At 38.9% G+C, this 71,174-nt stretch overlaps 5 protein-coding genes across 11 annotated transcripts; 3 read left to right on the top strand and 2 right to left on the bottom strand.

Annotated features, from left to right (window-relative positions):
- Positions 1 to 2,150: 2,150 nt before the first annotated feature.
- On the bottom strand, positions 2,151 to 9,862 carry LOC103712954 (vesicle transport v-SNARE 13-like). The gene is made up of 6 exons (XM_008799674.4): positions 9,714 to 9,862; positions 9,253 to 9,393; positions 9,118 to 9,176; positions 8,854 to 9,042; positions 6,101 to 6,271; positions 2,151 to 2,522 (listed from the first exon to the last, which is right to left on the bottom strand). Exons 2-6 carry the CDS (start codon positions 9,344 to 9,346, stop codon positions 2,370 to 2,372), a joined length of 666 nt encoding a protein of 221 aa, XP_008797896.2. The 5' UTR covers positions 9,347 to 9,393; positions 9,714 to 9,862; the 3' UTR covers positions 2,151 to 2,369.
- Positions 9,863 to 12,076: 2,214 nt separating this feature from the next.
- On the top strand, positions 12,077 to 24,889 carry LOC103697778. 5 transcript variants are annotated; one of them, XM_039125311.1, is made up of 7 exons: positions 12,077 to 12,505; positions 12,630 to 12,770; positions 13,009 to 13,061; positions 13,600 to 13,907; positions 15,966 to 16,269; positions 24,313 to 24,390; positions 24,511 to 24,889. In XM_039125311.1, exons 4-7 carry the CDS (start codon positions 13,624 to 13,626, stop codon positions 24,559 to 24,561), a joined length of 717 nt encoding a protein of 238 aa, XP_038981239.1. In that variant the 5' UTR covers positions 12,077 to 12,505; positions 12,630 to 12,770; positions 13,009 to 13,061; positions 13,600 to 13,623; the 3' UTR covers positions 24,562 to 24,889. The 5 variants fall into 5 exon arrangements, with proteins under 5 accessions (XP_038981239.1, XP_038981237.1, XP_038981238.1 ...); XM_039125309.1 differs by lacking the exon at positions 13,009 to 13,061; XM_039125310.1 differs by having other exon boundaries at positions 12,630 to 13,061.
- A 9,307-nt stretch (positions 24,890 to 34,196) lies between these two features.
- On the top strand, positions 34,197 to 35,060 carry LOC120110390. Its single transcript, XM_039125214.1, has one exon. The coding sequence runs from the start codon at positions 34,197 to 34,199 to the stop codon at positions 35,058 to 35,060; it is 864 nt and encodes a 287-aa protein (XP_038981142.1).
- Positions 35,061 to 36,191: 1,131 nt separating this feature from the next.
- On the top strand, positions 36,192 to 40,669 carry LOC103712952 (IAA-amino acid hydrolase ILR1-like 1). 3 transcript variants are annotated; one of them, XR_003386776.2, is made up of 5 exons: positions 36,192 to 36,595; positions 36,959 to 37,084; positions 38,767 to 39,081; positions 39,339 to 39,630; positions 39,936 to 40,285. XR_003386776.2 is itself a non-coding variant. In XM_008799673.4 (5 exons), exons 1-5 carry the CDS (start codon positions 36,257 to 36,259, stop codon positions 40,341 to 40,343), a joined length of 1,266 nt encoding a protein of 421 aa, XP_008797895.1. In that variant the 5' UTR covers positions 36,201 to 36,256; the 3' UTR covers positions 40,344 to 40,669. The 3 variants fall into 3 exon arrangements, 2 of the variants coding, with proteins under 2 accessions (XP_008797895.1, XP_008797894.1); XM_008799673.4 differs by having other exon boundaries at positions 36,201 to 36,595; positions 38,767 to 39,030; positions 39,339 to 39,467; positions 39,936 to 40,669; XM_008799672.4 differs by having other exon boundaries at positions 36,203 to 36,595; positions 39,339 to 39,467; positions 39,936 to 40,669.
- Positions 40,670 to 55,763: 15,094 nt separating this feature from the next.
- Positions 55,764 to 63,215, bottom strand: LOC103712950 (vacuolar-processing enzyme). Its single transcript, XM_008799669.3, has 9 exons — positions 62,942 to 63,215; positions 59,850 to 60,014; positions 59,592 to 59,748; positions 58,874 to 58,959; positions 58,589 to 58,788; positions 57,781 to 57,829; positions 57,477 to 57,689; positions 57,095 to 57,301; positions 55,764 to 56,208 (listed from the first exon to the last, which is right to left on the bottom strand). Exons 1-9 carry the CDS (start codon positions 63,140 to 63,142, stop codon positions 56,026 to 56,028), a joined length of 1,461 nt encoding a protein of 486 aa, XP_008797891.1. The 5' UTR covers positions 63,143 to 63,215; the 3' UTR covers positions 55,764 to 56,025.
- Between the last annotated feature and the right edge of the window lie 7,959 nt (positions 63,216 to 71,174).

Genomic DNA, 71,174 nt, shown 5'->3' with positions numbered 1-71,174 from the left:
CAGGGATTACAACCAAATCTTTAATATTAAGAGTAAGGCTATGACCAAAATCAAATGGAAAGTTAATGGCATAGGCATCAGTGTCATCCTTGTGCAACACCCTGAATGGTCCAATGCTAAGAGACTGCAATTTCTTAAGACGAATCATTACGTAACCCCAAGTTTGAAATTCTTTAGCATGGAAATCAGCTTGCATCTTATATTGAATAGTACATGCATGAATGCCCTTAGGGATTTCCTGATGCAACTTATGAATGTGTTGTACAAATGCATATGCAGACTCAGAAATCCTAACATAAGTTTTGATGGGTTGTGCGAGGGCATATCTAACTACACTCATGGTGGACTAGTCAAACTTGCTATCCGACTGTGCAAGCGAGCTAAGTGTAGTGTGGGTGCATCCTAGGATTTTAGGGTTGTCATCACACTCTTCCTCAATATCCTGAATGTCATCAAAGTTTGGTTCATAGATTTGCTCCTCTAAGTCATCTGTGTCACCTCCCTGCTCTTGCTGAGCAATAACGAAAGATTTGTTAGCACATTGGGAGGCAACATGACTAAAACCTTGGCATTTGTAACACCAAATTTTGGAATGTGGTTTGGGAGGCTCGTCAAGAATTTCATTGTCGTTAGTGTCTCGGCTTGGGACATGGGCAGTAGGAGGGGGCCTAGAAGTAGTGGACCCTACAGAAGGTTTAGGCCCTGAGGAATTAGGGCCCGTGAAAGTGTTCCATGTGTTAGGGCGCCTTACAAATGTGGACTTAGTGTTCCATCGGTTAAAGAGATCGTCTTGGTAGTTACGAGGTCTCCTAGCTAACAGTTGTTCCGTATTTTGCCAGAAAAGCTTAGCTCGACCAATGAGTTTCATTCTAGCAAACCGGACCTTCTTGTTGTCAGACAAATTGTACCACTCAAAAAAATGATCCATTTTGTGTAACCAATCTGAGAAGACTTTCTAGTCAAGATGACAATCAAAAGTAGAGGCTTCAACCCTAATGCCTCTCATTACATCTTCATCAGGGTCATGAGGTTCTCTGGGCTCTATATTATGTCGGTAACCTCTATCAATATTAGAAAAGAGACCAGATCCTCTAGAGCAAGGATAGACATGATAATGACGTGGAACAAACCTATTACCAAAATTGCCCTGCCGAACAGGACAACTGCAGAAAGGAGGGGGAAGAGAAAAGAAGAGGAGGAAGAAGAAGAAAAGAAGAAGAGGAGGGGGAGGAAGAAGAACCAGGCTTCTCACCTGGCTCTCGTCATGGCTTCACATTAGGGCTTCAGAAAGAAAGAGGGCTAATTTTTATTCATCAATCATCAAAATCCTAAACATGAGGATGGACCCATATATATAGGGTCACAAAATAACAAATAGACCCCTACGAATAAAACAATCCTAAAAAAGCCCTAAAATGACAATATGCAAATAAACCCAATCAATATAAAATAAACCCAACTAAAATAAATCAATCCAAACTAAAATAAATCAATCCAAAATAAAATCTGGCTGGCTGAATCGACTAAAACTCGCTGAGCTGGCTGGATCCTATGACGACCGGCTGACCTGGCACTGGTATCCACACCAATACCCCAAATCTCCTGAAGAAGAAAAGTGGAAAGTCATCTGACCCTGTAGCCTTGTCCTCTGCCAGGGCCCAGATAGTCTCCCGCACTTCCTCTCCTGTCACAGGCCGCACCAACAGTATGTTCTCGATAGCTTCAATTTCCGAGTCAACCCTCGGGAGCTAGTCGACTTCCTCATAATCCCTATTCTTCGTCCGGAAGAAATCAAGCAATACCTAACTAATCGCCGGCTCTCCCTCCACCTACCGGTCTGTCTCATCTTGCAGGGAACAGATCGCGAGCCCTTTTTCACTGAACAAGGCAAAAAGAGACATGAGCCTTCCTGGGATCGCTTCGTTTGTCAAATTCAATGTCCCAAGGCAAATACACCAGTGCTTGGCATGCTACATGCCTCCTTATTAGCATCATTCTCATGACCTACAGTGTAATGTAAAATGGACGTGTGGCCGGCCATTTAGCCAGACAACCCAGCAGGCACAAACAGATTTTCGTATTTCCGTGGCAAGACAATTCAAAAGACAACGGATGCGGAAACCACCAGATTAGCACATAAAAAGCAATAATGGAGCACCCAAATATGTATAGATTCTCCAGGATTGTTAAACCATCTGTGCACCATATATCATGAAACAACTACACAAAATAATGTCACTCCATAAAAACGAACAAGTTTTAGATACACACACAGACCGAAAAGGAAAACAGATAGAATATAGGGCCAGCCAAATGTACATCATTAAACCAACATGGGGACGAGCACATATAATCTTCAGTAGCAATTTTTAATGAAAGAGCTTAAAGTACAGAATTAGAAGAATGGCCAACACAAGTACAGCAATGATGCCTCCAATTATCCACTTGTTCCTGTCCATTCTTTTGGACATGGCTGTTAGGATTTTTCTGCTCTTGCCAACGTTATCATCCACCCCATGTAGCTGCAAAGAAACCAGATCCAACTCATCAAAACTGTAGGTCCATGTAGGACAACATATGATAAGAATGCTCATACGTGTGTCTAAAAAAAAAAAAAACATGATAAACAATGCAATGCTGATCTGTTTGCCTGGCATCACAAACATGATTCAAGAGAGTAGAGCTTGGTGTCACCGCCCCATTCGACAAGTGGCGCACATAATCATCTCAATGACAATGTTTAATGAGAAAGAAGCAAGGATGGGAGTCCAGATAGAACAGAGGGGCATCCCACCATCCAAAGTGTCATGATGGGGTACTACTGTCCAGCTTATCAGGATGGGCTGGGACATCCACCAAACCCAAAGCGCCGAAGGCGCATCCTGTTTCACAGAAAAAGCGGAATGGCCCCATCCAACGAGATTTAAATCAACAAGCCTAACAAAGATAATAAAAATAGGGAATGTGACTTGATGTACAGTTCTTAAAAGAGATCTTGCATAGACTCTGGTTGGCTAGAATATTCTACAGACAGAATCCTATATCCAGGTATTGGTCAACAGGCAAAAACAGAAGTACATGAGACGTGAAGAAACAGGAATATGCAATATCTTCTCATTTTGCAGGTACTGATTGTAACAGAAGCTTGCAGGCAGCCAGAGAACCAAAGGGTTAAAAAAACAACAGCAGTACAGACAGCTTCTTGCTAGCAATTCAAAATATTAGATCAAGTGTTTCTCATTAAAGTATGACACATATAATTTTTCATCTTCAATGATGATAGACATTATTTTTGAAATTTCCAGTCATATATCAGAAAACTTCCATTGATCCTTTATAAACAATAACTGAATGCTTTAATTGGCATTGCAATAGTAGCACAAGTTAAATATTTCCAAGACATGCTTCTCTAAAATACAGAACTGTTGGTGCATTAGTGCCAAGCTTTGTACAGGACTAGAGTGTGACTGGATTTTGGTCTCAAATATTGCAATAGCTGACAATAACGAGACGAAAATTTAAGAGACTGGTCTGATTTATAATACTACAGGTCTAAATAGCATGCTTCTCTAACAATATATAAGTATAGTTTCATTGGTGCTAAGCACGTAGAAAGGAATAGGGTGTGACTAGATTTTGGTAACAAATATTGCAATAGTTGACAATAAAGAGACAAAAATTAAGGACTCTGGTCTGATCTGATTTACTGTCATGCATAAACTAGAATTTTAAGTATATGAAAGATATGCAGGAGCTCTACCTCCCTCAAAGAATTGATATTGGAGCTTTGCAACTTGCTTATAAAAAGAGTTTCGGTCTATGGCATTCATTAGCTATAACCTGAAAGAGCAGTCCTCACACTCTCAAGCCTTGATCAAAGCATACCAGCTTTATATATCAAACATAGGGTTCTCACTAATGTTAACAGCAACAGTCTTCAAATATGGGACACCACTACTTATCTCCTTGAAACTGCATAACCTTCACCTAAACAATCAAACTGAGCTTTGATATAGCATACAATAAGAAAAACTAAAATAGGATAGGAAAAAGAAAAACAGAGAACAAACCTCTGCTTTATTTACTTTTGCCGGAAAAATTGTTTTTAACTCTGTTTTATGTGCTATATAGGCCTCAGGGCAACCAAATTCCCTCAAGAAGGCAGAAGAGCCCATTATAGGAACTACCTATAATTTCAGATTGTAGGAAATCCCCGTCTTTCATACACAACTCTAAGAATTTGGTCTTATTAAGATTCAGAAGCATTCCTACACCATCGGTCTTCACAATCCATCCACTCCATCATCCCCCAGGGCAGAAGAAGAAGTGATATATGTCAAAATCTCAGGGTATAAGCATGGCATTAATCATATTCAATGTAACTCAGGTCTGTAGCCTAAGAATCAAGATGCAACATGAAAAAATAATACTTAATGACATGCATTTAGGGGTGCCAACAACCCTGATAGTGAGATCTCTTCGTGACTGTACTAGAGGCCTACAAGGCTGCAATTGAGCCCTGCCTTAGTGCTGGGGCATGAGGGGTATTGGAGGTGGGCTACCCCACTTTTGTAGCCTATTAGCCAAGAAAAAAAATAAAAGCATTCAAACACCATTTATACAGACCAAACAATATTGTATTCCATAAAATTTGTTTTTCTATATTCTGTTTTCTGTTCTTGATATTACTTGAGAGCAATTACAAGCTGCAAATGAGTTCATGTAACAATACTTGTCAGGAACAATTATTACATCTATAAGAAGATTCATAGCAGGTTTATCTAAAATATAAAAAATACAAAAACAAAAAAATGTAACCAACAGGTTAAAACATGTGTATTGATTTTCATAGCATTATCCTACATAATTCAGAGTTGAATAAAATAAATTCATGTCTGTTGTGTCCATTAGAAGGGCTGCACATCTTTTTATAGCAATGCACTCAAATTTGGTATATGTATCACATGATATGTGTGCTTTGCATAGCATCTATGACTACAAGAACAATACACAATACTTGAACTGTTGCTCCTTGTGCTTTCAGGAATCAAGGTACTAAATTGCTAAGGCCATCATTATATCAAGCAGCTGACCAGTGTATCATAGCTTATTTATAAGTTACAGAACTAATTATGCATTACAGGAATATTAGAAAAATTCTTAAGGGGCTGTTTGATGACAAATTTGACTGAAATGGGTTTATACTTTATACAGAAACTGAAATGAACAAGCTCTACAAAAAACATCAGTTAGGCTATTCTTCATAAAACCTGTTTTGCCAAATACAGGGCATAAAACCTAAAAGATGAATTCTATGAAAAACAGTTATGAAAACAGATATCCCCTTGTTTTTCGTACAACCTATTTAATAGAACCATTTTCTACAATTGTCTGCTAATTATAAAAAAAAAAACTCATATGCAACCAAACAGCCCTTAAGAGACTTATGGCTCTTCACGGAACACTTTCCAGAATAAAAAAATACTGCAGAAAATTTAATTTAGTTCTTTGGCTGTTTTGGAGAATTCAATAACAGTAAAATAAGTCTTTAGTTCAGAGTAATCATCAGGGCTGTATCTTAATCCAAGCACAATTTCACAAATCCGTCCTAGATTTTGTTAGGACTAGCATGTTAAAAACACCTCTCTATCCGGATATGAGTTCCTTATGTTTTCCTTCCCTCCTGTTATTGAAGCCCATTTTATTTCTGATTTTTTTTACTTGATTTGTTACCCCAAGCATTACAACAGCAATGCGTGATGATGCAAAAATGGAACTCAAGCCTATTCTGCCACCAATGGCTTTCAAAACATGATCTTTAATATTCACCACATCAAGCTTCAGCTACTTATGCCCCAATCCCTATTCCCCGCAATGTGAGTCCAACAACAACCCAAAAAGCATTAGCCGGATTTGTCTTCTGTCTTTTTTTTCATAGGTAGAGTAGTCCGATTGCATAACCCTAAAGCTAAGCACTAAGTAAAACATAGGGAACTCGAGAAGGTAATGAACAGAAACAGAGTTGATGGATTTTCATTTTTAATGAAAATAAAAAGCTGCTAATGGTAACAATAGAGGATGATGATCACTCAAAACATACTGTATTGTGAGCATGCAAGAGAGACTGGCGTTGTTGATGGAGGTCTTGAAGAATTGAAACACCAAGCTCTTCTGTCTCCAACATAGTTCTTCTACTCTCCTTGACTCTTTCAGAAGATTGATTCAGTCTCTCTGTTGACATCAACAACCTTCCTCTTTGATCAGCAGACACCTGTGTAATCCAATATTTAGATATAACATGCCACATTGCACCAAACTTTAATGAATTTCCAATTTGATAACTCTAAAATATTTAAGAAATAAGAACTTTAAGATTAATTGCAACATGACAAAAATATCATTTCACAAAATTTTGAAATTAAACAATGAAAACTGCAAACTTGGCAGGGTAAAAGAAGCCTATGAGAGTTTGCTGATGTGTGAGTGATACAGAGCGTGAGACTAAATACTTTAACAGATATCATAGCATTCGTGCTCTTATCCTGTGCCCATATTATATGTTATGCTGAATTGATAATTGACATCAAAATCTGTCCAGATCCAATTCTACATATAAAAGGACATCAATAAACATACCTGGCCAGAGTTGCTGGATAACCAAGACTCTCTCTTGGCACAATCTGACTAACATGAGCATGGTCACGTTCAAGACCTGGACTCATGAGACACTTTCAGCATTTTATGTGTGTGAATGTTGACCATCATATTATTACACAAAAAGATCAAGAAGAGAAAACAGGGGCAAAGTGAGGTTTAGAAAAGCAAAGATAGAGACACAAGGAAAGATCGGGAAAGGATGAGAAGAAGAAGAAGAAGAGGACATCAAAATCTGTCCAGATCCAATTCTACATATAAAAGGACATCAATAAACATACCTGGCCAGAGTTGCTGGATAACCAAGACTCTCTCTTGGCATAATCTGACTAACATGAGCATGGTCACGTTCAAAAGATCAAGAAGAGAAAACAGGGGCAAAGTGAGGTTTAGAAAAGCTAAGGAAGGTTTAAAGAAAGGGTCAAATCTAGCTTAAAGAAATCCCTTCTCTCTTTTATAACAGATCATGAACAATGATTTCTGAGCATGCCCTAGTAGACACTTCTATATTTTGTATGACTTGTTTTACAAGAAAACCAATACTTAATAATCAAACAACTAATCTTCAAAAGCTCTACTAAAATGAAAAATTAATCATCCCGATTACCCTATATAATTTTTTTTTTAAATGGAAACTTTGGAATCCTATAATATCTTATATAAAAAGACAGCCTAAGCAGCCAAAAATCATATGATATTGATTTTATGATCAACCCATGCACCTAAACAAAAGTTCCTGGCATTAATAAAAAAAATCTAGAATCAATTAAAGTTTATTTGCCATCTTATGTGCCCTAATCACATACCCGGATTATATGCTACACTCAACATATAATTGACATCAGAAATTATCCATATCCAATTCTACATATAAAGAAGAAATCAACAAATATATCCAGCCAGAGTCGCTTGATAACAAAGTCCTGAGCAATCTCCTCTTTTATGGATAAAAACTTACTGATAAATGGAAAGTACAGAGATGTAAGAATCTATATATTATGACAATCAACAATATACCAGGTAATCAAGAACACAATATCTAACTCAACAGCATAGTCTAAGATGAACATCATCACATGCAAGGCATAAACTTGTGTGACATTTTCAGTGTTTTAATGTGTGAAAGCCAACTGTCATATTATTACACTTCATGGTACTTTACAGAACTGCTTTAGAGGATGCAACCAGGACACTCAAAACGAAAGATCTCCTAATCAATAATCACTCCTAATGATTTCAGTGTTTTAATGTGTGAAATCCAACTGTCATATTATTACACTTCCTGGTACTTTACAGAACTGCTTTAGAGGATGCAACCAGGACACTCAAAATGAAAGATCTCCTAATCAATAATCACTCCTAATGAATTCAATGATGATGAATGTTTACTGGCCCATCCATCATGCACATGCATGCAAAAAAAAAAAAAAAGAACTTTAAGCATGACTTATGCATATATTTTGTAGATGACAAATTGGAATCAAGCAAGCCTTGTTACCCAACAAACCATGCTTTTATCGCAGTTATGCGAAGATTACTAGCCATATATGAGCAGACAATGAATAGGACATAGACATGGAGATAGAGGTTAGTGGTGTGACCATTTGTAATGAGATTTGTTAGTGCACAGCCTCAAAAGAGATGCTCTAAAGTAATATGCCAAAAAATCAATGGTGCACCCATCCTTGTAGCAGATGTTCAGTTAGCACCAAAACATGGGTTTACTAGGTTCAACCATATTGTATAGATATATAAAGGAAATATTGGAAATTAAAAGAAGTGGTTGATGACCAGGGAGATCAGAAAATATATAAAGTGAGTTAAAAAATGGTCAGAAACCAACTTTAAAATTTTACACCCACATCTAAAAAAGCACTTATATTTTTTTCACAAAATATAAGAATGGAGATAGAACAAGTTATCTTGCAGAATATATTGTTGCCTCCCCGACTATTATTAAATCATGACATGGAGGTATCATACTTAGCTATGTGACAGAAATGCAAAAGAGTACTTAAGGGAAATAAATTAACATATGATGGGTGAAAATCAGAACCACAGCAAAAAATTATCATCCAGAACATATCCAAGAAATAAAACTATACTGTCCTCCAGCTGAAATAAAAAAAAAAATGAGGCATGGCACTTCAAATTAGTAACAACACCAAGAACGAGAGCAAATGAAGGGCGACAGCATACCGCAAGTGTATCTGCCATCCCAGACTCCAACAGCTCCTCTCTCGCAGCCTGGTTAGGATCAGCAGTTGAGATCCTCTTGAGCTCACTCTTCAAGTTATTCAGATCAGATTTGTACTCCCTCAACTTTGCAAGCAATCCAGCCTTCACGCTCGGCGGCAAACTTCTTGCCTCCAGATCCATCTTCCTAATCTACAAAGATTCATTCGAATCTTTAAGATAATCTATATCTATTATTTATAAATCGAAGCAATCAAAAGACATTACCAAAGCTTCAGCATCATCTATTCCAGATTTAATCTCGGAAATCTTCTGCTTCTTTTGCTCTGCAAAACCGATCATCATTCAATAAAATCATCGTTCAATTGAATCTAGATCGCAGGAGAGACAATGCGTCTTTACCTCCATTAAGAACAGCAGCCGATGAGCACTTCCGCGAGAGAGATGCCGAGATCTCACAGTACTGCCGCTCGTAGCCTTCAAACACCTCGCTCATCGTGACTCCTTCCGATTATTCCCCAAATTCGGAAGATATTAGCAATCCTGCGGAGGGATCAGAATGAAACAAGCGTCGGATCATATCCAACAATTTCTTATACCAAAACCCTAAGCCTGTCATCGGAAACGTAATCAGGCGCATCAAAAACCTATTTAAAGGAAGAATCGAAGAAGAAAACCGATCGGAAGCCACGAAGCTAAAACCCTAACCCTAAATTCTCATCCAGCAAGAAGGAAACAAGAATTCCTTACAGCGATGGCCTCTGATCCTTGGAATTACAGCGGCATAATTATATTATAACATATTATCTAAGAAAACGAGTGACGTTGGAGAAAAGAACGGGAAAGGAATCGTGGTCTCTTACGATTATAAGAGCACCGCCGGCCGGTAAGATGGTCGGAGGTTGAGAAGACTTCGAGAAAGAGAGAGAGGGAGAGAGGGAAAAAGGAGAAGGTGCGAGCGGGATAAAGGACTCCTCTCTTATTGATCGCCCGCTTTGGTCCGCCGCGCGCGTCGGGTTCATGTATCCGACGTGGTGGTGCCGCTGAACGTATGACTGCCTGGGCCCGTCTCTATGGATACTCGAGTTCACCCACTTTCCCACCCTCGCGGGGACTCGTGCCCCAGGAGGTGGGTCCCGCGAGTTGGACGTTTCTTGAGTTTCACGTTCCAGGCCTAGTTCTTGAGAACATATTGAACGAACCAGGTCCTGTGGACCAGTCCAATAACCACTGGCCACGTTATCTTTTTTATTTGAATTATTCAAGACCAAACGGGGGTGAAATTTATCGTGCCATCCATGTCGTGGATGTGCCTCGAGATTTGGACTGGCTCATTAGATCCGGTCCGTCTAATAATTTCCTTTGATTCTTAAGCTGATGAGCAAAATCCGTCCCGTGGAACTCGAGCGGCGCCGATGCAAGTAGCCGTTGGAGAACTTGCCACCGAGACACGTGATCTCCAGCTTTAAGCCTTCCAAGACAATTATGCACAGAAATGGCAACAGATGGAATGCAAATGGAACGGATCATCATCTGTACCCGTTCCATATTTATCTCAAAATGAAACGGAATAAAAAAAATCTGAAAACATAACTAACGAATAGAATTGGATGGGAGAGCTTAAACGGAAAGGATCAAATATAACTGTAATCTTTTGCATACAAATTATTTTTTTTAACCTTAAAACAAAGATATTTAGAGAATTGTATGTATTCAGATTAAGTTCGGGATAAATTTTATTATTGTCCATAAATGCCTTGTGCTTCGGATCTGCTGTGGATCGAATACAACCTGTCCCATTAAATTATCATCTCTAATCATGCCAGCATTAAGCACCATCATCAAAATTCTCTTCCGAAAGAAAAAAATAATATGTTGTAGTTATTTATTTCTAATTTAATGTTATGTTTCTAGAGGATTTTTGGAAATATAGGAAATTGAAGCCGCTATTTTTAAGCAATTGATGATAAGATGGGCTTTCCAATAGCTGGAGGATGTTCCAAGATGAAGACTACGAACGATTTTAGTTTCCATGAGCTCTAGTCTCATTGAATCTATCTCGAGAGTCTAAGCGGGCCAAAAAAAAAAAATGTAGACATATTTACTTTGAAAAGCTTATCGCAGTCCATTCATATAATGCCATGTTAGCGAATGCACCTTTGTTGAAGTAACTTTTCAGCGAAATATTAGATTCACGGTGATGGTCAAGTATAAAAAAAAAATTGTATCTCACTACAATGGCTATTGCTTTTTTCACAGCAGCTTCAAAATCTCAAACACAATTGCTAACAATCAAGCTTAATTTAACCTATCTATGAGAGCGAAATTAAGAGAGTAACATGAATCTGGCTAATCTTGTAATTAGGAGTTAATGATCTAAATGTATCATGTTATGAAAATGTTGAACATATAGGTAGTCATGTAGCATGAAATGCGCCTTCCTTTTAAGACAAGAAATTCTCATGTGGATTGAATATGAGGCAACTTGTTGGAGCTGTTTGTGAATGTATGATTCATGCCTTGGTTAGATCGAATATTCTTCAGGTGTATTTCCTCTAAATTTTGATTAGTCATTTCGTAATAATTTGATTACTCTTTTAATATTCAAAAAAAATAAGAAATGCAACAACGAAAGAATATTTCACTCTCAACAACGCAAAAAAAAAAAAAAGGGAAACTCCTTCACGAAATCTCTACCGTCAATCCCATTGATCGTAGGGTGGAACAACACTTACCAATCCACGTGGCACCGATGAAAGGACGGGGAAGGCTACATCCAGCCGTCCATTTGGGGGACGCGTCCTCCATCAATCTGCACCGTCCGAGAATAGAGAAAGGGCAAAGGACGCAGTGCTTTACCTGTGGGATCGCAACTAGCCGTACTTAGGTAATTCCTGACGGAGTCCGTTAAAGTGGGTGCTGGAAAAAAAAAAAGCAAAAATTTTCTTAAAGAAAAAATAATGCCGTTACGTAACGTCGCTAAACCTCGTAACGGTTAACGACGATCGCTTAGCACGGCGAAGGAGATAAAACGGGGCGGCATAACGGGGAGCACGTCACCGTAATAAAAGTGACCGTTGATCGCTCGATCAAGGGATGGTAACGTTTCGAAGAAGGATGGAGGTAATCCTGTTTCAGTGAACGGAACGGAAGAACAAAGGGTCGAACCGGGAAGCCGGGGAGGCCAGGGCCGAGAGGGGGTATAAAAGCCTTTTGAGGAAGGTTGAGAAGAGAGCATTTCGTCCGACCGAAGCTCTCAGTTTTCCTCGCTCTTCTCCCTCCCTTCCTCCTTGTCTTGGAGACAAGAAGGCAATTTGAAAAGAAGAAAAAGGGAAGAGCACTGAAAGCCAAAGAGATTCTCCTCGGAAGATCAGAGATTTCTGCTCGATCTTTCTTGTTCCCTTTCTTTTTTGGTTTCTGAGAATTCCACTGCTAATTCTTGTGAGACATAGAATTGATCGAAGGAGCGGCGAAGAATTTGAGCTCCAAAGGTTTGCATTCTGGCACTGTCTTGAATTTCTGTGGATTTATTGGATTAACTTTTCTAATTGGATTAAGAGCAAATCTGGAGAGATTCGAGGATCCAATCTTTATCCAGATAACAGATATTAAGAGTCAAAATTGGAAATTGAAGCTTTCTTTCCCCTGGTTGAAGGTACTTCTTATGTTCTAATCCAAGCTTCTTTTAATTCCCTGGTTACTTGAGATTCTTGCCATATTTTCCCCTGTTTTTCTGATTTAACTGATAAAAAGATTCAATTTCTCGGTTGTTTCTACAGATGTGTTTCCTCTTAATAATCCGTCCGGATTCCTTTCAGTTCGACTGCATTTTAACATGAGCGCCGTCGATCCCTGCTTTAATTCTCTTAAGGTTGATGAAATAGAGTTCTAAACAGGCATACTCTGAGCAGCATTCAGAGGTTTGGACTCCGATAACTCTCTGTTTTTATTCCGTCTCCCTTTATCCTTAGCATGAACTAGATAAGACCTTTCCTTTGATTTCCAGAAGATAAGATCGGGACAAGCTCCGATCGCAGCAACCAGTTCAAAATCCCATGTATTTCAAAAAAATCTTACATGCTAATCGTTTTCCAGATCGTCATCCTCCGATCTCTCTGTTCCTATTGCTGCTAATCTATTTCCTTTGATTCGTTTCAGAAGCCCCAGAAATCGCATTCGTTCGAAGCCCGTTCAATCAATTACAAGCCAAGGTGGTAACTTTTTCCCCGGGATGATCTAATTTGTCCGGCAGAAAATTTTTCCTTGCTTTCTGATACATTTCTTTTTCGATTTCTAAGCTCGAACGTCCTCTGTAGTCTCTACTCTGCATTTCTCCCGTCTTTTCTAAGTTTTCTTAAACGAAGGGTGTTTCTTGTCAGCTTATTTGAGGATGCATTGCATCAAATCTGTTACCAAAGGACCTAATTTGTTGCAGACTGATAGTACCCTGCGACCTGTTTACTTATCCCGTTATTCCTCTTCTTCTCATCGCGTTATGAATGCATAAATTTAAGAGATGCCATACCTGAAGGAAATGGAAAGAAAAAAATCTCTCGCTTCTCATCTCATCTTCTTTCTCTTCTGCTGCTTCTTTCCTTGCTTTCCTCTTCTTGTTTCTATCCATTTTGATCAAATTACCGGGTACTTCATCCTCGTCTTCTTCCCTCTCTTTTACGTCCTCCGTTATGGATGATTAACCATGATTTAAGTGAATTACCGTGGTTACGAGCTGTGCTGGTCTCGTGTCAGGCCTTGGCATTGAAGGGAAAATAGATGGAAAGGGAGCCGAGGAAGCCCTATCACACCCGTGGCTCGAGAGGGCTTAATAATAATGCAGGCACCGGGTCGCCGGCCTTATCCGAACCGGATTTGCTGCTACACTGGGGGAACCGGAAGCGGCTGAGGTGCGTCAAGGTCCAGCGGAAGGACGACGCGGCCGCCGACAACAAGGCCGCCACCACGGTTCGGGTCGACCGTCGGGTCGTTCGGGCCGACAAGGACTCCGGCTCGGCTCCTCTTCCCCGCCGCACCTCCCCGACCCAGCATCGCGCCTTAAGGTATTTCCCTCCTCGCTTTCTTCTTCTCCCGCCGCACCTCCCCGACCCAGCATCGCGCCTTAAGGTATTTCCCTCCTCGCTTTCTTCTTCTCCCAGTGTTATTTTTGTGTCCTTAAGGAGGGGAACGCCGAACGGGGCGTAATTACCACGATAAGAGGGGCGTGGGTAATTATGTCTATTAGTTTCCTTCCCCGTTTCTGGTTAGCTGGGCGCACCGATCACGTGCTTCTGTGTCAGGACACGTGAGGTGTGCGGTATGGCGTGGTGTCCCTTATCGCAGTCACAGCTTACCGGCTATTATCCTGCCGTCTTTTTTTTCCGATCCGGTACACTGGAGAGCGGATGCTGTTTTTGTTTTTTTGGTTTTTTTGTTTTTTTTTCTAAAGCAGATACGTGGCGAGTATAAATGCATCCAAAAAAATTAGAAAACAAAAACAACTTTTCATCTTCAACCTATAAGATACTATCCGAATGACTGAGCATATAACCAGCCATCTAATCCGTAGCTTTATTGGTTTTTCAAAAGATATGTTTGGTTTGGAAGTCTTTATTTCTTTTCTCCTAGGGCGCTAGAAATTGGGATTAGATCGATAAGGCGCCGTGTTGTTTCGTGTTAGAACTCGATCTTGCCCTGAAAATTCGAATTTTTACGTTTTGTTTTTTCCTTGACCCTTAGCCCTGCGGCGTGACTCGTGAGGAAGGAAGACGTAGAAGTCGTCCAGATTGTCCGTTTGTTTTTAGGATTGCTATTTGCGTTGATACAGCTCGACCTGGTGGTACGTGCGTTTCCTTCAAATGTATCACGGATCTCGAAGTCCAGCTGTTTCGCATTCATGAGCGGAGGGGAGTGAGTAGTGGTGTCCCGGTCATGTTTCGGAGGCGGTCTCGGAGCAGCTTTACGTGGTGTAGAAGGTTCGCGCTTTGACCAGACTCGTATCTAGGGCTGGGAGCTGGTTTTGGGCACAAATAATATTAAATTTTAAATAAATTTGATCTAAATATTAATTGAAAATAAATATAGTTTAGATCTGCGGTCGTGATCAACTCTATAGTAATGTTTAATAGCTATCCCGATCTATAAACCTCGCACCACCTACGTGGCCTGCAGCACCAAGTCCTGATCCGCTTGTATGATAGGATTAGGATCGGCCATTGTGGCTCGTCACCCCGTTTTGTAGCGGAAGCGGCGCCCGTGGCCCATTTCTGCCAACCGTACGTTAGAAAATACTTACATTATTTGGACGGCCAAGATGAGAGCTGGGATACGTATAATGTGCGTAGCGTGTCTTCCTGGAGTGGCCCCACTTTTCCCACCGACAAACCGTTTGTTGGCCTGATAGCCGTCCGGGCAAGGAATGCTTCGACATTGTTAAAGATGCTCCGCATTTTTGTAATTACGCATTGGCGCACAGAGAAATCTCTACTAGGGACGTACATATCTGGAATTCTGGATTCTTCGCTTCATCTTCAAATTCTAAAATTAGCAAAAGGCGGTGCCGGGCCACATCATCCAACTGCTTCCATAGTTCCATATAAAGCAGCGCCAGTGTCCACGTGTCGAAACAGCAGCTCACCATCACGGATTTCCCCATCCTGCGCTTTAACTCGGGTACAGTGAAGGCGCAATTCCAATCGGTCCAATCAACCGTTTGATGCATTAGACTCCCGAGCCACGTGGAGGGATGTATGGGGTACGGCCCATAAACTTTTCGATCGGACGGGCCAGAACGAGGTCGTACTTTCGGATGTATTTAATACGGTCCGTATTTATTTTTTTTCACCATTACACTCTCTCGTGCCGGGTAAATCGAACAAGACCAGGGACCCAACATGGAATCTCCTGTGTCCCCTCCGACTCCGAGGCGAACGAGGCAGCAACTTAGGTACACGGATACATCTCCTGGAATTCTGAATCGAATTCACTGAATTGAATTATCCAATGAGTGCTTCGCCCTTTGAAAGATCGTCTCTCCCCTACTTTTTCTCCATGCCAGTTGACATGCATCGTGACTCGTTTTCTAAGTTCTTCGTTTGCTTTGGATTTTTTTTTTTTGTCAGGAATTCGGAAGCAGCGACGGCTGCGGCGGAGATGAGAGGGCGGCAGCAGAGCAACGGCGGTCTCCGGGGGGTAGCGTCGCCGGAGCGGGCGGCGAAGGGTGGGAACGGCGCCGCTTCGGCGTCGTCGGAGGAGAAGAAGAATGGGGGAACGGGCTCGTCGTCGGGGAGCGAGGGCACGGTATGGCCCACGTTCGCGATTGCGCTGACCAATAAGGAGAAGGAGGATGACTTCTTGGTCTTCAAGGGATCCAAGCTCCCCCAAAGGCCCAAGAAGAGGGCCAAGTTCATTCAAAGGACCATTAACGTAAGCCGGATCCATCCCCTCCTCTCTGTTTTTTTTCTTCCTTCTCTTTTTTCCCTCTCTCTCTCTCTTTTTTTTTTTTTCCTTTATATTTTTTCTCCATTTCATCTAGATCAAAATATTGGCATAAAATTGAGTGAAAATTAAGGATTTTTTTTAGGATGTAAGGAATCTTTAGGCGTTGATTAACAACATGGAGCGAAAAGCTGGTGGTTTGGTGCCGTTGGTTTCGACTTTTTCTAAAAAGCGGGGAAAGTGGGGGCGGTTTTAGCGCCTGGATGGAATTCGTCCCCGTTTGGTTCCGGGAATCGGAATTGTTAGGTGGGGCCCGCCTTTTTATTTGTCACGATGGATGGACCACCGTGCATCTCCTTTCCTTTCGGTCTGGTCTGTCTTCCGGTGGTCGTCGTTTAGATTAGGTGGGCTAAAAGTGGGTGCGCATTTGATGGTGGGTAGATTTATAATTTGGTCCTCGTTTCGTTTCGTGACAGGTGTCTCCTGTGTTGGCCTGGAAGGCAGCATCTTATCTTCATTTTTTTTTTTTATTGAAAGAAATGCCCCTGAGCTTGATTAGAATTGCAAAAGCGTCCTTCTGTTTGCTTGCTGCTCGAGTAATAGCGTCACCGCTGGAAGTCTGTGGAAGAGTGGGAATTGTATGTTCGATGATGGTGACAGTTAATTCCATATTTGCCCATGGGTCATTCGTTGGAAACTGAAATAGTTAACGGCAAGGGTAGCAAGTGCATCTCACTCTTGTGATATAGTAGGAATTGATATATGTAGTGCGGAATTTGCTGCTACTTTCTGTGTCTAACGTTAAAGACCAAGCTTTATTTGTTCTTCCTCGTATGGATACATCATCTCATTGTTCTTGTTTTGTGGCTTTGATTCAAACTGTGTTTTAGTCATTCATTTTTGCATAGTATGAACATGGCCATTCATTTTTGTCCTTGCATATGTACTGACTTCAGAATTGAACGATTTATTAGAGTTGTTCTTAGTTAGAGTTCATAAGTAAAAGTAACTGCATCCACTGGGGTGCGTTTAAGCAAGCCATATGAAATCTTTTACCATGGTTGTGAGGACATGTGCCGGCGTGTATTTAGTCCCACATCGGTTATTCGCTGGGTAGATCTTGAATACTTATACAATATCAAGAAATTCAAATAATACCTCCTGGCTAGCCATTTTGGGTGAGGTATTGAGTTGTGGCAAATGATATCAGAGCGGACTCAGCTCATAACCTATGTGGACTAGGAAATACTGCAATATGGATCCATTGGGGCCGACCACGAGCCGATCGTGATGTTTGTGATTAGATTTGAATGGATTTGAATTCTTACTCTGACGAGGACGTCAGGGCTTGAACGGGGGAGTATGTGAGGATCCGTACAGGCGTGTGTTTAGTCCTACATCGGTTATTCGCTGGATAGATCTTGGGTCCTTATACAGGATCAAAAAATCCAAATAATACCTTTAGGTTAGCTATTTTGGGTGAGGTCTTGGGTTGTTACAATGATCCTCATATATTGCATGCTTTTAGCTTATATCTGCATCCTCCAGTTTCTGTTGTGCAGCATTGGATATTGATGCAAGACTCCCCACAAATAACTATTAAAGAGACAAATTTGGCAAGACTAACGAATCTTGCTCGTGTGATCTCTTATTGGTTTTATATGTTCTCATTTTTGTAGTGGTATTGGATATGACTTGTACTTTCAAACATAATCAAAAGAACAAACTTAATTGATTATTCTACAGTTCTGTCATTGTTACTTAGGTGTGTTTTGCAATTTTAGTCCATACGTTGTTGACAACTTAAATCACTACCCTATCAAAAGAAGAAGGCGTCAACTTAGCAATTTCCTAATGGAAACCAGGTTTTAGTGACCTACACTAATGTGACTTTGTTACAATGTACCAATTATAGGGTTCAGCTTGGACTAGGTTAAACTGAACTACTTCAGTTCAATCTATACATTGTTTTGGGTCTGCCAATATGTGCTTAAGATTGGATGGATTTGATGAGAAAATGTCAACCTGATTTTTAGGTCTGATCAGATTGGGTAGTACATTTATTTCTATAGTTATTTATTTCTGAAATAAGGTTGCCCACCCAACACAACCCAAATTCAGATGCAAGTCATATGAAATTGACCAAGCATAGGCCATGTGTGAATTGAAGATTTGGAGCTATGAACATTTTATTGGCTCGAGGTCTCAAGTTCAATTTTCAGTGAGGTCGGGTATGTTTCCTAAAGTTACACGCAAGTCAGTTCACATGTTAACTCTTAGATTCTGCAATGCAAGCAACACTTTTAGTATATAATAGGTAGTTATTGTCACCTGAGTCTTTTCTCATTCTATAAAGAACTAGCCTAATTTGAGAAGGCTCCTTGGAAGGATTGATCTTTTATTTATAACCATTTCTTAGTTTGATAATAATTTTCGAATAATAGACCAACTGCCTGGGTATGAAGAATAAGGTAGGGGTTTGCCATGAAATTGGGTAGACCTACTTTAATTGTCTCATTTTAAACTCACTCAACTAGGAAGAAACCCTCTAAAACTTCCATAAACATAAAAAGAGTCCAAGGAATACAGTCCCATTGATGTGATTGCGCAAAAAAGCATCTAGATAGTATTTCTTTTCTTTGTTTAGGAGAGGCATACTAATATAGTCTAGTATTAAATATAAAGTTGGGTGTTTAAAATATTAAGTTTCTTAGTTGCATGAGGCATCAAAGTCGAAGATACATTCTTCTTGAAGGATCCTTTGCGTTTTAACACAATTTATTTGGTTGATATGGGTATATACTTTGGACAAATGTAGTTCGGCCTAGCTGGTAAGGACTGGATCGTGGACAAAAGCAACTGTCAGGGGTGGAACCAAGATTTCCATTTGGGAGGGGGAAATTAAACAAAAATCTATAAAATAAATTGATAACTTCGTCGTTAAAATATAAAGATTGAAAAAATTATAAAACAGTAACTATTTCTGAAGATAGATATATACCATTCTTGGGAAAATAGTTGTGAATTTAAAACATAACATGGAGTGCACAAATTTGAATAATTTCGGCGATCTGGATATGACTAACAATAATTTAAAAATCAATAAAACGTTCATGTTTCTTCAGTGTTTGGGATGTCACATTACCATCAAACCTTTTTGACCTCGTGTAGGCTGACTGTATTGCTTGTATATTTTACAAGATAGTCACATACTAATGTAATTACCTTACCTACTTAAAAAAGAGTACAATTAAGAGTATATAAAATAAATGATTTGAGTATATCAAGTGGTCGGCTTAATAAGAGGCAGAGGATGAGTTGAAAAGTTACCTTTGGATTTGAATCTTTATTGCTTCAGAAAAAGTATTGAAAAGATAAGCAATGATTTGTGACTTATTAGATTGTGTTGTGGCCGTTTGGAATAGATAGATGCATGAGTCTTCATGTGTGAGAGAGAGTCTTTGTGAGATATTTTCTCTCTGTTTTTTTCCTGTTATCATAGAGAGAACAAAAGTAGTCCTGGTATCGGTGATGCATGCAATATTCAAGTGGAAGGAATATTCCTTGATGGTTAAAAACCTAAAGATCATAGTATTAATCTAGTTCTTTTATATATATTTTGATTTATTACGACCTTTCTTTGCTCTTATCTTAGTCACTTATTTGAGATTGAATAGAAAGGTTTTGCTTATTAATTATAGGGGAGATAGATGGCTTAGATAGTGAGAGAGGGATAGAGAATGAGAGAGATGAGAGGAGGTTCTGAGAGATTTTAGGATGAACTTTAGTAATTGGTTGGTATTTGAATTGTGTTAACAGTTTATTAGATAGGGGATGGTCTCTCTTTCTTTCTATAGATTAAGATGTAATTTATCCCAAGATTTCAAGAGGGTGAGGATTTTAATTGGGTAACACAGGGTTGGCTCCTACTAAATCCATATTCTTGGAGGTCTAAAAGTATAATTTCCCATGTGTTTAGAGGGGGCCTGCAGATTTGCAAGAAGGAAATTCATGGACCTTTTTCCACCCCACCTAAAAAAACCACCCTTGTTTCCCCCTTTGCAGCTAGCTTGAGCATTGATGCTTGATTTTGTCTTAATGATCTTGTAGTTGGCATCGGTTCTATGATGCAAGATCATTTTGGACATTTTCATTCTGTGGTGACCAAGGCAACAAAATCTCTGGATGCCTGGCCATTTAGGGAGTCGAAATTCTGCTAATGAAGAAGAGCTAAGAATTCCTGCAATGAAAATGAGTAGAAATGGCAAAGCCGGTCCATACTGCTCGGTACACACCATGCTAGTCTGGTCTTGCATGTGGCATGATGGTATGCTACTACATGCCAAGCATTGGCGCAAAATAACATGACAAATATGTTGCCAAAGCTAGTGTAGCATGTCACTGGCAAGCATCATTTAGAACCTCCGGACAATTTATGGCTTGAAGCAGGCAACTTTGGTAATGAGGAGTGATCCTTAGCCGACATTATTGGCCAATTTTTTAAATATGTATATTGGCATGTTCTATGAGAGGGAAATGTTGTTGTTGACTGGGTGAGATATGTGAAGGTATGCGATAGGAATGTACAAGCCATTTTGATGCAAACTTGAAGTTTCTAATCGAACATTATTCGACCGTTTCTACCAAAGGTTGCTTCTCAGCCAGCATGGCTCAACTACACCCTTCTATCCTGCACTGTCCCACAAAGGCAAAGGGGGAGAAAAGAAAGGAAAGACACAAGCAGTTGGATGAATGTAAGCATTTCCATGTGAAAAGTATATGCAAGATTCGTCTACAACATAGTTGGCAATCCCAACCATTTATGTTTTCTTACCACAATCTTTTGATAATTATTAGGGACCTTGAAAAATAGCATTGCTTGATTTATATCAAGAGTGTTCTTTCTGTGGGCCAATGTAACTATTCAAAACAAGAACAATGGGTAGGCCAACCAGTGAATTTTGATACTTGATATCTTAAATCTATTCAATAGCTTCATAAACTTCAGTAGTTTTAATATCTGGAAATCTTTTGATTTCATCTATTCATGTTGTGTAGAAAGGATCTAATTATTATATATTGAGTGAGAACTTTCTTGTAATATTTTTGGAATTTTATCGATGTAGATTTTATGATATTCTGTGTATAGTTGAAATTGCTTATGGATCTTTCTAAAATCCGACAAGGATGTTATTTGCATGAGTGGTTGGCAAAAAGTATATAGTGGGTTAAGGGCTTGGTGTGATATTGCTTACCATGATGTTTAAATTGTACTAACTATTTAATGACATTCCCTTTCCTATAAAAAAGAATCAACCATTTTCCCAAGATAAGTTGATCTCCTCTAACTAATTTTGTTGTCAAGAGCCTTTCAACTGTCATATCATTTTAAATGAGTTAACCATGGGATTATAGATATTTTGCTTTTCAATATGAATCCATTTTATCTCCTCATGTTCCTCTTGGAAAGTAGTCCTCGGGCTCTTGCTCCTCGGAGTAGCTGTTTAGTCACATGAGATCTAGAAGAACCTCTTGGTGCACTAATCGCCATGGACTGTCATGAAGGGAAGCCTTACTCTAATACCAAATAGTGCAACTAGCATGATATGCTTGGAGGTTAAGAATAGAAGGTGGACACATAAGAATATAACTGTGTTGCATGGACGCAAACATAAGAGTCGAACTAGGACACATCACACATGTCCAAGTGTCTGACTCGACCAAAGGGAACAAGGTGGTTAGGGGATACATATAAAAAAAACTTGTTAAGATCTTACAGTATTCATGTTTCTCATCCAAGCTTCTCAATAAACTCAAGTTTTTTTTTTTAAATGATGTTTTGCGATACACATTCTTGATCAATCTCTTAAAAGAACAAAATCACTTTAGCATTATTATAGTGTCTTGGAATCAAACTACCTACCAATATTTAAGAACTACAGCTAAAAAAACATGATAACCATCCAAGTGTCTAATGCATATTTGATTCAGATATGTATCTGACCCAGATTCTCATAGCTGAATGCAAGTGTCCAAATAACATACTAATAAGAAGTTTCACTTGGAATTACATGGGAAGAAAGAAATTAGCAATATGTTTTGAAAGACTAGTGAAAATCCAAGTTGGTCTTTACAAAATAAATCTTTCCGCATGTGTGTTGCATAAAGTTACAAGCTTAAAAAAGACTCAATAATTGATTTCATATTTATGCAATTTCTATGATTTTATAGTAAATTAATATATCCATGTCCTTGGAAATCTGACCAGTGATGCATTTATTTAGGACCTCTCAATTGATTAGGCTTGTGGATACTCAGAAGGATACTCCCGGCATAGCATGCACTAATTAAAATAGAGGTAAAAATGTAAAATAAAACTAGCAAGTGAGACTAATGAGATGCGAATCCCTTGAACTCTTTTATGGTGCTCCTTTTAGGTTTATCTGCCTATGTACATAATTTTGATCTTTCCTGTATGTTGTGCTGCTCACCTCGTCGTAGAAATTGCAGAATCTATCTGTTTTCATCTTCTTGTTACCATCATCTGTCATTTTCTTGAAGCATTTCTTATAATGTCCCAATAAAATAATAAAACTTTAAGTGACCTCTTCAGTCTTGACCAAGTGAAATGTCAGCTACCCCACAAACAAGGTGGTTTGGGGTTTTGTCTGTATGCATGTCAGCGTTGGCGTTTCACAATAGTTAATGGGACTTTTAAACTTTCTTTTAAGGGAGGTGAATCCTTATTGCTTGTGTTATTAAAATATTTTGACAAGGGTAACACCTCTTGTCAGACTCTCTATGTCCTTATGTTATCAAAATATTTTGACTTTTTTTTTTTTTTTCGGCGGGGCGGGGCGGGGGGGAGGGAATATTTATTGCATTTTGTCCTAAAATGCAGGTTTATAGATTAATCGCATATAAAGAACCTTCATTTATATATTTGCAAATCAAGACTTCTCTTATCTTGAAGTTTCCATAATAGGACCTGAGTTAACATTTCATCAACCGGAATGGAATATTTATTGCATTTTGTCTCCCTCATTTTTTCCCTTGCTCAGCCCTTTCGAGCTTCTAGATGGTGATCCACATGTGCTTCTCAACATTGTTGTTGTGGAATTTGTGCTGCTTGCCGTCACCATTGCTAGAATTTAAGATGGCTGATTTCATATTGAATTTGGAGATGACCTTGGGTAGCCTAGTTTACTTGCTTGAAGATCCAAGGGCCGAGTAAGAGGAGGAATGGAAAGAATTGAGATAAATATTATATGTTTATTGGAAAGTTATTTTGAATTTCACTTGGGGGATTTTAGGGATATAAGAGGTCTTGATGTATAGATATGTAAAAGAAAACCTCTCTCTCTTAAGCATATAATACTACCACCTTTGCAACTTCCACAAGAGCATGCATCTGTCTTGATCTCTTGATGTGATAGCATGCACAAACTCTTCTCTCACATGGGCTGCAAATCATGCTTCTCTCTCTGATATATACTCAACTGCCACTCCCATTCCCAGACTGCTTAGACCATGTAAGCGAGTATAACTTGTGAAACACAAGTAGTATAGGCGACAACACAGTAGTATGGATTGACATTGTAGGGGATTTCATGTTTAAGACCAGTTTCATAGTTTCTTTAAGTTGTGCTCATTGCAAATGCAGTCCTGATGTGTGGTTTGACAAGACATGGATGTTTGTATGGAAAAGCACCTGGAAATGCAAAGGATTTGCTCTCTGTTATTTTGAGCGCGCTGCTGCCAGTGTTCATGAGGCCTGTTTTCATTAGATTGATGTTGAAACTTGGGAAGTCTGATTATCTGCACTTTATTATTGATGTATTATTGATCAACTATAAAAGTTCTGCTAAGTTGATATCAGCAACTTGCGAGCTAAAAATGATAGCTTGGGCAGCTTCTGCTAAGGTCTTTTATTTTCGCATATATGCTTCTAAATCCAATTTTGTAACGATACTATTGAACAGTCATGACTTTAAGGTATTAAACTTTTTCCCCCTCATTTATGTTCAACAGCTGGTGAGTCCAGGTGCTTGGCTGTGTGATCTGACTCTAGAACGATATGAAGTCCGAGAGAAGAAGGTCTCGAAAAAGGTCAGTGATTTCAATTCTGACAAAATTATGGGTTGCAATGTTAAGAGTCCTGACAGAAAAGGAGAGACTGGGTAGCTATGCTTGTCGGTTTTCTTATTTTCATTTCATTTTGTTTTGCAGAGACCAAGAGGTTTAAAGGCAATGGGTAACATGCACAGTGACTCAGATTAGTAGACGACAAAGGAGAGAGAATCTGGAAGAATAAGCCAGAGATTGAGACCATATTTGAAGATAGTCATACTTGTTTCAAAACATAGAGCATCTATATTGCATTTGATCGCGCGTGCGCAGAGAGAGAGATAGAGAGGGGAGGGGAAGGGATGGGGGCCGGCGGCTAAGTGGAGGGGCTAAGTAAGCGTTGGGAGAGTTTTAAGGGATGTTGGCTTTGTGCAGAGAGAAGCTTGTACCATTCTTGTACAGAACTCTACGGAATACTTTTAGATTTCAAGCATGTTTTTTTTCTCTTTTCAATTATCGAGTGTTGGAATATTTCAAAATTCCAAGTCTGTCCTTCTTTGTCTTTTATCTTTTGTCTAGTGTACTTTCTTTAGTCCCACATTGGAAAAAGATAAAACTCAAAAGATCTTTATGTAGTATTCAACCTTTTAACTTCATGAAGCAAAGAAAGTAAGTAGCTCATGTACACACGAGCCCAATGGAGGTCCAAGGCAAAATTGGCGAATCTGATCTGTAAACATTTAACCAAGCGCGTTGCACTCGATCATCGCGCGCGGGAGGTGGGTTTGAGACTGGTTTCTTTTTGCCGTTTAGTTTTTTGAATTTAAATTTTATAACTGTTTTGTTTTGTCTCTTGGTAAAACGTCGTGTCTTTTAAAAACGCCTCTTCCTTTCTTTTTAAACCCTATCAGATCCGAAGATTAAGATAAGAAAATCTTATCTTTATTTAACCGAGCGCGTTGCACTCGATCATCGCGCGCGGGAGGTGGGTTTGAGACTGGTTTCTTTTTGTCGTTTAGTTTTTTTTTTTTTTTGTTTGCTAAACCGGGAGATCTATACAACACGTGTACGGATACACCCAATAAAGTCGGAAAAACCGTTTAGTTTTTTGAATTTAAATTTTATAACTGTTTTGTTTTGTCTCTTGGTAAAACGTCGTGTCTTTTAAAAACATCTCTTCCTTTCTTTTTAAACCCTATCAGATCCGAAGATTAAGATAAGAAAATCTTATCTTCATTCTCTCTCTGTTTTTCTGTGTTCTCGAGAGTCTCTCTCTATTTTCTGTGTTCCCGAGAGGATACTTTCTTTTCTGCTCTGTCTTCCTGAGCGGTTCTGGGCTGTTCGATAGAGTCACTGCATCTGCGAGTGTACGCTTGGAGTAATCTAGTTGTTATATCTTGGAGGATAGGCCGCTATTACTTGCTACACTGAGATTCATTCTCCGAGAGGCGTGATCTATTCTTAAGGACAGTGAAATCACGCCTCAAGGCAAAATTGGCGAATCTGATCCGGAAACATTTAACCGAGCGCGTTGCACTCGATCATCGCGCGCGGGAGGTGGGTTTGAGACTGGCTTCTTTTTGCCGTTTAGTTTTTTGAATTTAAATTTTATAACTGTTTTGTTTTGTCTCTTGGTAAAACGCCGTGTTTTTTAAAAATGCCTCTTTCTTTCTTTTTAAACCCTATCAGATCCGAAGATTAAGATAAGAAAATCTTATCTTCATTCTCTCTCTGTTTTTCTATGTTCTCGAGAGTCTCTCTCTATTTTTTGTGTTCCCGAGAGGATACTTTCTTTTCTGCTCTGTCTTCCTGAGCGGTTCTGAGCTGTTCGATAGAGTCACTGCATCTGCGAGTGTACGCTTGGAGTGATCTAGTTGTTGTATCCTGGAGGATAGGCCGCCATTACTTGCTATACTGAGATTCATTCTTTGAGGGGCGCGATCTATTCTTAAAGACAGTGAAATCACGCCTCAACTGATAAGTTCTTCCTTCTTTCAATCTATTATTTTTGCAACAATCTTAAGAATAGATCGACATGGATTCTGCTATGATTACTGCTAGATCAATTCCTGATACTTCTAAAATTGAGAGTTTCAATGGTATGCATTTTAAGAGATGACAAGAACGTGTTTATTCTGCATTGGATATGCTTAATTTTGCTCGGTATTTAAATCAATCAAAATCGATAGAAGGGTCTGAAGATTTTGATACTAAATTCAAAGAGTGGGAATATGAAAATAAAATCTATAGGCACACAATTCTGAGTACACTGTCTAATGAACTTTTCGATGTCTACTGTTCATACAAAGAAGCTGCAGAAATTTGGAAGAATCTGAATAAAAAAATATGTGTTAGAAGTACTGGAGTACAGAAATATGCTATAGAAAATTTTCTGCACTTTCAAATGTCCGATGATAGGGATGTGTCATCCCAAATCCATGATTTTCATAGGCTGGTCACTGATCTTAAAAATGAAGACATAATACTTCAAGAAGTTTTTCTAGCTGGCTGTCTGATTGAAAAATTACCTGAGTCTTGGAAAAATTATAAAAACAGTATGAAGCACAAAAGGAAACACATGAGTCTTGAAGATGTTATTGTTCATATTAGAATTGAAGAATAAAATTGAGTCAGAGACCAAGAACAATTGGCCAAGGAAATGACTTCCAAAGCCAATATAATAGTCAGCAAATCAGGTGGGTCTCGTTCAAAGTCCAAGAAGCCTTATCTCAAAAATGATAAGAAACCTAAGTTCCAATGTCTTGGTTTTAAAAGAAAAGGAACTTGTTTTGTTTGTGGAAAACCTGGACATTATGCTAATCAATGTAGGTTTAGGAAAAGGAATAATATATCTGCTAAACCAAATGCTAACTTGGTGGAGACAGATATTATTGCAGCAGTTGTGTCTGAAACCAGCATGGTTGTGGGAGCAAAGGACTGGGTGGTAGACTCTGAGGCTACCAGACATATTTGTGGCAATAGGAGTGCATTTACTTCCTACACTTCATTGAATGAAGGCGAAGAACAAGTGTTCATGGGTAATTCGAGACCCTCGCCAGTAGTTGGCAAAGGAAAAGTACTCCTCAAGCTAACATCAGGAAAAGTTCTTTTTCTGAATGATGTGCTGCATGTTCCTAATATCTGTTGGAACTTAGTATCTGTTTCTTTATTAGGAAAGGCTGGAGTTAAGGTGTATTTTGAGTCTGATAAAATTGTAATGACTAAGAACAATGTTTTCATTAGGAATGGTTATTGTAACCAGGGCTTATTTGTATTGAATGTAACCGAAACTATGAATGAAAATGCATCATCTTCTGCTTATTTGATTGATTCTGTTGATGTATGGCATGGAAGATTAGGACATATTAATTTTTCTTACATCAAGAAAATGAAAGACCTAGGCTTGTTAAATAATATTACTTTTGGAAATGTGAATGATAAATGTGAAGTATGTGTGGAGTCTAAATATACCAAAAAGAGTCATAAGTCAATAGAGAGAGAAACTGAATTTCTTGGATTAATTCATTCTGATTTAGAAGATTTGAAAAACACTCCAACTAGGGGAGGAAAAAGATTTTACATAACCTTTATTGATGATTATTCTAAATACATTAAGGTATATCTACTTAGGACTAAAGATGAAACTTTTGAAAAATTTCAGCAATATGTTACTGAAGTAGAAAATAAATTTGATAAGAAAATTAAAAAAATAAGGACTGATAGAGGAGGAGAATATGAGTATAATCTCTTCAATAAATTATGTGAAGATAAAGATATAATTCATGAGATTACCCCACCATATTCTTTCAAATCTAATGGAGTTGCTGAACGTAAAAATAGAACTCTAAAAGAAATGATGAATGCTATGTTAATAAGCTCAGGAGTACCTCTATTTGTGGGGGGAAGCTATTCTCTTTGCTTGTCACATTCAAAATAGAATACCTTATAAGAAATCTGGTAAGACACCCTATGAGTTATGGGAAGGTCATGTACCTAACCTTACATATCTTAAAGTGTAGGGGTGTTTGGCCAAAGTTCTATTACCTGAACTAAAGAAAAGAAAGTTGGGACCTAAAATCTTTGATTGCTTATTAATTGGTTATGCATTAAATAGTGCTGCTTATAGATTCTTGATATTAAAATGTGAATCTAATATTATAGAACTCAACACTACAATAGAGTCTAAAAATGCTAATTTCTTTGAACATATCTTTCCTATGAAACTAGGAAAAGAAAAAATTGACTCTCTGCCTCATAATAAACAAGAAAAGGAGGCACATGAAAATTATGAAGTTGATTTAAGAAGAAGTAAAAGAACTAGAAAAGAGAAAAAAATTTGGAAATGACTTTTACACTTTTCTTATTGATAATGAACCTCAAACTTATAAAGAAGCAATAACTTCTGTTGATGCACCTTTTTGGAAGGAGGCTATTAATAATGAAATTGAGTCTATTATGTCTAATCATATATGGACCTTAGTTGATTTGCCTCCAGGTACTAAATCAATTGGTTGTAAGTGGATTTTCAAAAGAAAATTAAAACCTGATAATTCAATTGATAAGTTTAAAGCAAGATTAGTGGCGAAAGGATACTCACAAAGAAAAGATATTGATTATTTTGACACCTTTGCACCAATTTCTAGAATTTTATCTATTAGAGTACTCATTGCATTAGCATCCATTCATAATTTAGTAATTCACCAAATGGATGTAAAAACTGCATTCTTGAATGGAGAATTAGATGAAAAAATTTACATGGAACAACCAGAAGGTTGTGTTATTCCTGGTAATGAGCCCAAAGTTTGTAAATTAGTAAAATCCTTATATGGATTAAAACAAGCACCTAAACAATAGCATGAAAAATTTGATAAAGTATTAGTATCTAATGGCTTTCTAATTAATGAGGCTGATTAGTGCGTTTATAGTAAGATTGTTAATAATATTGTTGTGATCATATGTTTGTATATTGATGATATGCTTATAATAAGAACTGATTTGAATATACTTATAGATACTAAGAAATTTTTGGCTTCTAATTTTGATATGAAAGATATAGGTGAAGCTGATGTAATTCTTGGGATTAAGATAACAAGAAGTTTAATGGACTTATGTTATCACAAGAACACTATATTGAGAAAATTTTAAGAAAATTTGAGCATTATGATAGTAAACCTGCATCTACTCCATATGATGCTAGTATATATTTAAAGAAAAATAAATAAAATGGTATCTTACAAATAGAATATGCTCGCATCAGTAGTAGTTTAATGTTTTTAGTTAACTGCACTCGTCCTGATATTGCTTATGCAGTAGGAAGATTGAGTAGGTATACTTATAATCCTAGTAAGGATCATTGGAGTGCAGTTCATAGAGTACTAAGGTACTTGAAAGGAACCATTAATTATGGTTTGTTATATCGTGGATTTTCAGCTGTACTAGAAAGGTATAGTGATACAAATTGGATCTCTGATTCAGATGAGATGAAATCCACGAGTGGATATATCTTTACTCCTGGAGGGGGTGCAGTATTTTGGAAATCATCCAAGCAAACATGCATCGCTCGGTCTACGATGGAGTCCGAGTTTATTGCCTTAGAAAAGGTAGGTTCTAAAGCTGAATGGCTTAGAAATCTTGTGGAAGATATTCCATTATGGAATAAACCAACACCTTCTGTGTCTATTCTTTGTGATAACCAAGCTGCTATATATCGAGCTAAGAATAAAGTTTATAATGGGAAGAATAGACACATAAGGTTGAGATATAATATTGTAAGACAGCTGCTTGATGATGGGATTATATCTCTTGATTTTGTAAAGTCAGAGTTGAATTTGGCCGATCCTCTGACAAAACCACTAGATAGAAAACTAGTGAGTGAAACATCGAAGGGGATGTAACTAATGCCTATATCGAAGTCAATAACGACAGAAACCCAGCATGTGTGATTGGAGATCCTATGAAGCATGTTCATATGGGTAATAACAAGTCGCTAGTTAACTGTGAGTCACTATCATATTTAATTTTGAAAATCCCTCCCTATGGTGTAGATAGTGCAAACTGCAGTAGATGAGGATGAGGTAAAGCTCTTAATGGATATCATAATTCTTTAGGATGGTGTGTCTACCTGCAGTACACACTTGATGGATCCACCTATATGGGTGTAGGAGTGGGGCCGCTTCCTATGAGAATTAGGCAGTTCTCTAAAGCACTCATGAATATCCAGGTAAGGTGCATGGCCTATTTGCACCAATCCGTTTAGAACAAGCCTAAAACTTGAGAGGTCAATGTGGTCTATAGGTCACTAATTTATGTAAAGAATATTTGGTTAATAGAAATTTCATGTTTCACCAAATTTCTGTAAGTCATACTTACTAGTCCTAAAAATGGTTCATAGTCTCAAAGACACCATTTTGATGCATTGAACTCTCGCGCTCATTAACTTATTATTGAATTTTAAAATATGTGGGGGATTGTTGGAATATTTCAAAAATTCCAAGTCTACCCTTCTTTGTTTTTTGTCTTTTGTCTAGTATACTTTCTTTAGTCCCACATTGGAAAGAGATAAAACTCAAAAGGTCTTTATGTAGTATTCAACCTTTTAACTTGGTGAAGTAAAGAAAGTAAATAGTCCATGCGCGCACGAGCCCAATGGAGGTCCAAGGCAAAATTGAGAATCCAATTCGAAAACATTTAACCGAGCGCGTCGACGCGCTCGATCATCGCGCGCGGGAGGTGGGTTTGAGTCTGGCTTCTTTTTGCCGTTTAGTTTTTTGAATTTAAATTTTATAACTGTTTTGTTTTGTCTCTTGGTAAAACGCCATGTCTTTTAAAAACGCCTTTTCCTTTCTTTTTAAACCATATCAGATTCGAGGATTAAGATAAGAAAATTTTATCTTCATTCTCTCTCTATTTTTCTGTGTTTCCAAGAGTCTCTCTGTTTTCTGTGTTCCCGAGAAGATACTTTATTCTCTGTTCTGTTTTCCTGAGCAGCTCTGGGCTGTTCGATAGAGTCACTGCATCTGCGAGTGTACGCTTGGAGTGATCCAGTTATTGTATCCTGGAGAATAGACCGTCATTATCTGCTACACCGAGATTCATTCTCCGACGGGCGCGATCTATTCTTAAGGATAGTGAAATCACGCCTCAATTGATAAGTTCTTCCTTCTTTCCATCTATTATTTTTGCAACATCATGTGGCCGTCCTATTTTGATGCTGCTATTCAAATGGAAGCAAGCATCAAATTTCATTGGATAGAATGTACTTTGAGCTCTAGTCGATACTTATTTTAGATAGAATTTTTTGGTAGGAAGTACGGATGAACAGGAAGAATGAGGCAGAGTGTCGCCTAATTAGAGTCATTCACCGATCATGAATTCATTACATCTTTTAGAGAGGCTTCAGGATTTTTTATAGTTGGGTTCCCGCATTTTCAACAAATTGTATTCTAACAAATTCAGAGTCATGCTGTAATAAATTGTCGACATAGAACAACAATCCAAAGATATGCAGTAATTGTTTAATACGTGGTAGAATTGCTGAAGCCACGTGTGCTCTAAGGGATTGGGTTGCTTCTGCCGCAAAGTAGTTATGCTTGATTTGAGTTGATCGTCGAGATCACCAGGCCGAGCTAAAAGATTTTAGCTCTGCCGGTTAGCCGCTTCTGATATGCGCGTTTCTAATTCTAGATTAGTTCAAAAGATTCCATTAGAATACCTTGGAGAATATCCGAGGACATCTGAGCAGCCATATGAACGATGAGTTGGACAAAATCAAATTCAAATCTTCGATAAAGCTTCTAGGTCTAGTAAAGTGTGCTCAACGTGCAGAAACACGATTTTTCTTTTTAATCTACTTTTGTTTTCTTTTACTGTTGAAACTCTTTCCTTGACCGAGGGTGTAGTTGGATTTTAAGAAAATGTTACAGCCAAGCCAATACATGGGGACCCATCACCGTGATCCACGTTTTGAGGTGCTCAAAAAGATTTGATCCGTGACCCGTTGTGGTCTGAGCGGGTGAGTACCAGGCGAACCAAACTTCTATTTTTAGCACACCAGGTGGACCACTTGGGCGCACACATTTAAAATTAAACTCGTGGACCGAGATTCTAGGGCTCAAATGTAACGGTTGTCCTTTTATCAACAAGAAAAAGCGACTCATATCCCCCTAACTTTGTGGCAATAATGGGATCTGAAAGCGAGAGAACCCTGACAAACTTCGAAAGGAAGTTTGATCTCTTTTCAAGCTCGTAAGATTGAGCACGTTCGTGAAAGATGGGATCGCGCTATCAAGGCTACGGCGAAGATCCTTGCCGTTAGGGTGCGGGACATTCTACCGAGGTTGATTAGTCCGGAGCAGGGAGCTTTCATAGGAGGTCGGAGCATATCCGACAATGTCATGATTGCCCAGGAGTTCATGTTTGACTTGGAGAGGGCCCCGATGAGGAGAAGCTTGATGGGAGTCAAGCTTGATATGGAGCGGGCCTACGACAGGATGCGATGGGAGTTTGTTCATCAGTCCTTGCAGGGGTTTGGGTTTCCTGAGGCGTGGATTCGGTGGATCATGGGTTGTGTTAGGTCTCCATCCTTTGCCATTCTGGTGAATGGTACGCCTTCTCGCTACTTTGTGTCTGTGGGTGGGCTACAATAGGGATGTCCCCTATCCCTTCTACTATTTATCATCTGCGCGGATGCACTATCCAGAGCGCTGCATCAGACTGTGCTTACTCAGGAGTTGGAGGCTTATAGGCCAGTGGTGGATGCCCCTTCAATTTCCCACATGCTTTTCGCGGATGACTGCTTGTTGCTAGCTCGTGCGACACGCCGGGATGCTCGGGCTTTGGGTAGGATTCTACAGGACTACTGTGCCATGTCTGGTCAACGGGTTAATTTCTCGAAATCCGCAGTTTGTTTTAGCCCGTCAACCAGACAGGAGATGAGACACTCCATTAGCGAGATATTGGGGGTGGGCGAGCATGATGGTACGATGAGATACTTGGGGTCCCGCTCTCTGGCCGGCGATTGTGCGGGAGAGATTGTTCCTACTTGGAGGCTCGCATCAGGCAGAGGATGGTGGGTTGGCAGATGCACTCACTATCTATGATGGGGAGGGTTACTTTGGCTCGGTCAGTACTCTCTTCGATTCCCATTTATTTGCTTTCCCATTCATTCATTCCAGTGTCAGTTCTGAGGTCCATTGAGTAGCTAGTCAGAAATTTCATCTGGGGGAGGCAAGGCGGTAGAGGTGGTATTCATTTGCTGGCATGGGAGGTGGTGTGCCAGCCTACTAAATATGGAGGTTTGGGGGTGCAGTCCTTGCTGGTACGGAGGGAGGCATTAGTGGCTCGCCATGTTGCTAGGTATGTCATGGAGCCTGATAGTATGTGGTCCTCGCTGATGAGGGCCAAGTATGGGGCTTTGGTTTCTGGTGTGAGAGCAGCCCGCCACCATTCTCTGGTGTGGCGGGAGATGTGTGCCAGAGCAGGGATGGTACTATCGGAGATTAGATGGGCTATTGGTGATGGTCGCTCCATCGATGTCTTGGAGGATTGTTTGGTGACCGCTGTGCCGATCAGCCGTATGCCGACCATGGTGGACTCAGTGCGATTAGCGGGCCAGAGGGTCAGTGACTTGTTGGATCCAGATGAGGGCGGATGGAGGGAGGGGCTGTTACGAGAGGTGTTTGGGGGCGCAGCTGGCAGAGATGATTTTGGGTCTTTCGGTGCCACTTCAGGGGGAGTCTGACAGGCTGGTCTGGGCGCTGTCGGGCCGATCACAGGTGCGAGCTAGGGATCTATATGCCCTTTTCAGTAGGGAGCCAGCTAGACGGATTGAGGGAGGTTGGATTTGGAGGATGCGGATTCATCCACGGGTGGCGCTCTTCATCTGGAAGGTGGCTTGGGGCTGCCTTCCTACCAGGAGTGTGCTAGTCAGGCGGGGCATGAGGGTCCCTCAGGGGTGTGAGGTGTGTCCGGATACCGAGAAGACCATTCGGCATGTGCTTCTGCAGTGCCCTAGGGCTAGAGAGATATGGAGGTCGTCTCCTGCTCCTATCCCCCACTCCGTAGAGACGACACAGGATCTGATACACTTGCTGCGGGCCACGGTGCGGAGCCCTAGGCTTGCGGAGGAGGGGATTCTTAGGGCATACCTGGCTTACCACATCTGGTTGGACCGGAATGCTCGACTGTTCGAGGGCAGGAGGCTCTCGGCGAGGATGGTGGTAGAGAGAGCTGTGCTTCAGGCCGAGGAGGTCTTTTCTTGTACTGTCGTGTTTTCACTTGGGATGACTAGGGACATCTGGGGTACCCGCAGTGCTGTTTTAGCTCCCAGGTTTGCCGTTGTTTATTGGATACCCCCACCCCTTGGTTATCTTAAAGTGAATTTTGATGGCAGCGTGGTGACTGACAGGAGGTCGGGAGGGGTTGGATTTGTTATCCGAGACCATTTTGGGAGTTTGGTGGCAGCGGGAGGCCGGGGCTCGACTGGTCTCACGGTTGCTGGGGCAGAGCTGTGGGCAGCTTGGGCAGGCATATCCTATGCGAGGCAGGTGCTCGGGGCCGGCCGGGTGTACCTTGAGGGGGATTCCTCCATAGTCATAGATTGGATCCGGGGTGCTGATAGGTATGGAGATGGATCCGCTCATTCGGGAGACTCGCAGATTGGCGATGGAGATGTACGAGTTTCAGGCCGTACACATTTTCCGGGAGGCGAATAGGGCTGCAGACTGGGTCGCCTCCTATGTTGCACGACACTCCGGGGAGTTCCACTGGACATCCACAGTAGAGCTACCGCCACATTTGCATCTTTTGCTTTCTTCTAATTTGGCAGGATGTACTCACGTTAGAGCTTATATGAATTGCCGTTTTAACCAAAAAAAAAAAAAAAGATGGGATCGCACCCGCTTTAACGACGATCTTGTTGCCTCTCTTTTCCTGTTCCGCTCTAGCTCGTGCGTCTAATGGCCGCTGGGATTTGGATCTGGCATCACTATTCTTTTGGCAGTTATTAGAATCCGGCCGTTTCTCCGTTATGACATTTCCTTAAATACCGACAAAGTTGCTAGTTTAGGCCTTGCTTCCTACCTTCATGTTTTTACCCTTTTTTTTATATATATGAAATGCAGAAAATATGGCTGGGCACATCGCCAAGCACGTTATTATTGGTAAGTTATTCGGCCTCTCCTGCCTAACCGGCTGCCGGATCAAGTCTCTTCTTTTTCTCGCCTCATCATCGGCATATTCGTAAATCTTCTATCATTTTTTTTTATTTTTTTATAAATATTCTTCTAAATATCAAATTTTGCATGAATATTTTTTTAAATTTGATATTTACATATATACCTCGTAAAATATTTATTTTATTAATTTATTTTTTTAGCTTTATTTTTGCATATGTACCTACGCCATCTAACGCTATTAAAAAATTAACGATTTCTTATTAAAATGACTAAAATATTCTTAATGGATAGATGTGTAAAAAAATATTTATAAAACGACCGCAATGAAGGATAAAAAAGTAATTTCAAAATTTTATTTATTTTAAATTAAAATAAATATAATTTTTATTAATGATGTTAGAAAAATTGTTATATTCGAAATATTTGTGCAAAAACAGTATTTTACGATGATATCAAATAAATATAAAATTTAAGAATAGTTACCTAAATTTAAATTTTTAGAAAAATATTTATATTAAAATATAAATATATTTGGGATGCAGTCGTTTGCATATGTTTCACGTGAAGAAACATCATTAGAGCCGTGTCCTTTTACGTCACCCCCTTTGTGATTGATACAAGTCTCCCTGCTCCCCCACCCAAAACCCGTACGAAATTCCCTCTTTCTCCCTCTTCTCGGCTTTATCTCTTCCCCTGGCGTCGGGTCTTCTGAAGAGAGCGAAGCATTAGAGAGGATGGCTTCCCCCAAGTGGGTCGCTTGGGCTCTCCTTTTTGGTTTGCTGAGCTCAGTCCTCATGTCTTCCTCCTCCTCTCCCGATCCCGCCGGATTCCTCCAGAGGGCCAAGGAATCAGAGTTCTCGGACTGGATGGTGGGCATCAGGAGGAGGATCCACGAGAATCCGGAGCTCGGGTACGAGGAATTCGAGACAAGCGAGCTCGTCAGGAGGGAGCTTGATGCCATGGGCATCGCCTATAAGCATCCGATCGCCGTCACGGGTGTTTCGGGCTTTGTTGGCACGGGGAAGCCTCCGTTTGTTGCGTTGAGGGCCGATATGGATGCCCTCCCGATGCAGGTCAGGCGCTTTTTAAGCCCTAAAACCTTGTAACGTTATTAGGCTTTTGACATTTTGGGAAGGGATTTATTGGATTGGTGGTGGATTTTCTGTGGAAAATCGGAAATTTTAGAATATGATCTTGTTACTCACACGAGATGACACAAAAGAAAGGTTAGAAAGGGAGAGAGGACGCAAAATGTTCCATCTTCTTTTCTTTTTCCTTTTTTTTTTTTTATGCATTGGAGGTGACTATATCGCAAAATCGAACATATTTTTAAAAGTTATATCTTCGTGAAATTTATTACATCATGCAATTTTTTTCATAAATTCCAATTCTTGGGAATGTTTGTCCCTAATTGCAACTCTGTTGGCAATGAATAGGAGAGCGTGGAGTGGGAGCACAAAAGCAAAGTCCCTGGCAAGATGCATGGATGTGGCCATGATGCCCATGTCGCAATGCTGCTAGGTGCTGCCAAGATCCTTCAGGAGTGTCGTGATGAGCTGCAGGTTTGGCATTCATCAATGCACACACATACGTATGTATATATGTACATATTTTGTGCCAGCTCTACGTAGTAAAGTACCAAGCTCTTCGTCTTAACAGGAACGTTTGCACTTTTTGTAAGAATGTGGACATAATTATGCTAAAAACTAAACAGGACCATATACTTGTTCCTTTGTTGGAGCGAGCTTTAATTCCCATTCCTAAGATGAGCCTATGAAACAACTCCATGTTGATGGGAAAAGGCTTGGGTTGTGTGGGTGGTTGTGTTAAATTTGTGGTTCTTGGGATTTCCATGACAAAATATGTAGTTTCAGAACATTGTAATTATGAAAGGTGACCCCTATCATTCATAATTATGAAAGAGGTTGCATAAAATTTAATTTGATAAGTTCCTAGTCATGTCTTCATTTAGGCAATCTTCCCCCTAGCAGATATGCTATAGAAGGGTTTGAAGAGACCATCGGTCTATGCGCTGAACTTATCTTAAACCATGAATAGATACAGACATACAGTTTAGCGTTACAATAAATATCCACAGTCAAGCTCAGAACCTTTCTGACAGGATTTACAAAAGATAAATCCATGAGCTTTGGGATGCATACTTTTGGTGAAGTGACAGTATTTGAAATCAACAAGGATCATTTTCCATCTAAGACCTTTTTCAGCCTCTCTTTTACTGCAAAAAAAAAGAAAGAAAGAAAGAAAGAAACAAGATTACCATACTACTTCTTAGTCTTCACAATAGCCCTTTGTGTTTTTGTTTTGGCACGAGCTCATCATGCACTGGAGGATTTTCTGTAGACTAAAATGTGTTGAACCGCAACTAGTTTTTACCTTACAAAGAAAGGTTTGCACTATTTTTGAGCCGAATTACAGATGCATGTAAAGGAAGAACCATATTAAATTATATTTATCTTTTTCTTGCAGTTATGTGAAATTCATAACCTAAATCATCCTGTTTCTTAATTTAAATGGTGTTTTTTTTGCTTGGTCAACGTAAGGAAGGCACCCTTGGTATGACTAACTGCTAATTATGTTATTAATTAAGGCATATACTTAGATTAACTAAATACATCTGTTAATTACCTATTTCTTCTTTCTCAATAGAAAGCAGCATTAACTTTTTCCGTAACTCCATTTCTGTTCCCTTCTAATCTTATCTGCTTCTACAGTAACGTGAGGCTCTTTTTCTCAGTATGATGTTGCCATCAACTTTTCGTTTTGTGGATCACTCTGCTTTATAAGTCCTTTGCACTGATGGAGGATTATTTGTCTTTTTCTGTCGTTAGAATGATTTTGCATAAATAAAAGTTCCTTTGTCATGCAATCCAAGGATATGTGATACTTGATGTGGCAAAGCAAACTATTGGGTACTCATCTTTTCCTCATGAAAATTTCTGTTAATATCGCTGCTTCTTGATGCCTGTGTTATTTGAATCCTTTTGCTTTCTTCCACGATGAAGTCTCTGCAGTTATTAGAGTAACCTTGTAAATACTGTGTTCATTTTTCCGTTGTCTATCTTTTATGCTTATGCTGCAAAAATAGTCTTTTCATGTTCTAGACCGACAGTATGATCAAGAATCCATTTTCTGCTTCAACTGTTTTTTTTAAAAAATTTCTGTTTGGGGCAAAGCCTCAGCATTCATGCTGTAAACTGCTCATGATAGTTGCTATTTGCAATAGGGTACAGTCGTCCTTCTTTTCCAACCAGCTGAGGAAGGTGGCGGCGGGGCACAAAAAATGATAGAAGCTGGAGCTGTGGAGAATGTTGATGCTATTTTTGGGTTTCATGTAACCCATGAGTTACCTATTGGTGTCGTGGCATCCAGGCCTGGGCCGATTATGGCTGGGAGTGGGTTCTTTGAGGCTGTAATTAGTGGGAAGGGAGGCCATGGTGCGTTACCTCAGGAAACAATAGATCCAATTTTAGCTGCATCAAATGTGGTTGTAAGCTTGCAGCATCTCATTTCTCGTGAAGCTGATCCCTTAGATTCACAGGTTTCTAGTTAACATATATATATATATATATATGTGAATGTTTTTCATGTACATCCTTTAAGGAAAACATCTACTACACCTTTGGAGTTTCATATTTTCTTGCTAATATTGAAATTGGCCTGCCTATTTCATTCCCAGAAGCAATCTCTTTGACATCTCAGCTTACATAATCATGTCAAGCTAAAAGTTACATTTCTTTTCCTCTCTTCTTGTGATGACTGTATAAAGTATTGGATTCACGTAGCTTTTCATTGCAGGTTGTAACAGTGGCGAAATTTCAAGGAGGTGGCTTGTTTAATGTCATTCCAAATTCTGTTACAATTGGTGGCACCTTCCGTGCTCTTTCAAAAGAAAGCTTTTCTCAACTGAAGCAAAGAATTGAGGAGGTATGAGATCCTAGGAACACTTTCCAAGCAAGAGCTGACTCTGGGAAGATCATCTTTTTAGACCAGCCCTTATTGGTAGATGCTGGAGCCAGTTTTGTCCTCATATCCATAAACTCTATCATCATGTGTCTGAAGGGAGCCTAATCCATTCGGTCAGCTAACAGTAAGATGCTATATACTTTTTTTTTTGGAGAACCATGACCATCAATGTGTCAGGTCCAGAATGAGACCCAATCTAACCTGTGGTTTCAAGTGTGGACTAAGGTTAACCCATGCGGGCATGCATTTACTTCCTCATCAGTTATTCATCATCAGATCTAAAATACTTATATAGGACTGAGGAACCTAGACAATAGCTTTCGTCTAGTTTTTTTAGGTGAGGTCCGGAGTTGTTACTGAGAGATGGAAATGATTTTATAAGTTTGCCCAGACACTGATGCTCTTGGTTTTTCTTTTTGGTGACTACAGGTAATTGTTGCGCAAGCATCCGTGCAGAGGTGCAACGCTACTACGGACTTTTTGGACAGAAAGCACCCTTTCTACCCTACGACAGTTAACAGCAAAGATCTTCATGAGCACTTCCAGAAGGTTGCAGAGGAAATGCTTGGTTCCAACAGTGTCATAGAGAGGCAACCAGTGATGGGAGGCGAGGACTTCGCTTTCTTTGCTGCGGCCGTTCCCAGGGCATATTACTACTTTGTGGGGATTAAGAACGATTCACGCGGACCACAATATCCTGTGCACTCTCCATACTTCGCCATCAACGAGGAGGCACTCCCATATGGTGCAGCCCTGCATGCATCTCTTGCTGTGCGGTACCTTTCTGAAAACCGTAGCTCATCTCCGTCCAATGCCAATGTCCACGATGAACTCTAGATATTCTTTTCCGTTTCTGGTGTCTCCAGACGCTGCAGATGAATTACAAGGCTTTTATGCAGGCGGGCTGTGTTTTTGATTTGACACCGGAGCACTCAATAACTGTATGCTGAGATCATGTCAGTATTTATAATAGGCCGTGATTTTTTCATGCACCACTAAATGGTCAATTTTTTGTGTAATTATCTTCTGTTCATGCCAAGAGTCTGTTTGGAAAATCCAGCAAATCTAACTCAATTTTGCTAGATTTTTCATTGGATCATGTACAGGACTTATTTAAATAAGGGTCATATCAATCCAATCTGTCTCCATCCCAAATGCCATGGACCCATAGGTGGAATTTAAGCCGAGACTAGTAGCCAGACGAATGGCTGATTTGCAGAAGAAATTCAATACTGAATTTTCCGAACAGGCCCTATATCTCGTTAATCTATCAGGCGGGCGGTTATCGCATCTTCTAGTGGCAACTCAGTGAATTTGTGCAATCAAGGGAACCTCCACTTGTGCTTGTAATAGTGCTGTTTGCTAGTTCTGCATGAGGTTGCTTGCAGGCCAGCTTAATAGCCTGATTTATATGATGTTTGGGGCTGTACCTCAGATCATCCGAGCGTTCTAAGGATGTGGTTATCTGAACGCCCAAGATACATTTTGGACTTGCATATATAGATTTGAACAGGTTTTTCTCTTCATTGGCCTTTCCATTTTGTCCTCCAAAAAATGGTATGGAGAACCATGTCGTGGATGACTTTGTTAAGCTATATTGACGAAGTAATTTCATCTCCACTGCCCAGGACTGAACTGTTCTATTCCTCTCTTTTCTCTTTTAAAGTTGCATAGAGTTTCAGTCACAACTTCTCTAGTCTACACTATGAACCACCACTTATATACTCTTAGAATCCAAATGCAGCCACCAATGGAATTCTATTAATCTAGTCCTCTTCAATAGTTAAAGTTCCTTGGTCTCCAACTGCCGAGATGGATTCCTCTATGGCTTCGAGTGAATGGCTCTTAATTTGAAAAGCAGGACTGCAACTTTCGAATAAGACCATTATAGCTTTCGTTTGCCTTGGATAGAGCTGGTCTGGTCAACCGGTAGTCTATTTTGGGGGCAGCAGGAAAGCAAGCGGTCGGGAATTGGACAGCAAAGCTGAGGGAGGCGAACATTGAGGTGGAATAAGGAATCGTCTTTGGTCAGCTATCAATATGAGCATTTATGCAAACGCGATCTCGGGGTTGGAGGGTCACAAAATTTCCCAAAGACTGGTACCTACTCCTGAAGTCATTCAATAGTCCTGGAAACTGGGAATTAAGGAGGCTTGAGACTTCCAAAATCAAAGCAATTAGAATGTCCCCCTTGATCAAAGACGGCTTTAGGTTGGTTTTACTTTGCTAAGAGAATATCAATGTCTACGATATGAGGTGGTGATCTCTGAAGGCCAAGTTGGAGTTTCTTCTATCCATGTCTCGAGGTCTTGGATATGTAAGACATGTTTGGCCTCACTGATTGTTACCTAGGTCAATATTATCTGCTGTGACAACCGTTGATCCACTTTAAAATTCTTTAATCCACATTCCAAGCAAAATTTGATGCATTCTCTCAATGCCATTATTTCTAAGACTTTTGGGCACGAAGCAGACCTGATTTTTTTTTGCTTTTTTTTGGCCAGAGCTGCAATTATTTCACCTTTTCCATTTCGAAAAATAAATCTAATTCATTTTTTTAGCTCTCCAATTGCACCAAGAAACAAAAGCAACAATTTTGTAAGCCGTTTGAGCTTTCAAAAATTCATTTTAATAACTGAAGAAAAGTATTTGATTTAAACTCTGCAATTCAGTTCTCCATGGAAGAGAAGATAACAACAAGATAATTTGTGCGGATTTAAAAAGGCCAAATAAATATAATACTGTTGCAGGCTGCTTCTTAGTACTTGCATAGGATGCTTACAGCTCCTACACTTTGATTTCTTTTTAACTAATTCTTCATTAACAGGTAGGATCCCTTTAGCACATCTCCACATGAAGAATTTGATTTTAGATGGAGCATCCATTTTTCCATATAATTGGTCATAATCTGTCCTCTTCAATCCTGCTAGATTCTTTCAATTTCCTTTCTTTTCTTTTTCCAAGGAGTGACATTCTTTTGGCAACAATATATCCCGACTTCACAGTGCAGTTCCCATTCGACGAGTGATGCTAAATCAGCTTGTCATGGTTTAAGCTCCAACTTATAGGCTGCCCTGGGATTCTCTCTCCCTCATGCGGAATAAAAAGGGTACTGACAACTTCCTCTTCCCATCAACTCAAGTCTTCATCAATAAACTCTGCTATGCAAATGATATTGCAATAATTTCTTCTGGCAGACTAGGACCATTTCATTATTGCCTCCATGAATTAATTGCTAATTGATCCATGAAGTTGGAAATGTTCCCTTTTCTAAGAAGATATTTTTATGGTGTACCAAAAGAAAAAGAAGATATTTTTATCTTTGTAGTTCTAGCTTACTATAATAATACCAGCACCCATTGACCTAGCCTTGGGAATTGATAAATATGCAGAAACTGACGTTTTTCTTTTTAATATACGACCAAACATTTTTTTTTTTAAAAAAAAACTGTCCAATAAAGGAGAAAATTTTCTCCTGCTCTTTCTTGTACAGCAGAGTTAAGAAAAATTTTTGATGTCCAAGGGCGGCTCACAGCCCTTCATATTTCTACCTAAATGAGGCCACATGGCACTTAATGAAAGAAACATCCCCAACTCTAACCAGTAAAAGAGCAACATATGACCGCTAATATGAGTCATGGAAGTTTTGACGATGCTAAACTAACTGATAACCTAAACAAGTTGATGTATATAGTTTAAATAGATGTCTATTTCAAATAAAAAGTTGTGGAGAATGGCGAGCGACTGCCTGCCACGAGCCTCAAGCAGAGACCCTTTATGGATCAGTCAAGTCCCATGGCAGCCGGATCCCCAGAGGGGGATCCGTCTTCGGCTGCTGTAGTTGCTCGTGGTTCAAATAAACCTCATTCGATAATGTTATAGTGCATGAATTCATTTAAAATTGACCACAGGCTGAACGCAGTATTTGTGATTAGATTTAAAAGGCTTAAATAAAGTATATGAGGATCCATATGGACACGAACATGTATTCAGTTTGAGAAATCTAAATAACACTTTCTAATTAATCTTTTTGGCTGAAGCTCCGAATCCCTCTCAAGGGATTAGTTTTAGGCTGCTGCAGCTGCTCATGGTTCAAATAAACCTCATTCGATAATGTTATAGTGCATGAATTTATTTAAAATTGACCACAGGCCGAACGCAGTATTTGTAATTAGATTTAAAAGGCTTAAATAAAGTATATAAGGATCCATATGGACACAAGCATGCATTCAATTTGAGAAATCTAAATAACATTTCCTAGTTAATCTTTTTAGATGAAGCTCCGGATTATTACAATCTTAATTTTTGTAATGCATGCAGAGGCTGAAGACCAATGGATGGAAACTCCGAGAAGTATATGTCATGACACCAGAACGTAACTTCAAGATGTTCTAAAATAAAAACATATAACCATTCATACAACTATCAAATGCTTGTGCAAATAATGTAAACTATGTCGTCAAACTTTTCACCTTGCCTATAAACTTGGGATGTAGAATAACAGAAACGAATAGCTCCACGAGCATTTAGGACTCTTACAGATATTAAATAAACTTTAGCACCAGTTCTATTCATAAACCTTCTGTGGTGGTTGTTCTCTATCAACCAATCCCTAGCATCCGCAGCGTTTGGATCTTGCATTTTGTTTTCTTAATTCAGAACAACCCACATAAACTGAATCTGAAAGCTATTAATCGAGACAAAAAAATAATAGAATATTATTATTTTTTGGTCTATCGTGATGTCATTTGATGGAAACCGCCAATTATTTAAAAGACGTCATTAACATTAATGATTGAGTCCCCCAATTATTAAAAAAAAGGAATATTCCTTCCCAGCTAAGCAAACGTGGCCACCTTCCAGAAGACTCTTGTATCTTCCACCGTGAGAACCCGGTCCAAACAGTCCACGTGAACCACGCCGGTCCCACCACCAAACCTACCCACAAGGAACAATTTAATTACACAATTGCCACCCGGGGAACCAGCGCTCCTTCTCAGTCGTCCGATCATCATCAGACGGCAGCCGTTCCTTAGATCTCTCGGACCCACAAATAGCCAACAACCACCCGATCAAAAGGTTTTCGACGTGCTGTTTTGCTTGTTTCCGGATCTCATCAAATTTCTCAAATTAATATCAAAAGAAAAAAAATTCCAAGAATCCACAAAGAAATCGTACAAAGAAGAGCAATGAATGATATAACAAACAGAACAGATCAAACCAAGAGTAATATATCAGTATATAAAGAGTCTCATACAGATCAGATCTATAGATCAAACCACCAAATCGAAAAACCCTAACAGCAATCAAGATCTACCATCCATGGGGATGCCGCAGAAGGCATCCATAGAGATAAGATCCAAAACAATGCTATAAGAAAAGAATCTACTAATCAACGCATGGACGAAGAGTATACAGATAGGCCTAGATACGAATCACACGCCGTCGGATCCGGAGACGGAAGGACGAGATCTGACGTCGGAGCCATCGGATCCTTCAGTGGCGGAGGGACCCGAGCAAGAACGCCACGGAGGAGATGAGAAGGGCGGCGAAGAGAGGGGTGGAGAAGGCCGCAGCGCCGGAGGTGGGGCTCGGGGCCGGAGCATCGGCGCCGGCGGCTCCGCCAGCGAGGGTCATCACGGCGAGGACTGCCGTGAGGATGATGGAGAGAACCTTGGTGCCCACGGCTGCCATTCTCTCTATTTCTCTTCTACTGTTTAGAATGGACGGAGCGGAAGAGAGAGATTAGGGTTAGGGTTTTAGGAGGGGCGGGGGGCAAAGGGGTTTTATAGACGGAAGCGTGACAATATAGGAATTACGGGCAGGGGTTTAATTGGACGGGCAGCTGCCCGTTGTCGACAGCGTAGCAATTCCGTCTATGTGACAGCTAGGCTCGTGTGGGTCCCACACAAATTTTAAATGTAAATATTTTATTGGTTTGAAGTGCTCCAATGATTGGAGTCCACCTCAATGACCGTCCACCGCCTAACGGCTGAAACTAAGAGAAGAAATATTGTTCTAAAATTATTTCCTATGCTGGATTGGCAATAAATTTATTTTGTGGCACTTCCCAATCATGAGCGATTGGCCATCGTCTTGGTGCTATTGTGAAAACTGCAGGTAAACGCCTCAAATGACTTAGTTCCTTAACATACAATCTATTAAATACCGAATTCTAATATATCTCAGTTCTGATAGTGGAGCTGGTTTATGAGTTAGGGCTCAAATGGGTTGATTGCAGCAAGTTGGTTGGCGGTTTTTAATATCGTAGTACTTTGCGAGGCAGGTTTTGAAGGTTGGCTATGTTATTATCGGGAGGGATTCAATATCGAGGGGGACTCAATGATGGTGATCAGCTGAATTTCGAGTCAGATAAGTTTTGAGGGGACTCGCCCGTTCTTGGAAGCTCGAGAGAGTATTTTTTAGGTGACCAAGCAAATCTACTATGAAGCAAAAAATATTGCCGACTAGGTTGTCTCTTTTGTAACGGAGCAGCCTGATGTGGTGCTTTAGACCAACTTACCAGGTGTCCCGATTGCACTTCGTGATATTATATTTTTTGATTTCATTGAATATATTTGTACTGCAAATATATAATCTATTTGTCTTATAAAAAAATCTTTTATTGCACGTCTAATTATTTTATTTTATCATTTGAATTGAATAATATTTTTTAGAAAAAGAAAAATCATGGCTTAAGCATGACCTAGATGGTTTCTCCCTTTCTCCTACAATTTCCCAAGCATAAAAATTAAAAAGGGCCAAAGAGGGATAATCTTACTGGTAGGCTCTCTCTTTCAAATATAACTTTTCCTTTCTACTTATAGGTTTGTGGTATGGACATTGGAGAGGACCATCTAGTCTTGCAATAAAAATAGATCTAAAAAGTTAAATCTTTCTTCCCTCCAATAACATTCTATCTTTAATTTCTGTGACAACAAGAAGGCTTCCACCTGGCATACAACCCAGTCACAGGAAAAGAGAAATTAAGAGAATGGGGGGCTAAGAAAATGATTCCAGAGCGCTCACCAACCATCCTTTTGAGTTCAAATAAAGAAGCCTAGGGACCAAGAAGGACCAGATACCACATGGCCTCCATCCTCACCCCCTCACATGGACATGGTAAAGCAAATGTGTTGGTGTTGGTGGCATCCTTGTGGTTGGCCCTTTTGTCCTTCATTATCCTATGGCACCCAGAAATAATGAGTCTTAATAAAGTGAATGCTTTTGTTATTCAAGTTTCTTTAAGTTGCCAGTCCCTATCTAAAATACAAGTAATAGAACATTAGGTAGGCGTGTACATGTGCAAGTCAAGGGCTGCTACCTTGCTTCTTGGTGGGAACTTGCTATATAGTTGTCATTGGTGGTTGTCGATGCATTGACGGAGAAAGATACTTGAGGAGAGAAATTATTACGTGGTCCAGATTGATCGTGAATCTAGAGTAAAATGAATTCATCTAATAACTTTATCTTAGGACGAAATGTGTGAGGACCGGTGTGGATGTATGTTTAGTCTTAAATTGGTTATTTGCTGGATAGATCTCGGATACTTATACAGAATCTAGAAACCCAAATAGTATCTTTGGACTAGTCTTTTTGAGTTAGATCTTAGGTTATTACAAAATGAATCCATATCCTAAATCCAAGTCCAGCTCATAATCTTCCGATTGAGGGAGCCTTAGTATTAACAATATGATATGTATATATACTATGTAGGTAGGTTACATTTGCTTCATTTATTAGTGTTAATAATAACAAATTAGGAGTTTTTATGGCGTAATCTCACAACAATCTCCCAATAAAAGAGTAAACAAGTGAGGTTCGGGTGTGAGCCACCACATGAGATCCCTCTTGATGATCAAGGCTTGTATAGGGGCAGCAAACGGTGATTCATGTTACAGCAATACGATGATGTTATATTGATTGTATGTTACATGCATGGATGGATTTCATGTAAGATATAAGCCAATCCCATGTCTTTTATTTAAAAAAATATCCAAACATGATAAAAGAGTCCAAAAACGGGTATATTCCTCATTATTTTTTGTTGTTTCACTTGGATACCATCCAGAAACGTCATCAAACTTGTCAATATATGTTACTTATTAGGTGTTGGCAGCTCGGCAAGATTCGTAAAAGCTGTTATAAATAAAATACGACCATGATTATTATAGGCAGATTAAATAGTAGTTAGTACATGATTATTTTAATCCCAGCTAAGAATCAAAGAACATATTTCATGTTTTCCTTTTCATATAAGAGCATGGTTGTTTGTTTTCTAATCTAATAGACCAAAGATGTATCTGGGAGGCCTTCGCGGTTCAGAACTTTCCATGCTGCCAAGCCTGGACTTGGACTCGCGCCCAGACTTCCCGTCAGCATATTGCATTTGTCCAGAGAAGCAGCAGTCTTTGTGGAATTCCAATTATACTAGCTGGAAGCCTGGAAGCGGTCCCTTATGAGAACTTATATTTTACGAGGGGTGCACCATCATGATCAATATTTCTTATAGCCGTGCATCAAGATGAACACTTGATGAATAAAGCTTACATGAACAAATGGCTGCGACTAGTAGCATGCACGGCTGTATGGCACCTGCAGTGTAGGGTATAATTTCTCCCTTTTTGTAAGTTTCGATGCTTCATGTTGTGGGAGCTCGTCAATTTTGGGTTTGGGTTGTGTCCTTCGCACAAATGAATAATTGATTTTCTTTGAAGGCATCAACCAATGGATCACATTTTGCATATATCTCTAAGCACTCCAAACCCTAAAGTAGCCCACGATCTGGCGGTGATCCGCATGAAAGAAGGTGAACCCTTCTTTGGCGCAAAAGATACAACCCCTCCTTTAGAGATGACCTATGGGCCCTTGCACCAGTCAGTCGCCTGCATTTCGATGTTTCTTTTTTGACGGAGGAGGACTGTGGGCCCGAACAGTAATGAAGGAGTTCATCTTCTGCTCCATGATATTTGGTTAATGCTGCGAAAGAGTATTATATTTCAGGCTGTGGATGTATATCGTGAGGCTAATGAGGCGGCAGACTGGGTAGCGACATATGCAGCGAGCCACTTAGAAGGCACCCTATGGGTTGGGGAGGGTGAGATAACTGGTGTACATCGAACCTTTTTGTTTGCTGATTCTATTGAGTGTATTTGTACCCATGATTATGAAATGCTCATTTCAACCAAAAAAAAAAAAGAGAGAAAAAAAAAAAAAAGGAGGCGGCATAGCCTTATCTTATATTGCATATAGTGTACAACTAGGAGATAATGGAATCAAACTCTGCCCGTCGATGACAAAATTCTCAGAAGCCCAGTCCGCTGCCTGGTTGCTTTCACGATGGAACTTTAGAATTATCACCTGCATTAATCCAAAAGATAAGTGTATGTCAGTCGCTCTCCATCCACACTTGCGTTTGCTTTGAATTGAAAATTGGTGCATTTAATTCCTTCCCAGGATGCCAACATTCCAGCTCGTAGAACAGAAGAAGATTGAATAAATTTACCAGCAGCTCATAGTAACCTTCCATGACCCTCATTACAAACCCAACTGTAGCTTGAAGATCCTGGACAGAAGCATCGAGCTCTTTGATTGTTATAACTGATAACGGCTCGTCCAAGAAGAAAGATATCGGAGGCAAACTGATAGATTCTTGTGGATTTTTCTCCATACAGGTCAATTTATATGTCGACTGGCTAGTAAATTTCAATAACTTGAACTGATCAGAAACGGATTGATAATATATATCTAATTTAGTAGTGTCTATACTGCTCCAAGTTGGAGAGATGGTTGGAGAACTGTCGCGGTCATTAAGCTTGGACAGAGAGGCTGATATTGAATTTTGCATAAATATCTTTCTAAAATTGATATTTACATATATACCTTCATAAAACTCTGTTATTATTCAAATGCCCTTGATATATAATGGAATTAAGAAAAATTTTGAGAGAAACATTGTAGATTCTGAAAAGTTGCAAAATGGGAGAGAGATTAGTAAAGTATACTAAGTGAAGATGGCAATTCGTAGCCCAATTTATTCTCACCTGTTTAAACTAATTAAATCAATTTATGTTTCTGACTTGCTTAACCTTGATCTGTTTAACCTATCTAAATTAATTTAATTCGGTAAAAATCCGTATAACTTATTTAATAAATGTTTTACCTGAGCCAAATTTATCTATTTAACAAATATATCGAATTTAGATTTAAAATTTTAGCCTGCTTAATAAACAGGTTGGAATGAGATCCCTATTGCCACCCAATTACCTAGAGGTTCCCCGACTCACAGCTATCTGTTTGCTGAGGTCAGCATGATGGTACGAATATAGATGATATCACCCCTAATTCAGGTGCCAAGATTTCCGCAATGAACGCACCTTTCTATCATGATTTAATTTCTGAAGCACACCCTCATAACATCTTGAACGGTGCCCCACATGGCTTGTTCATGAGTTCTTTTAATTCTTTAAAAGGGAATTGATACGAAACTTTCCGCTGGATCCGGCGGGATGAGAGGCGAAAGATCAAAAAGGGAGCAGGATGATAGAAAAGGAATACATTTTCTAATCTAGCGCTCTATCTAGAGAACGTGGGGACTTCATGACCCCACGTTTAGCATCGATTACGTCACACCTCGAGATTTCTGAGATCACTTTAATCCACGGGATTTTAGTAGTTTTTCATGCACCGAGGGGGTAATTTCCTGAAGTTGCGAAAGCGGTTTTGTTTTTACCATAAACAGCATCCGGGCTTTCAAATTGGAAAACTGCCATCAGTTTAGTTTAGTCAGCCTCTTTTTGACTTAGCCCTCGTTTCTTTGCCCAATTAGACCTCTTTCTATACACAATTATAATCTTTTTATTTAAAAAAGAGATCAAACGGGAACGAGTAAAGCATACATTCTACTGCTCCAGAATTAATTCATGTTTGCATAAAAGTGGATGTGAACAAACAAATGGAAGAAACCATCTGATATCCAACAGAGACAAAAAAACCCGTTGGTTTAACAAGTAACAGTGAAAAAACACAAAGGTTGCGTCCGTACAAAAATAGCTGGTAGCTGATCGATTGAGATATCCACCATCGGCTCAAATCCGGTCTGGTGCGAAACAAGCGAGGAATCGGAACGATGCATACCAATAATACAGCATTAAAGTACCAGATCATTCGCTACAAACACCAAATCCATCAAGAATCAAAGCTAAACTAGAGAAAAAGAACACCAAACAATATAGATCGATGTAGTTGAAGTAAAATATCTACAGAATCTCCCAGAGACCCAATCCCAGATGTATGCACCCTTATTACCTTAAGGTTCAGATGTAACCACAAAGAACCACAAAATACGTCTAAGGAGATGTGATTCGAACAATGCTGTGAGAAAAAAACAACCAAAATCTCCAAATAACCACATATACGAAGTATCTAGACCAAGAAAGGCACCATCTATCACAAAACCCAAACCGGAAAAGCCGCCGAGCCGCAGAGATCTACGGATCAGACCCAGCACCGGCGGAGATTTCAATGGCGGAAAGATCAGAGGAGAAGCGCGATGGACGAGGCGAAGACGGCGATGGCGAGGGATGGAGCGACGGAACCGGCGGCGGATGTGGGGCTCGGGGCGGGAGGGTCCGCCGCAGCGGCTCCGCCGGCGAGGAAGACGACGGCGAGCACGGCCATTAGGAGAGCAGCGATAATCTTGGATCCGACGACCGCCATTGCCTCTCGGAGTCGAGAATTCGAGAGATATCTGGAGATAGTTTAGGGTTTGGTGGAGGAGAAAGGGCAAAACAGCAGCACTCGAGAGAGGAGACGACGGATGAGGCGAACCGAGAGGGGCGGAGGGGTATTTAAAGCAGGAGGGGAGCCGGGCAGCGTTGGAGGAGCGGGCAGCTGCCCGGGCTGACAGCTGGTAAAGCGCCGTATAACAGCTGGCCCCAGCGGTTGGCCTCTCGATCCTTTCGCAAAATACGCTCTGGTTTCGAAGAAGAAAGGACATCTGATAAAGAAACCCTCTTTTCTTTCCTGGAACTCTCACCCACTTATGGGCGACAGCGTACAGTTTAAGGAATGAAAGATCACCAACGGTCAAAATACGTGGCGTCTATTTAGCACTGGAGAGGTTTCGACGCCGGTTTCCACGGAGCCTCCGAGATTGCTTAGCTCCGTGGGCGGACATCTCCGTTTGCGGCCGTATCCGCCACTTCCCCGCATGGATTTTTTTTTTTTTTTGTCAAAAGAAATGATATATATAGAAAATCTTGCCTCATATTATGAAACCATAGATCATGAGTATGACCAATAATCTTTATTTTTTTACAAAAAATTACAATAAATTTTAAAATTAATATCTAAAATATTTTCTACTTTCATATTAATCACATTTTTCATGTCTTGATTTCAAAACATCAAGCTTTGTTCTCAAAATTAATATCTAAACTTTTGCTAATAATTTCTCTATCTTGGCCAAGATAATCCAAGGTATTAGTCTATCTCAGGCTACAATATCTATCATAATATCATTTGTACAGCAAAACTTGTTGTAATGCTATAAGACTCGGACAATTCAATCTTCTCACACCCGATCCAAATTCATTATTTTTAATTATAATTGTGAGGATTCGTGCGGGCGTGTGTTTAGTCTCACATCGGTTATTCGCTGGGTAGTTCTTGGGTATTTATACAGGATCAAGGAACCCAAAGAATAACTTCCGGCTAGCCATTTTGGATGAGATCCTGGGTTGTTACAAATGGTATCAGAGCAGACTCGGTCCATAATCTATGTAGACTAGAGAATATTGCAGCACTGATCCATTGGGGCTGACCACGGGCCAATCGTGGTATTTGTGATTAGATTTGAATAGATTTGAACTCTTAGCCTGACGAGGACGTCAGGGCTTGAACGGGGGAGTATGTGAGGATCCGTGCGGACGTGTGTTTAGTCCTCCATCGGTTATTCGTTGGGTAGATCTTGGGTATTTATACAGGATCAAGGAATCCAAAGAATAACTTTCGGCTAGCCATTTTGGGTGAGATCCTGGGTTGTTACAATAACAAATGTCATAATTATTCTTGATTTTTCTTATAAGCAGGCCACAAATTTTTTGACAGTATAACAATCTTGTGCAACGTTCAAAACCAAAGTTTCCAAAACGCAAACAACTTAGCTTCTCAAAAGTGATTCAAGGACTGGTCCAATGGAAGTTGCTGAGGTTTACATGATCCTAGCATGGCAACTTGTTATTAAGCCAAAACATTACTAGTTGTGCAAATCATACTTAACCTTCTCATGTAATATGTTCATGATTTTCTTGTGTACATGGTCTTGCACAAACTCTAACCAAAGTGCAGAAAAATCTAGACTCTAAACAACTTAGCTTCTCAAAAGTGTTTGAATGATGGTTATTTGCCCATCTCCGAGTTCCAACCGGTGGGATAGAAGTTGTTGCTATTTATGTGATGTCAAACAGGCATATTAATTCATTGTTCAACCAAAACCTTGCAATATGTTGCACCTTTTCTTACAAGTCATACTTAACCTTCTTATACCAAGTGATAAGAGAGACTTGCTAGGTGACTGAAAAGATGCCACATAGCATTACACTTGCTGAGTTCATTGTGAAATAGATATCATAACAGATCCAAAAAAAAAAAAAATCACTATTTTGTTAAACGCCAATATGGTAAGTGTTGAGGTGTTGCGGTTGGACTGTCCATTAGAATCTTATATGAACCAGCTGCTGCTAAGGGACAATTGGGACCCCCCACGGTATCACAGTCTTGAGACTAGAGAGGTTTGTAAGTCTCGCCAGCTCCGAAATGTAGGGGGTTTGGTTTGATTTAAAAGGTATCAAATGAAAACAGGGCTGTGGACCAATGCCAGCTTTAGTTGAGAAGGTATTAGATAGGCAATGCAATGGAAAATTTTGATTTCTTGTGGAACGATTATAAAAGCAAACAGTCTGTGAAGCTCTTGGACATTAACATGTAGACTCCAATAAAGAATGTCTTGATACTAAGTTAAGAGTCTACATTATTACTAGCCTTAATGCACATTATTTATGATGAACAGATGCTTGTCGAGGATGATGTAATGTTGGGGGACACTCTGAAGATGAAGCTAGTCAATGGGGCCTTAGAAAGAGCCAAAGAGTGCCGATTTTAACCAACTAGGCTAGGAGGATACATTGATAGCCTTCACTCTTGGGAGCAATATTCTAAACGGGGTTGAGCACAATGTCTTGTGGATTGGTTCTTATTAACAGAAAATAATTGAAGTGATGTGGCATTGGTTTCAGTAATTTAAACTAATATTGATGGTTCCAAGTGAAAAATATAGTTCCCTGTTTTCTCCCAAAAAAAGGAAAAGAGGGACAATAATTAATGTGCATTCTCAAGGGCAAACATATCTAGAATGTCTTCTTTTGATATAATTCAGTATTTAGGAATCCTAGGAGCAGAATTGAAGCAGCAACAAACTTGGTCTTCAAAGCTCCCCACCAATTACTACAATCTTATACCACTTACAATCATAGTACTCTAATAAAAAAAAAATCTTTATCTCATAAAGGAACATTCGATAATCCAGCAACGGGGAATTCGCTAAAATAAGTAGAGACGAAGGACCCAAAATGTTTCAAATCTTGCAGAAAGAACAGTAGAAGCTTAAAATGCTCAACAAGTTGTCGCAACTAGGAATATGGTCATATCTGCATCAATAATTTCAGCCAAGCACTCCAGCTGAAGCCACAAGCTGCTGTCAAACCTAACATATCTACACAAAAATTTACCTGAGATCAAATAGAATATTACTTACAGTTAAAGCACTCTCAATGTAATCTAGTAAAAAAGTTCATACTTGTTGCTTTCAGTCAGCCTGAATCACTGGTTTTCTTTTGATTGAAGAAACCCTTTCAGATCCATATGTCGAAAGAAAGCATTATCCCGATGTCTTTATAGCCCCTCTTGTAGTCTTTCAGATTGTAGCCTTGAGTTCCTACTAAAATTTGTTCTACCTTACTTCTCAAAAGCGCTAATTTGTCATCTCACTTCTGAGTTCTAGATATAGGAGGCTAACTATGCTTTCCACATCACTAGGCATTGAGTATAAGACCAGAAGTATTTGTGCAGCTGAGCTGTCTTGATCCTATGGTTGTATAATTGCTCTCAAGACAATATGCACCTACCATTATGAGAAAGCAAAGTATGAACCTTGAATTCCTATTAACTTTATTCTGTCCCATTTCTCCAAAGCACTTATTTGTAATCCCATTTCTGAGTTCCAGATACAGGAGGCTAACCATGCTTTAGACATCATTAGACAGTTGAGTACATGGCCAGAAGTATTTCTGCTGCTGAACTGTCTTGATCCTATGGTCCTGCCATTGCTCTCAAGACAATACGCACCCACCATTATTAGAAAGCAATGTATCATCTCTCTCTCTCTCTCTCTCTCTCTCTCTCTCTCTCTCTCTCTCTCTCGCTCGCTCGCATGCGCGCGCGCGCACACACTCTCTCTCTTTCTCTCTTTGATTCATCCATGTGCATAACATGTGTTACTTGTATTGGTGTGGGCTGTTTCCTTTTGGCATTTGAGGTCCAATTAGCTGTATCTTTGGTTCTGTGGTACTGTTCAGATCAGCAATCGCAGACATTCCCATGATAAGTAATTCCAAAATGCTGAATCCCAATTTAAACGGATTTGTAGTTCATGAGTTGATTTCAGCCAATGTTCAAACTGTGTAAATATGAAACTAATAAGAAGGGAATTACTTGTTCATCAATGCTTGAAGACGCCATGATCTGTGGCAAGGTGGAGTTTGGATCCTTGCCTCCTATTTTAGGCCATGGTGAGCTGGGCGTTCTTTCTTATGGGCTCAGTTAGTTTGGATCCTCTTACATTCCTCAACTTTTGGATTCAAAACTGCAGAGCTAGCGTCTTTTCCAAGTGACTGCTTCAAAAACAAAATTCTTGATAAGAGAGGAAAAAACTAGTTCAATAAATCACCAATCATAATTCCAAAAAAACATATGAAATCTTGAAATATCACTACTTGTATGTTTTGAATTCGGGCCTTCGTATCAAGCTTCATTACCAACCAAACAAGTCAGTCGCTGTAGAAAGGAGGTACCAAATTTTCAGAGCCAGTGATAACCAGGGCAGGAGAAAACCATAAATAGCTCGATAGTACCAGCAAAAGGGCAACCCACTAACCAAGCAATTTAGGTAGCTTTTACAATCTAAAGGCTACAAAACCATGTTTCAGGAGCTTACTGCTCGGATCTCATGTTCACCATGAACTCAGTAGAATGTTCACACCAAGATAACTCCAATTGTAAACGCCCACCAATAGTACATAAATGATTTACAAATGGCCATTTCATGGATTGAGCATATTAGTGCATGGAGATTTCTCCAGCTTTTCAGGTAATTCTATTTACAGCGCTGGAGAACAGAGCAACTTCCATATGTATTTAAGTCCCAAACATATTAACATAGCACAACTCTTACATGGTTGCTTCAAGCACTGAAACCCCCATGGAGAGAACTCCAGGAGTTGGAGGGAACCCTGAAGCAAGCTTGAGCGGACACCTCAGCCATTGTCTCCTTCTTGATGCCTGTATTGCAGATGTTTGCAAGGGATCGCATGTGTTTCATGCCATATTGGGCTAGAGATCCACAGTGTGTCTCAAAAGTCCGTACCTACAAAGAAGAAAAGGCATGATTATGCGCTAAAGATTGAAAGGTATTGAAAGGTTGTCAATTCTGGTCTAATCCATATGGAATTTATCTGAGATATACTAACAAACTATTGTTACGAAGAAGATTATAAGTGGAAGGTCAACGAATGTTTATGTTATTCTGCATTGGCTAGAAAAAGAAAAAAAAAACTGGAGATGCATGAAAAGCAGAACTTAAGTATCTCAAATGTACCCGAGGAAAGCGAAATGGTAACAAACATATACATAATATTCAAATGATGTTTATATATGAAAAAAGAAAAAAAGACAGAAACCAGAAGGTCAACTAGAAGGTAGCATAAAAAATTACTGTGCTTTGACAACAATAAGAAAAAGCTTGAACCAGGCAATGAAATATCCACAATGGACAGGTGGTAGCATGACAAAGTCGGACTTGTGGATATTTTGAGGCTTTTTGTATATATGCTATTAAATGTCTTCTGAAAGGATACATGCCATTAAATGTCAAACCTCCATCTTCTATCTGGGTTAGGAAAACAGCATCCATTATAAGATGCTGCTAATCCATGATAAGAGTTTTCCCCAGGGCGAGTGTAATGAGAATGACTCAGATATCAGTGGTGGAGAGTTCAACACCTGCAACCCTCCATGGTTGATGTTCACGCTAAGGGACAAATTAAGATGACATTTTCACATCTGGTGGATACAATTTTTTAAAAATGACAGGCACATTTACATACTTGAAAATGCATGCAGCACAAACAGGCTTTGCCAATTTAGGGGATTCAAGGCCATATTCTGAAGAATTCGATGATCAAGCATCAAACCAATAAATAAGTATACCAACAGAATAAAGGGTTCAAAGGTTAGCTTTTAGGGTCCCTTACCATCGACTTGAGGCAGTCCCAGTCATCAACTAAAGGCTGACCTGCAGGTCGAACGGTCCCCAGCACTTTCGGGCCCTCCTCAGAACCAAAGAGAAGCTTCCCGATTAGCTCCATACTGCTATCTACATGCAATCTATGAGACATCACTTCAAGCAATTGCTTCTGAGCTTCAAGTTTCTTGGAGGAGCCTTCAGGTGATTTCCGATACTGTGCAAAGGAAAGAGATCAGTCAGGTGGAGGGGAAAAGATGCAGCAAGAGCAGTTGAACCATTCAACAATAAAAAGTTGTATAAAATTAAACAACTGCTACTGCATATCAGGGACTTGTAAATTACTACATGAATTAAATGGGTAGATAACCTACAAAAGAAGCAAAACCAACCTTATGCCAGAAATAAAGTAGATCCGCATCCCGTTGGTTAACAGCCCTAGAAAATGATGGCAATGCATTATCATCAATGAAGGTGGCATTTTCATTGGCAGGATTTGAGCCCATGTATAAGAAAAGTTGGTGTGCATTGAGATCTAAATCCCCATATTGCATTACATGAGAACCAAAAGAATATGTATTATGAACTGCAGTCCTGGCTTTGACCTGCAAGCACCACCAGAACAAGTTATATCTAATCTTCAGTTACACAAGCACATAATGCAAGACAAAGAAAACTCTGATATGAATCCCTTACCAGTTGATACTGCTGCTTCAGAGTTTCAGTCCGCAAATTGTGTACCTCACTGTCCACACAAGAAACAATTAGTCTCCACACTACAGGCTTCGAAATTATTAACAGAAAAGGACCATATAAGTCTTTCTACTCCTGATTAAACATTCAAGAAAGTATATACAAAACTGAAAGTCATTCAAGAATTCTAAATAAGAAAATCCATCAAAATACATACGTAACTTCTTTGAAATGAATTTCAATTCTGTTATCCTTTACGCCACTTAAGTTCTTCTCTGGCTCCCTGTCCTCCAATGATTACCCACCATGATTTGGTTTCATTGTAGGAAGGAAGCTCTGATAAATTTGAAATATTTGAATGTTTGTGATACAAAAATAGTATCCAAAATAGTAAGATTTCAAGCAACGAGAATGAAAAATTATCCTGTTGTGAGTTGTTACAATATGCAAAACCAACAAAATCATACAGCATTAAAATATCTCAAGCAAGGTAAGAATTATAAATTTCTTCTCTTGAGCACCATGCCCATGTTAAAATAGCATCTGACAAATCATTTTAACTATCTTCCACATTTTGCTCGTCGTATGTATAAGTTTGTCTAACAAACAATTTCGAAATATAGAGGGCAACTTAAAACACTCTCTTTATGGTTTTGCAGATGGGTTTAAAAAAATGTAAATTAAAAAATTACCAACTTTGTGTGTCTGAATTAAATATAACAGGCATAATGTTGAGACATTCATGATTTTCAAAGGAAAAAAGGAACAGATCGAGCTGGAGCAAACTATGTGGTGGAGGAGGTATATGCACCTGTCTTCCATCCAAGCAACACTATAAAGGTCTCCCAAACAGGTATAGTACTCTGGGGGAGGGCTAGGGTACTCTCCAGGGCAGTAAGTTCCCCAACTACTCTCCACGGCATTTGATGCTGTGGTTGCATAAATGTTTATATCTGCTGGCAGAAGACCCTCGAATATACTCCCAGATTCACAAGCTTCAAGATAGAACACCTGAAAAATTAAAAAAAATTGTAAACTATTATAACAACATGAGCAAGATTATACAACCGCGAATATAACATAGATAGCTGGATACCATGCTTTTATAGGTCCCAGCAGCATGTTTTTTCTTCAAAACAGCTATCAAGTCATCAGCATAAAGGTAAGGGTAGGTGGGCATTCCTGGCAAAGTTTCAGGTAACAGAAAAATATGGTAGTCAGTCTCATGTTTTAACATCATAATTTCCCTAAGGCACCTCATAAACCACCTGTACCAGTCGTTAGGTGAGATTCTGAGGCTAACTGTGACTTCCAGAACCCGAATAATCTGATATTCTAGCCTAATGATGACTTAGAAGTTATGTAGATATTTTCAGAACAGGAATACTCAGAATTAGTTTTTCTTTCCCAGTTCACAATCATTCTTTTTGATTTTCTTTTTAAAGTAAAAGTTAATTTTAAAAATGTAAATATAACATATATAAATGATAGAATATGTAAAAAAATATATGTGTATGATGATAGTATGGTAATCTAATTAACCATATGCACTTCAGTATATATTTCTACTAATTAATCATAAACTCATATTAGATAAGTAGAATTCTATTAAATCTATTTAGTCATATCTAGTTCTACATTATTAGTTATATTAGTTATGTGTAATAATATTAGATATTACTAATAGTATTCCCTCAAAAAAAGAGGATATTATTAATAGCATGAGATTTAACTATAAAATATTGTGCATCAAAGAACCAAGGAAAAAACTCTAGTAATTAAATTCTTAAAAGCATGGTAATTCAACTACTAACCAAGAACCCCAGGTCCACCATGATCAGAGTAGAATATGAAGATATGATCATCAGGGCCGCTATCAAGCACTTTCCCACTTCCTCCAGTTAAAGCAGTTTTGTTTCCAAGGAGAACAGCGAAAAAGTTGTTAACGTTAACATCGTCTCCCACGTAATCCTGCAAAGAGATATCACAGGCCTCAGGCAAATGACCAATGATGGTCACAACACAAAAATATAATCTTAGTTTCTGACAAAAAAGGGGGAAAAAGGGCAAACCTTTGGAACTCCCGCATATACGTCCTCTCCCTCTGGGTGATTGATTATGATACCACGTCTAGGATTTTCCTCATTGTGAGCAATATCATCATACATGAAAACAATGATATTCTCATCTTTCAATCCACCTTTCTTCATGATTTGATATGCATGACACACATCAGCCTGAGAGAATGTTGTAAAGGAAGGGGATCATATATTTACACATCTATATAAAAATAGAATGATTAAATTAAGATGAAACTTAGATTGTAATATCACATATCACTAGAATTTAGCATGAAACTTTTTCTTTGCAAATTTAAAGAAGGATTAGCTCAACCAGGAAAAAACAATGCCAGGGAAAGCACAGCTATAAACCAAGGTGATATAACAGGACAACCCCATGTAGTTCTTTTAATTCACATTTTTTTGTTTCTCATCTGTCCTGGTTCTGCTTTTCTCACTCCTTCTTGAACTGTTCTTGCCGAGCAAAGCCCTCTTGTGCACACTAACCACTGTCCTAATACTAAATCAAGCTTCCAGTAGAGAATTGGAAGATTGGAATTTTATTTTTTGCATTGGACCAAACCAAACCCAAAGGTTTGGGTCAGTGTCAGCAACCTTCCCTGAGAAACCCCGTGAATGATGATCTGATCCAGTGATTGTCCTAAGAAGCACCATACAAGGGCCTGCAAATTAGTCTCCCAAGCATTCTCCTGCAAAAGAAACCTTGGTTCCTAATGCAGTGAAATGTGATGTATAAATGCTTAAAACTAAATACTAGCAATTACATTGTACCAGCAATGCACCATAGTAAGGGGTGCAAGTCTAAACTCATACAAGAATGTAGAAGCGAACAGCATGCCAAACATGTATGTGATGTGATGTAAGTGCAAACACCCGATATCCACTATCTGCTGAAATTCTTGCTTGTTTCCAATAGAATTCAAGCATAGTGTTGATGTGTCTCATTTTTTGGGGAGAAATGTCATGTCGAAAAGCGTGGGCTATGGGTTTTGCACAAAACTGAAACCAAGGCCTTCTAGTGCATCAAATTCACTAGCTGCTTAAACTGGATGCTTGGTGAATAGAAAAACGTTTGAATTGAAATCCAGTTTTAAAATTGACAGGAGAAGCAACTATTGTTCGCTGAACTTCCAATGAAGAGCAATGGTTCACAAAATCAAGTGCTGGAACCAAGAAACTGGGAAACAGGACATCGAGACAAGCAGGTTAGATTGGACATTTATGAATGAATGGTGATGAATAAGCCAAAAGATACAGCATGAATGTGATCTTCAAAATGGCCTTCAAAGTTTCGAAAACATCATATGTAATTAAAGTTAAATGCTAGCGGGAGAAAACTTATATCCGGCAAAGTACAAAGCAGTGTTCATTTGTATAAGGTTTTATTAACAATATTTCCATTCATGTAATTATGAGGAAATACTCATATACATCTTTAGGTGATCTGACAATTACTGTTTGATTATGCCTATCACCATAACCAGAGATGCAGATGAATGAATGGAATTATATAAAGAAATGACAGAAAGGAAGGTAACTTTTCAACAGCAAAGCAGGAAATATCACAAATGCCAAGGCCAAAGTCTTATATATGTCAAAGAACTTCCACATCTTCCCTATATTTATAAAAAGAATCAGATAATTGACCATTAAAATATTAGAACACAGCATCATGATTTTGCTTATAGTTTGTTTCTTGGACTGCAGGTCAACTAATATCACTGCAATCAAAATTCATATCACCATTCTAAGTCCTTGAAAGCATAAAAAATGTAAAAGAAATAATGAGAGGAGCTAGTTAAAGGAAAATAACATTGTAAATGAAAACTCAAGGATGCAGCCTGCTTTTACATTAAAGATGGAAATCCAATTTAGGAAAACAAAGGGGGGAAAAAGATGGAGGAACTACAGCAAGCAAACTTGGGTTCCCCAAGGCAGATAGTGATTGCAAACTGAAGAAAAAAATTATTCAAAGAAAAAATATTGAAAGATTACCTCACAAATTCCCGAATCTGAAGCCTAGGACTAAATACTAGACAATATGCAGGTTAGTCTACCAACTATGTCAAGGTTCACCAGTATAGCAGTTATAGGAAGATTCAATTTCATCCTTTTCATCAGCCTCCATCATGCATCATGAGAATTTACTGCCTTTGAATTAATCCCGAACAAGTAATTTCTTTGTTCATCATCCTAAATCAAAGTCACTTTCCTTTTCCCCTAAGCATAAAGATCAAATTGAGACTCATTGAGCACCAACTACAAGGCACATATATAAACCATGATCCCTATCAGATCCAATATTCGTGAAAAGGACTGCAAAACAGCATGTCCAACAAGCCCTTTAACAAACTCACATGTTATATAATCATGAATTTGATATCTGAGAATAATTCAACTCAATATGTTATAAAAAATTTGAATACTTAGGAAAAAATTAAAATAATGAAAGATCAATTTTTCAAAAAAAAAAATTTGCAAAAGATATATATGTATATATGCTACCGCTTCTCAGTAACTCACCAAACAGCACCAAATACACGGATATCCGACAAAATCTTTTAATTGATAAGAACGAATCAGACTCTAAAAGCTCTTACCTTTAATTCGCTAATGGAATCCTGAACCTATTAACAGCTATTTATCAAAAATAATAATTAAAGGGTTAAGGGAGGGGGGAAAATCTGCGGCTCCTTACGTTATGAGCCTCCTTGATCCCTTCAATGGTCAAAGGAAACAATAGTTACCGGGTTTTTTTAGCATCATACATAAAAATTACAACTTCCAGATCCAGATCACGAATTAACAGAAAAGGAAAACATTTTAAATTAGCAAAACAAATGATTAGCATGAAGATAAAAATTTAAGGATGAGTTCCAGTAATTCCCAAAAAAAAATTAAGATACGATAAAAATTAACAACAAAAAGGTTAATTTCTCACGAAACAAAGAGCCATAAACAGACAAACAGACAGACAGACAAGCAAACAAACAGACATACTAAAAAAAAAAAAAAATCAAAGAAACACTCGTTAGATTATAACTGGGAGATGGAGAAGAAGAAGGTTAAGGGCGACGATATACCTGATGTCGGTAGTTCCCGTAGCCGGACGATCCGGCGATCAGGACCGCCCATCTCGTCCCCACGGCGTCATCGTCGCCGTTGAACTCCTGATCCTCGCGATCGGACGGAAGCCGGATGGGGAAGAAAGACCGGGAATCGGCGAGCAAGAACGGCAAGAGGAGGAAGAGGAGGAACGCGCCGGCGGCGGCGGTGCGGCCCATCGGTTCGAATCGTATTGGATCGGCCTCCGCTACGGAAGGAGGAATTTCGGCGAGACAAGAAGGAGAGGAGGATCATTCTTATAGGCAGCATCGAGGAATCTTTTCTATTGTTTTCTTGCCCCCTGTCTCAGCCGTTGAATCTTTGTGATATTCTTGATGGACGAATTAGAACCGTCAGTTGATTGGATCTCCAGACTGACAGGTTGGAAAGTGACCACGCGGTAGTTTAGACCGACGGGACAGGATAAGAGCCGTAGTCCGTCCGCTTGGTTTCGTGTGAGATGGGAAAGGTCCCATGTACTGTTCTTAGAGCCGCATCGAATGACCTCATCAGCCGATCGTTTTGTGCTTGAACACTTTCTCTTTTTTTTATATTTAAAACTTATTTATTAATGTGCCTTTTTTATCATAAAATAATGATATACAAAAGTTAAGCACAGATGACTAATTATTTATCAGAATCATTTTAATTGGCCCACCAAGAACCCTGAGCCTTCATGGTAGAGTTGGATTGCGTAGCAACTCAAGCTTTACTTTTAAAAAAAAAAATAGCTAAAAAATAACTATGGTCAGTCACAATGAGTCGTGCTGCAGCATTGTCTAATTTATATAGATTATAGGTTGGATCCGTTTTAATATTATTTATAATAATTTAATATTTTATTTAAAAAAATTAGTTAGATAATATATATTTTTTGTTTTTTAGGATACGTATTTAGTATTTTTTTTACGAATAACCGAACGGACGCTCACATGATGTAGGGTGAAAGTGGAACTTTGCATGAGCAGTGGTCTCATAAGAATTACAATTATCTTATTTTTATATTAGAAAGATATGATAATATTTTATGTATATAAAATTATATGTTTTCTTTTTGAATGCAACTGCGCTCACACGAAAGCCTTGCTTCTGAAAGAGATTCGTTGTGTACTTTTATCTTAAAAAAAATAAAAGAGAGAGAGAGAGAGAGAGAGAGAGAGAGAGAGAGAGAGCGTGGAAGTATTCGTTTGCATTCAATTGTTTTTTATTTTTTTGGTAGGCGTTCCCATTCAATTGTTGAAACAATGAAATGATATGACAATCTGATGAGAAGATGGCGGCTAAACTCAGGGCTTTTGCTTTATTTTTTTCCGGATGCATATAGATGCAAATATAAATATTTATCAATAGTTTGAAACGTTTTAGTGTTTTACTCTTTTTCTTTCCATTGCCATGCCCCCACAACCGCAACATAACGTCCGAAAATTCTATCTTAACACTTTGTTTTAGTTGGTCCTTTTGCTTAGTCTACCATCTTTTAGACCTTAAGTTCGACCAAGCATTATGATAGAATGCAATAATTAAAATGATAGTAGATGAAACATTTAGACAAAAATAAGGCAATTGAACTCGTGAATTTTGTTCGCTGTTTTTTTTTTTTGAAAACATGATTTAGTTTTATCGATTTAGGTGGAATCATTTTGTGTAATCGGGTTTATATCCTCCATGGGGAAGGAATCCATAAAGATAAGAGACGTCTTGTGAATATGATTTAACATTGCCATTTGCGTGTCATCCCTAAATTATAGCATCGCGGCAGCACTAAGAAACAATAGATCTTTCTCTTTCGTCGTCAGACAATGAAACTTTGAAATACATGGACCCAAACAAACAAGAGCAGTCAATCCCCTTCTATCAAATAATAATAATAATAATAATAAATTAATAACATTTATTAGACTCTTGACTTATCTTTCTCTAAATTTTAATTTTTTTTAATTCTCCATCTCTAGCCGCGGTGTACATTTATATTCCAACATGTACATAATTATAGATAATTGTCAATTGTGCGCAAAAAACAACAACTAAATGTAGGAATTAGTATGAGTGTGTAAAATATAAAAATAAGTTTGTGCAAATTCTATATAACTATGTGACGTATTAGAAGTTAATTGGTAATGGCCAAGAAACTGTATGTTAAAATATGATCAAAGAAAAAATTGGATATTGAGCTTCCCAAAAACCCAAAATAATAAAAAGAAAAAAAAAGGAAAGAAGGGGTATAATGGATATTGAGTTTCCTAGAAACCTAAAATAAAAAAGAACAAAAAAAAATGAGGAAAGAAGAGATATAATTGTGCTTGGAAATCCCCTTCCCATGAACCTAACCAGGCAAACAAAAGGGTAGCGTTTCATATATTCCAAAAATAAATAATATATTTATCTATAAAGTCCAGAACTAAAGTAAGAAGTTTTTCTTCATCGGTGGTTGTGAATGACTAATTTTTTCAATCTTTTCGCCCTTTGGTCTATAGGAGCAAGTTCGAAAGATTAAAAAATAAAATCATCTATAAAGTCCAAAACTAAAGTAAGAAGTTTTTCTTCATCAGTGGTTGTGAATGACTAATTTTTTTAATCTTTTCGACCTTTGGTCTATAGGAGCAAGTTCGAAAGATTAAAAAATAAAATCATCTGATTTGATTCTTTCTCGATAGCTATGCAGAGGCAAATACAACTTTTGCACATTTTTCGTTAATCCATGAACATGATCTACATAGACAAAGATCCATGGATCTATACATCTCGATCGAGAAAAAAATAATAAAAAAAGAATCCAGTCAAACCTAGAGCTAGCTAGTTCTCTCTGAAATATGTTGAGGTGCAGCAATTGACTGGATATCTAGGAGTAAAGCACTGTTTTAGTGCGAGCCGCGAGAGTGGTACCAATATGGCCCCAAAATAACAGTGTCATGGTCTCTAGAACCTCTTTGGTGGGATATTTTTTTCTCTACAGCTTCCGCGTAACAAAAATCCTTCAAATGACTTGGCGGCAGTTCGTGGCCAATATGGTTGTCTTCTGTGCTCGTTTGCAAGCGCAGCACACCCTTCGTATACGGCTCGACGACTGGCTCATTCAAAGAATCAAACGCAGCTGGATGATAACGAGAGGAAAGTTCCCATTGGCAAGTGGGGCCGGGCTCGTCCCCAATCCAAAACCACGTAGCTGGATTCCAAATTTCCAAAGCCAAAAAGATTCAGTTTTGGGAGCGGCGGTGCTGGTGGTCATAATAATAGATTAGATTTGATGGCATGCGTTGTTGTGTACGCAACCTGCAACCTCCGTTCCCTCTCAAATGAAAGCTGAAAGAAAGCTCAGCTTAAAACGTCTTGATGTATTAGGGAGGCTTGTACAATGACATGCTTTGAAAACCTTGGGCTCTTGTTTGTTTGGTATCTTATAAAAACGTTTTCTGTGAACTGCTTAGCAATTCATTACGCTGATGGCAGAAATGAACATACATCCGGTGTATCTGTTTAAGATCTACTGTTGGGATTTTTGTCCTAGGATGGCTTCACCACCATCATTATTATTTTTTTTTTAACTAAGACGGATGGATCATACCTTACGAGTATGGATGCACCTAATAAAATCAAAAAACAAAATACCTCAGAGTACCAGAAGCAACTCTCCATCTCCAGCCCATAGGTACTAATAGAGTGACTAGCTACATAAGAGCCACCACGTCTGCAGCCCTATTAGCTTCACGGAAAACATACTTGGCCTGGAAGGCCCCTCCATCCTTCACCATTGCCTAGATATCTAAGAGCAAAGGGTGGACACAACCATTACCTCTTGGGCCTCCTGAATCCAACTGATGATCATGGCCGAGTTTCCCTCTAAAATAATGGAACTGGCTCGTAAAACACACCGGACGTGACGAAGGCCCGCCTAAGGGGTCTTCAACTTCGCACCTGGAATCGATATGTCGAAGAGTTGACTGCCCCCTACAGCCACGATCCTGACAGATGAGTCCTGAATAACGAAACCCGCACCGCCTCTTGTACCTCCGTCCAAGACCGACCTATCGAAATTGATCTTAAAAAAACTCGAGAGTGGGGGCTCCCGAACCATCATATCTACATGCATGTCTATATTGTGATGTATGGATTCTTCTCTATCTTCCTCTTTCTTTTTTCTTTTGATAGTTTCTTCCTTCAAAATTTTGGGTATTGCAAAGAGATCAAAGTCCCCGTTGCATGACGGCTAACTTGCGTCTTGGCCCAAATTGCAGAAAAAAAACTCCACAGTCCGGTAAACCTTGTGGAAGGGGTACAGCAAGCCAGAGTTGCAGCACATCAGCAGCCTTAGTGTCCTCTCCAGTATAGGATATTTGAGAGTCCATCACCAACCGTCAAGGTGATGATCTCCACCAATCAAGGTGTCGGACTCTACCGCGCAGCCGGAGACTTTGCCGGATGCTAGGTGGAGTCCCATAGGATCACAAGCCAGCGGCAAGGCTATAGTAGATACGCGGACATGCTATCATCGTTGGATTAGCCAGAAATAGGATGATTGAAAGGTGATGACAAAAGTACCATGGATCTAAGTACCTCGATCTTTATGGACTTTTACTACTGTTACACCGTCAATTTAATAAAAAATAGAGAGGATAGAATAGAGTATAATTGGGCTACGGTCAAAGTAATTTACTATTATTGTTACTCCTGTTGGTAGAGTCTTATTCGTAAACTACGAGTGAGAAAAAATAAAAATAAAGTAAAGATAATTAAACATAAACTAGTTCATTTATACGTCCAAAGATTTTCTTTTGGATTACAATCTGCTTAGTAAGTAACTGCTCGCTCTTATGATGATAGCCCACACCTGGCCTCCACTTTCTCGATAATTTCGATACCTAATATTGTCCCTCGCTATTCATGTCTATCATAATAGTTGGATCATATATCACTAGTTAGGCCAATATCATACCTGATCAGTCCTAATTCTATTGTTGAATTTCTATTCGGCCTGCCCCATAATAGTTCATATTGTTGTTTTTGTCTATTCGGCCTATAGCATGATAGTTACGTCTAGTATTTTGACTTTAGCTCTTATTGAAACATTCATTTGAAACCTATATATTTATCATGTTCTAACCCTACTATGTGGTTGAATCTGTAACGTATCTCTCATGTATCATCTTGAGTAAAGATACAGTGTAAATATAGACAAAGTGCCAACAGCCATGCCAGCAACCATCCTTCTACGTTTGCATCGCATGGTGATACCGAACTAGTTTCTTCGCTAGCGCAATTCACTACGGGTTCGTTTGATTCACGGAAAGCATTTTTTCACATAGGAATATGATTCCTAGGAAGCAAATTTCTGAAAAAATGATGTCTGAAAAAGTACTTTTGATATATTTGGTTGATCATAGAAAAGTGACAGATTTTCAGAGTGCTTATGTTTGGTTGACCATCCACTTTTCTGGAAAGGTTATGTGTAATTCCTATTATATTCTTAATAAAAATTAGGTCTTTAATGCTTTGGATCAAACAAGGATAGCTGAAGGGGCATTTTTAGAAAAAAATAAAAATATTTCAATTTCCGACTCACGGAAAAGTAACTTTCTCATGTTTCTCATGGAAAAAACTTTTCCATAAAACGTGGGAATCATATTCGGGAATACAATTTTTTCATCTCTCTTCTCTGAAAACTCCAACCAAACAAGAAGCATCTCTTTATTTTTCCGTTGACTACACTTTTCTCCTTTCTTTTTCCGCGAACCAAACGAGCTTTACATGTTGTCTCATTGCTCAGGTGTACATACTAATGTCGGAAATAGGGTTAATCGCTGCATTGAAAACAAAAATATGGAAGGCTCTTTGAAAAGCAAGGGAAGACCGAAGGAGCTCGTGAAAATTAGGAAGGTACAGATAATTTGAAGGTGTGCATACCCGACCAGCCCATTTTTTGGTTAATGTAGGTATGTAGCTCGGTTTTGGGTTGAATTATCCTATTCAAATATTGGGTCGGCAGTGTATCTTTAGCGCGAAAGAAAGATTTGTTTTCCTTCCCGCAAATTCATTATTGGATCATCCACTAGCCGCTTTCAGGTCTATGCAGTCAAATGAGTCATAGAGTTTAGAGCATTTTGAGATATGTGCGGTGGGTAACCAATGGTGGATTTGTGTGGAAAAAAATGAATCCTTCTTATGTGAAAGATATACGCCAATCCTTCAAAGATCAACCCACAAATTGAGCTAGTCTATCCCAAAATTGGATCAGGCCCGATCAAGAGCACAAGAACAAATAAAATTTCCAAAGCAGTCGTGGCTCATTTGACATGCACCTGAAAGGCGAGGCAAAAAATAATTAATTTCGAAACTTGAGGGAATTCAACGTTGACTGAGTTAACATGATTCAACCCATATTTTATTTTTTTTGGGTGGATCGGGTTTTTAAAATTATTCAGGTATAAATATATCCATAAAAATTAAAAAATAATTTTTTTTAAAAAAATGAACAAAAATACCTACTGAAGAAATTCATAATATAGATTCAGTATGATCCGTCCGAGTGGCCAGTTCGACGTGCTATTAAGCTTCCTCCTGTTTTGGTGATACTCTCGACCTACTACGAGGTGATGTTCAAAAGCAACTAGCCATCGTCCCTTTTCATTTGGATTTTTTCCAAGAAAAACTTGTTGACCTCTTTTACTAATGCTTGCTTTCAGTAGCAACTTGCGGTCTCCCCGATGAATTATATCTCAAAGCACAAGTGCAGAGAATCATTTATCGGAAGATTAGCCGCTTTTGACCGTAAGTTCACGCCCTATCAATTAAACAAAATCACGAGTGAGAAGGACTCTAGAATATACCGCCTATAAAAATTTTAAAATATATCCCTTCTTTCAAGCCTCTATTTTATATTAGATTTGGCCATCCAAAAGCTTAAGTTTTGGTCCAGGTTGATGGCAGTTTACTCCCAATCTTTTTTTATATAGACTCAATTTTTTTTCCTCAAATGCTAAGAGCGTACTTAAGTTCACTAATAAATATAGAAATTAAACTTTTATCTATTCAAAAGATCTGATTATTTAGGTATTTAAGATAAGATTTTATACTTAAGTATATTTACATTTAGTTTAATATCCAATATGGAGATTATTTCTAAAATCTCAAAATTTTGAATCATATATCTTACTTATAAACTCCAGCCAGGAGGCCAAGTCTAAGCTTGCGGAACTAGGACTTGTATAAATCCCGTATGGGCAAAATGAGGGCTGACAACACTTGGAATCAAACCATTGATATCTCATTTAAGGGACTAGAGGTGACATTATTTGAGCTAATGCTTGATGATTATTGTATTGCGAGTTCTTTTATTTTTTTCTTAAGTTTAATTATCACAGTTGATGGAGATGCATGGACTATCAGTCTTATCCTCGAAAGTTTATATTAAGATATTGGATGGATAGCTAAGCAATTTAATTTCAATGGAATCTGGTTAAATATCAGCGCTATGAAATTCAAGCTCCATGGAACTTAGAGGTCAGAAATCTCTGAACCCAGCTAGATGTCTTGCTGGTGGGGCCACTGCAAGCCTTATTACAGTAATAACCATGATCATGATCATAATGTTTAGAACATGGCTTCACTAGGGTTCATGGCAAATGCTAGCACAAAAATGTGATTTGATTATTTTCCAGGCAATCACTGGATCGAAATGTTTATACTCGATAGCATTGCCGGCGGAGAAAAAATAGAGCAATTGGTCTCTGAATGATCATCACTTACAGTGGATACAAATGGAGCATCAAGGTGAAACTGTCTTTCTAATGTGTTGATATCATAGGCCTGTTACGTAGAACCAACATTCTAGCTGTGAATGTGGAACAAATGATGTAGCATAACATTTTTAATTATTATTATTATTATCATAAAAGTTCACTTGAAAGTAGCATTCATAACTTTTTTTTTAAGAAAATAATTTCGCAGAAAAAGAAGAAAAAAAGTGTGGTCAATATAAAAAAAAATGTATATTGTTTCATTGAAGTTTTTAAAAAAGAGAAATAAGAAAATAGTATTTTTATGGGAATCTTATTTTTATATTTTATGAAAAAGAAAAATATATGGAAATATAAAAAAGAAAAATTCATGAAGACATAAAAAAATTATTTTTCCACTAATTGGAAATTGAAATCTTTTTTTTTTCAAAAATATTCTTAAACTATCAGAATTTATAGATAAGATTTTTTTTAATATAAT

The sequence above is a fragment of the Phoenix dactylifera genome, chromosome 4, assembly GCF_009389715.1.
Source record: "Phoenix dactylifera cultivar Barhee BC4 chromosome 4, palm_55x_up_171113_PBpolish2nd_filt_p, whole genome shotgun sequence".
Classification (NCBI taxonomy): domain Eukaryota; kingdom Viridiplantae; phylum Streptophyta; class Magnoliopsida; order Arecales; family Arecaceae; genus Phoenix; species Phoenix dactylifera.
The sequence above is the reverse complement of the archived record's forward strand: the minus strand, read 5'-3'. Positions and strand labels throughout refer to the sequence as shown.

Coding starts and splice junctions, on each gene's coding strand:
- LOC103712954 (XM_008799674.4), bottom strand. CDS start 9,346: ATGAGCGAGGTGTTTGAAGGCTACGAGCGGCAGTACTGTGAGATCTCG. Junction 9,177..9,252: donor GGCTGCTGTTCTTAATGGAG/GTAAAGACGCAT, acceptor TCGGTTTTGCAG/AGCAAAAGAAGCAGAAGATT. Junction 9,043..9,117: donor TAGATGATGCTGAAGCTTTG/GTAATGTCTTTT, acceptor GAATCTTTGTAG/ATTAGGAAGATGGATCTGGA.
- LOC103712952 (XM_008799672.4), top strand. CDS start 36,257: ATGGCTTCCCCCAAGTGGGTCGCTTGGGCTCTCCTTTTTGGTTTGCTG. Junction 36,596..36,958: donor TGGATGCCCTCCCGATGCAG/GTCAGGCGCTTT, acceptor GGCAATGAATAG/GAGAGCGTGGAGTGGGAGCA. Junction 39,082..39,338: donor CTGATCCCTTAGATTCACAG/GTTTCTAGTTAA, acceptor TTTTCATTGCAG/GTTGTAACAGTGGCGAAATT.
- LOC103697778 (XM_039125313.1), top strand. CDS start 13,624: ATGGAAAGGGAGCCGAGGAAGCCCTATCACACCCGTGGCTCGAGAGGG. Junction 16,270..24,312: donor TCATTCAAAGGACCATTAAC/GTAAGCCGGATC, acceptor TATGTTCAACAG/CTGGTGAGTCCAGGTGCTTG. Junction 24,391..24,510: donor AGAAGAAGGTCTCGAAAAAG/GTCAGTGATTTC, acceptor TTTGTTTTGCAG/AGACCAAGAGGTTTAAAGGC.
- LOC120110390 (XM_039125214.1), top strand. CDS start 34,197: ATGCGGATTCATCCACGGGTGGCGCTCTTCATCTGGAAGGTGGCTTGG.
- LOC103712950 (XM_008799669.3), bottom strand. CDS start 63,142: ATGGGCCGCACCGCCGCCGCCGGCGCGTTCCTCCTCTTCCTCCTCTTG. Junction 59,749..59,849: donor TATATGCGGGAGTTCCAAAG/GTTTGCCCTTTT, acceptor ATCTCTTTGCAG/GATTACGTGGGAGACGATGT. Junction 57,690..57,780: donor TGAAGCAGCAGTATCAACTG/GTAAGGGATTCA, acceptor TGGTGCTTGCAG/GTCAAAGCCAGGACTGCAGT.